General features: G+C 38.1%; 5 protein-coding genes and 1 pseudogene across 5 annotated transcripts; 3 read left to right on the plus strand and 3 right to left on the minus strand.

The window, feature by feature from the left end:
- Positions 1-7031: 7031 nt before the first annotated feature.
- LOC144629596 (adenosine receptor A1-like) lies at positions 7032-7724 on the minus strand. The gene has a single exon (XM_078487836.1). The coding sequence runs from the start codon at positions 7722-7724 to the stop codon at positions 7032-7034; it is 693 nt and encodes a 230-aa protein (XP_078343962.1).
- Positions 7725-15626: 7902 nt separating this feature from the next.
- On the minus strand, positions 15627-16473 carry LOC144629597 (uncharacterized; annotated as a pseudogene).
- Positions 16474-24928: 8455 nt separating this feature from the next.
- On the plus strand, positions 24929-45000 carry LOC144630283 (uncharacterized). Its single transcript, XM_078488615.1, has 5 exons — positions 24929-24941; positions 25046-25122; positions 29521-29634; positions 31276-31538; positions 44950-45000. Exons 3-4 carry the CDS (start codon positions 29523-29525, stop codon positions 31509-31511), a joined length of 348 nt encoding a protein of 115 aa, XP_078344741.1. The 5' UTR covers positions 24929-24941; positions 25046-25122; positions 29521-29522; the 3' UTR covers positions 31512-31538; positions 44950-45000.
- On the plus strand, positions 43378-45000 carry LOC144630285 (uncharacterized). The gene is made up of 3 exons (XM_078488617.1): positions 43378-43440; positions 44060-44155; positions 44686-45000. Exons 2-3 carry the CDS (start codon positions 44071-44073, stop codon positions 44919-44921), a joined length of 321 nt encoding a protein of 106 aa, XP_078344743.1. The 5' UTR covers positions 43378-43440; positions 44060-44070; the 3' UTR covers positions 44922-45000.
- Positions 45001-49428: 4428 nt separating this feature from the next.
- On the minus strand, positions 49429-52003 carry LOC144630284 (uncharacterized). Its single transcript, XM_078488616.1, has 3 exons — positions 51888-52003; positions 51155-51256; positions 49429-49770 (listed from the first exon to the last, which is right to left on the minus strand). Exons 2-3 carry the CDS (start codon positions 51243-51245, stop codon positions 49523-49525), a joined length of 339 nt encoding a protein of 112 aa, XP_078344742.1. The 5' UTR covers positions 51246-51256; positions 51888-52003; the 3' UTR covers positions 49429-49522.
- Positions 52004-62720: 10717 nt separating this feature from the next.
- Positions 62721-68745, plus strand: LOC144629598 (uncharacterized). The gene is made up of 9 exons (XM_078487837.1): positions 62721-62919; positions 63104-63273; positions 63647-63758; positions 64413-64586; positions 66286-66341; positions 66504-66553; positions 67383-67489; positions 67885-67941; positions 68519-68745. The coding sequence occupies exons 1-9, from the start codon at positions 62721-62723 to the stop codon at positions 68596-68598; spliced, it is 1005 nt and encodes a 334-aa protein (XP_078343963.1). The 3' UTR covers positions 68599-68745.
- The last annotated feature ends 3344 nt before the right edge of the window (positions 68746-72089 follow it).

Genomic DNA, 72089 nt, shown 5'->3' on the forward strand with positions numbered 1-72089 from the left:
TGATGTCTCTAAAGATATTTTGGCGGTAGCATAAAAGGATGTCGAGAACCGCTCTTCTGAAAGCAAGAATGAACTGGAAATATCGCAGATGAGATTTCTTACAGGCTTTTACTTTGTAAAAGATTGAAAAATAGTGTACAGAAAAGAGAGGGCTGTTGTTTCCTAGTTGCTATATGTGTTCGGTCAGTATCCAGAATTTGGGGAGAAATTAAGGTCTCGGAAATAAACGTTCCACTTAAATAATGTCGCGAAAATTAACGATCACAAAAATAAACGTGACTTTTAACACGAATTTTAAGAATTAGCGTAATTTTTAATCAAATAGGCGCGTAAGGTATCTGTGGCCTTTACTCGCCGCCACAATCGGGCGCTGGGACTGTGAACGCTTAATTCCTCACACAATGTAAAAAAATTCAAGCGGCACGGTGTTTAATTGCCTTTTATTTCCACAAGTGTGTGACTACGTATAAATTTTGGAGCAGCCATCTGCTAAAAAGTGTCATTAAAAAATTATCTAGCATGCATCATCAAAGCTAAGTGGGCCTTTTACGCGGCCGTTTGTTATTTTATATTTTGAATAATTCCTTCCAGCTATTAGCCAGGAATGTAAACCAGTCGCAAGCTTTGATTTTGAGGGAAACACCTTAAAGTGAACTTGCCGATTCACTTTTTTTAACAGTGACAAGCACACATATCGTGAGACTCACCCTGTAATGTAGGAGATCATCTAATTTAATCTTCACTGATATAATCCTTTCTTAAACATAAACGCAACAAGAAAACATGCATTAAACATTCTAATGCAGTAACCTCTTTTATTGTTATCTATCTCCGCTGAATGCTCGTTCGGAACAACAATATCCTGTGCACAATTCGATCTGTAGGAAACAGAAAAATAATAAAACAGGAAAGTTGTAATTTCTTAGTTTTTCGGCCTCTCTTCTTTTTCAAACTCCAGAAAGAACGCTTGAGAAACAGCAAGCATCGTTTAGAAAGCAGTGCTCATATTCACATCTTGCTAGTGAAAGGGTAAGGTAAAAAAGATCTTTTGTGAGCTGGGTTCATTACTTACCAAAATGCTCACGAGCATTTTTTTTCTTTTGCAAGCATGTTAAGAGAGTCTACATGCAAATTTACTGTACCTTTGAGGGATTCTAACAAAACTTGACATTTTTTTCAGCCTATATTATGTCTTCAACTTTAAAACTAGACCAAACGTTTTAAATTAGTCACAACCGTTGTAGCAGGACGGATCCGTCACTAAACTGTAACTGGTACTTGCTTCAGGTCAATCTAGAACTTTTAGGGACTGTGTCGCGGCTGAGTTTAGTATATTTTATTAAGTTTTTCCAAATACTCGCTTCCAATCGGTTAGTGAAGAGTTTACTTTTACGGAACTGATGACAAAACCATGGCTTCATTACAAACAATGTCTCCCGGGCGTTGAATTATTAAAAATAAGAAACAAAAGCAAACAACTTTATAAACCGTCTAGCCTAACAGTTTTTCACAAACCCATATTACAATTTTTTTAATCTTATTCAGCTTTTGTCTACACGCACATTCGTTTTTTCACTACTGTGCTTTTGGAATATTCCTTTACTGTTCAAGTGCTGGCCAAATTCACTGTAAATGAGTTTTTTTCTCAGCTAACGAATTTATAGGAGGCTGATTTTGTAATACAATTTAGTGTTGTAGTTTTAATATATAAGCAGATCTAGCAAACAATAACAGAAGGCGAATGAACGAATAAACATCATTTCTCTGATCTTGCAGGTATATTCTTTTGTTTAAAGGGGTCACGGAAAACAACTTGTTCGGCGGGTCATCTGTGGTTGTAGATCTGCTTTCCCCAATTTTTTAGAAAGGTGTAAAAAAAGGTCTGGAGAAATACTAACAAAGAGATTATCAATTTTCTGAGCTTACAAATTTATAACACTCAATTTAATGTCGGCTTTGAGCTTCGTTGTTCAATTCATAGCATATCTAGAAAAAAAAAATAACTAAATTTAAACGAGTAATTGACTTAATCCTAAGCTGTTATTAGTGTCAAAGTTTTACTGTTAAAATAGACAAACATCGCAAACAAACATCACATTTATCCGATCATGCAAGTCCTGTTTTGTCTATGGTTACCAAAAACAGCTTCTTCAGCAGGTCTTCTATGGTGGTGCAGGTTTGTTGCACCACATGGACACAGAAGTTAAACCGTAAAATCGCTAACGCAACTCTATACACGAGTCTTTAGGTTAACTAGTAATTATCACGTTTTTTCATCAAATATGTTCGTAAGTTATCCCTGGACTTTTCTCGCAGCCACAATCGAACGCTCTGACATTCAAAGCTTTATTCCTCACATAAAGTAAAACAGTTAAAGCAGTGTTTTGTTTGTGTGACTGGGTATAATTTTTGGCACAGCCATCTGATAAAGTTGAGAATTTGGCAGGGATTAAATTGAACGCACGAAAAAGGGACTTTTATTCCCTAGTTAACAACTGGTTCAATCTTTTAGCTGTGCACTATTGAGTCATGGTGCACGCGGGAAACTTGGAGAGCACACAAGAAGCTAGAGTTGCCCTCGGCTATCGCCTCGAGCAACTGTTACGCTTTTTTCGTGCTCTCCAAACTTTCCACGTGCACCATAACTCAATAGTGCACAGCCAATTGTTTATAACATTGTCAGTGGAAATGTACATCAGAACCCGAGCGAGAAAATGAGTTTTATAGCGAAGTTATTTGCTCACGCTACCAGCGTGCATTTTTGGATTACGGTGCACGCTTACGTATGCTGAATTTGACTGCGCGGCTTTGCTAGCTATATTATAACATGCATTATAGGCGAAAGACTGATCAAAGCTACGCGGGCCTTTTTACGAGGGCATAAATTCCTACACTGTTATTTTATATTTGATCAATTCCTCCTAGCGATCAGCCAGGAAAGTATACCAATCGTAATCTTTGAATTCAATTGAAATGCGTAATAATGAACTGGCCGATTTCCTTTTTTAAGCGATGACGTGAACTGATGACGTCATCGCTTTAATGCAGGCACCCGATCGACCGGATCCGTTTAGCGCAATTGAACAGAAATCAAGTTTAACTTAATAACAAGAAATCGCCGCGTACAACACAAAAGCAAAATACTCCCGTGCAGTTAGAATGGAACACTACAATGTATAAACGAAAGAGAATAATTTTTATATGATGGGATTTAGTAGATTTAGTAGACAGAAATTTTTTAATTCTTAGAAGATACAGGGCCGCTGTGAGCAAGAGACCGTTTGACCTTTCTCGCAGCTTAAAAGCTAGCTCCCGCGTATCATATGTCGTTTATCGCAAGTCACGCTATAATATAACGTAATCTTTGTTGAGTCAACATAGGGAAATCTAAAAAAAATCTAAAATAAAATATTACTGTTGTACAATTGAGCAACTGTGATCTACGAAAAAAATGTATTTTTAACTTTGCATCCTTGAGCTGTGAATTCATAACTACTGTATTTATTTGAATTCCATCAGATCCTAACTATGCTATTTATACAATCACTAACATTGCTTCTTAGGTTTAAAAAAATGTAAGCTGCAGTTGGATAACAGTCTTAATCACGAACAAGGCGTCAGCTACTTTTATTTACGTTAAGTTTTTGACAAATTTCCTCAGAAAATTATGTAAGACCCCTTGTGAAACGTCATCGCTTCTGCATGTATTACATGCCGTTTATTCTATTAGAGACAAGCACGCATATCGTGAGGCCATTGAAACCCACCCAGTAATGAAGGTGATCATCTAATTTATTCTTCACTGAAATAAATCTATCTTAAAAATAAACGCAACAAAAAACATTCTATCCCTTGCACAATTTGATCTTTAGGAAACAGAAAAATAATAATAACACAAACACAAAAAAGGAAAGTTGTAGTTTCTTAGTTTTTCGGCCTTAGACTATTTACGGCCTCTATATTTTTCAAACTCAAGAAGGAACGCTTGAGAAACAGCAAGCATCGTTTAGAAATCAGTGCTCATATTCACATCCTACCAGTGAAAGGTTAAGGTAAAATATGATCTTTTGTGAACTGGGTCCATCACTTACCAAAATGCTCACAAGCAATGACTTCTTCAGCAAGTAATGTTTAGATGCAAATTTACTGTACCTTTGAGGGATTCTAACAAAACGTGACTTTTTTTCAGGCTATATTAAGTTTTGAACGTTAAACTGGACCAAACGTTATTAATCTTTCACAAACGTTGTAGAAAGCCGGAGCCGACACTAAACTGTAACTGGTACTTGCTTTAGGTCGATCTAGAACTTTTAAGTTAAAAAGGGACTGTGTCGCGGCTGAGTTTAGTCTATTATATTATTAAGATCGAGCTTAACCGTAAAATGGCGGGATGTAATTGTGAGTGAATTCCAGCTCTGTAAGACTTTTATCTAGGAAGAAAATCGCCCTGGGAAAATCGTAAAACTATCGACGCCAAACTTACAGGTAAGTAAAATAAAAAGCTGGTTTTTAACCTTGACGTATTAGGCTCAAAACGAATTTAGAAGTTGCACATGCGTTGTTGTGATTATAGCAAAAGTTGCCGATCAAAGAAATCTATGCCGTCGCAGCTTTCAAATTCCCTTTTCGGTTTGTTTGGTTCTTGAGTGTATCAGTGAGCGCAGTCTTGTTTGACGACACGACGCACAGTGGGGAGCTGGGTCTAGACCAGCCATGACGTCAAAAGCAGAATAGCTATAGACCCAGCTCCCTACTGTGCGCGGTTTTGGACCCAACCAGAATCGAAATTTCACGATTTTAGAACTCGAAAACGGGGTGAAAGAAAAAAAGAGAATTCGAATTTCCTTTTTCCATTTTCACATCAGCATCCACGTAGATTCGATCATGCAAATAAAAAAAACTTTGTCATATACACTTTAAAGCTGCAAAAATTGGAATAAGCTCTGACGGTATGTGTCACCTTAGTCTGACGCACGCAGACTTTACCCTTAATAATCAAGCAGATGGCAATCTGACTCTAAACACAGGAAATGTGAAAATAAAAATAAAATAAAATGCAATTTGGCATATTTAGTTTTGCCTTTGCAAATGGCCATCTGCTTTCTTTGTTCTCGAGCCAAGCGAAGATGAAAAATAAAAAGGAAACAGAAACGAGATATTCAGGTTCACACAAAGGGATACGCGAAAAAGCCACTTATTGTGCGACTACTCTAAACTGGTCCGTGCAGAAAATAATGGTAAAAAAAACATCCGGCCGATATATCTTATTAAGCACGAAGTAAGATAAAAAGAACATCTGTCTGAAAGTAAGGCCTATTCCAAACGTCGTGCTACTGCCGTGCCGAACTCGGCAATGGTTTCAAACGTCGAATTTAATGCAGTCGCACAAAATTCAACAACTATATCAAAAACAACGTAAAGCTGCAAATAACTTGAAATGCATTAAAATAATTCACTAATTTAGCTCGGCACAATAAGAGCACGCTGTTTAAAACCAAGCCGCGCTATACTGCCGTGCCGGCTAAGTAGTCGTGCCGAACTAAATTCAGCCTGGCAAACTGAATAGCTACTGAATGGATTCAAACGTCGTGCTACCGTATTTAATTCTTTAATTTAGTTTGGCATAGCAATAGCGCGACGTTTGGAACAGCTATGAAACTAAAGATTGCGGTTGCGTTTGTCCCCTTTTGTTTATCTTATCGCATGTCTTGTGCTTACGCCTACGCTAATGTTCGCGACGTACCCCAACTAGCCTAACAACTTTACTCAGGCAACTAACTTGCCGAATTGGTTATTTCCAAAAGGGAATGATAAACCACCAACGTTAATTTGCTCAATATAAGCAACATTAATTTATGATGAGTTTAAATTTCTCCCGTGAAAAATTCTGTCATTGCCATGTGTTGTGCAGCTGTTTTAATCCCTGCCAAAAACATTTAAATATCATAGAAAATTATTTTTAGGACGGTAGATTTTACGTTTTTTCTATATCAAAAATTCAGTAAGAACTATCTTATTTTTTGTATTAGCTTTAGGGATACTTTTAATTTCACAGCAGTAATAAATTTTGGATATAGGGTGTAATTTTTTAGTTTTTATAGCTTTTAGCCAGTGGCCAAGCTGGTACATCATTTAGCATGACAATTCGACGAGAAAACCCCTGTCAAAAACAAGATCCGTGTTATTTAGTTCATGTCCATAATAAGAAACATATTGATTAGAAAGAGCCGGCCAGAGGTTATATTTTAACTTTATTCCTTAAATACAAGACTTTAATTTTAATCTACTGAAGGCTAAACTAAACCTTTGTGAACAGGAAAAATGTGGAACTGTTCCTACTTCCCTTGTACGTATTTTTTTCTGAAAAGTCGGTTCTCTTCTCTACAATTCGATTTTACCTACCACGGAAAAAAATAAGGTTTTTCTTGAACACAAACATGTTGTATTTGTGTGCATAAAAATGCTATGGTGTAGCAAGCTCAACCATTTTACATCCTGCTGAAGGGCAATCACTCAAATGTACAAAGACTGCACAGTCGATCTACAATTGAAATTGTTCTTAGACACAACTTAAAACTTTACGTTGTTCTTGTGAACTACTCTAGGCTTTAACATTCAGTCGCGAAGTCTACTGTCTAAAAATGGCACTTAAGACATTCAAAATCCCCCTTTGTTCGATTGGCAACTGAAATTACATTGTTCTTAGTAACTTAAGTAAACAGTCACCTTCTGGCAAAGCTAAATTCTCGCTAAGCTCTCTTCAGAAGTTTACGAAACGCACTTTTAAGTTCCTTATGTCTCCAGCCGTAGATAAGCGGGTTAAGGCAGGCATTTATACCCAATGCATAGTCGTAAACAGCGTACTTGATCCACGGTTTGCGTATGATTTTCGGTGCCCCAAAGAAACGGAAGCTCGTTACCACCAACAACGGGACGAAACTGAGGAGACATACTCCAACAACGATGGCGAGAGTGTAGGCACCTTTTAGCTCGTCCTTCATGGTGGAGTTTCCTTGGATGTTGCCTTGCTCTCAAATCTGTTTTCTGTGCTTACGAGACACGACGAAGACGTATCCGTATGAACAAAGTATGATCAATATGGGAATGATAAGCAGCGACATCATCAAGAAGATGAAATAACCTTTGGTTGAAGATGGCATGGGTGGTACTGGTTGTTTCCGGAATTTAAAACATGGATGCAAAGCTTGACCAAGCCTTGCGTAGGCTTGTTCACTGCTGTCTGCTGTGAGCGCCAGAGGAAACAACAACGTAACAGCAACAGCCCACAGCCAGGCGATGAGGCAGGCGATCACTCCTCGGCGATAAGTCGCTATTGTGAGGTACCTCAGTGCGAACTTAACGGCGATGATGCGTTCGACGCTGATTAACGCGAGATGAAGAATGATGACGGCGACGAGTACAAGGCTGAAACGAGCACTTGATTTGCACAGAAGCTGGTAGCTTGAAGGATCGATGTTGTCTCCGAGCTTTAAAGCGATAATGCTTATGTGGAGGATGAAAGGAATCACCGTCAAGCTGTCAGCTACAGACAAACTCACGAGAATACAGTTGGATGCAGTTCGCAGACTTGGAAATTTGTGAAAAGCTTTAAACACCAGAGAGTTGCCAAAAATGGTAGCGATAATCACAACCGCTTTGAAGCTGATCGATATGATTTTTACCTCATCTGTCGCCACTTTTGGTTCTGCTGTTGAATCCTCCATTGTTTTCCGGGAAAGAAATTTTCTGAGTCCTACGTAATTTCTGTATCCTGAATAGTATACCGCTTTCGAGAAATCGCTGAAAAGTCACTGGAAAAACACTGCTGGGCCCTGAACGCGTTGGTTTTGTTTATAAAACAACGGGAAAATTGATTAACATTTTCAAGTTGGGTTATTCCTGTAGCTCCTTCTTAACCAGTTTTCACCTGTGATCTGACGATTCAGGGAATTTAGATCATCACGACTTCCATATCATTTACTTAATGATTGACATTTTCATATACACTTTCAAGATGTTAAATAACTTATAAAAGAACAGCCCCTATACTTGAGTAGTTAAAGCATTAATTATGCCTATAACTACAACAAAATTCTCGAATCTGATTGGTTCTTAGCAGGTCCTTTTTTTCACCAAATAAAGTGCGCGCAGCTGGTTAGCAATAAACAAAGTGTCCAATAACAAAGCGAGGTTCGTGTGCAGCGCATGTGTGCGCTCTTTATTTGATCCCTCATTGTGACGGAATAGTCCTTGATATTCCCTAAAACTTTCAGTTTCCAAAAAATTGCTGGTTTTTGTGATAGTGATGATAAATCGTCAACAGGCTTGTCTTTGTCTAAACTCTTTCGTCGAAGTGTGTTACGTTATACTAATGGAATCGGACTACCGCTTACGCCATCGTCCAATTTTGTTAATAACCCGTATGATTACAGACAGAATTGCACTGCGCTCATTGCTATTACTATCATTAATATTACGCAGCGGGAAAACCTCAGATCGATACGCTTGATATTCATATTAAAATTCTGTTTTATTTTTAAAGATCCTCAGTTATGTTATAATCGCTTATATATATAATTTTTGTACAACCGACGGTATTGATGTGATATCTTTAAATGTTAAAGTGTGTTTTTTGAACACTTTGAATTATATTAAAAAAGCATCTTTAGAAGGGAGCCAAATAAAGAAATGCAAGCACCCAACAACCTGAAATGTTAACAGTCTCGCACAAATTTTATGTCCTACCGTGGAACCCCGCGTTACGGACACCCGCTTAATACGGACACCCCGGTATTACGGACAGTTTCGATGGTCCCGACGGAAACCTCATACTTTTTCTCTAAAATTAACCCGCTTAATACGGACACCCGTTAATACGGACAACGGATACTTTTCTGTGTCCCGAGTGACAAACTGTCATACATTGTCAATCCCGCTTTACGGACACTGTTTATCTCTGCACTTTCAATTTTCATAGTTGCGATAATTTGCTAACTTTACCCTGGTCAAGTAATGACAGGATTCGACGAATTACGTGGTTGCCAAGGTTTTGTCGAATCTTCAGTCCGCCTGGTTGTGTCGCAAGCTAAAAGGCTCCGTGCAAAGTAAAGTTAGCGACTTCAAGTCAAATCAGTTTGTATAGTAGTAGAACGGTTACGGTCAGAGTTTCAGTTACAAAGGAAACGTTATAGAAAACGTTCTGTTGCTGTTAAAATGCGTTTTATATATAGTTAAGCTGCGACATTTTCAATTAATTCCACTGTTGAGTTTATTGTCTGACTAGATCGTAAGGTTTTCGTAAAAACTATTAATTTTAGTCAGAGAGTTCACAGTTTACATTTGTTACAGTTACTTACACTACAATTACACAACGTTTTGTTGCTGTCAAAACGTTTGCCTTCGTCAGTCTTTACGTCGATGAAACACGTATCCGTGACTTTTTTCTGAGACCCCGCTTAATACGGACACCCCGTTAATACGGAAAATTTGGCCTGTCCCCTTGGTGCCCGTATTAACGGAGTTCCACTGTATTATTTTTGATAAAGCGACGTTTATTTTTATTAAAGAGTTATAATTTACGGCAAAAATCAAGCAGATGCTAATCTTACCCTTAAGACAGGAAATATAAATTTAAATACAAAATTTAAAATACAGGTAGACGTATATTGCCCGCAAAGATAACCATCTGTTTCCTTTGTTCTTGAGCCACGCGATGATGCATGCTGTAAAGGAAAGAGAAACGTATTTAATTTGTAGGTTTTAGCCCATTCAAGCCACAAAGCACAGGGAGCCCTCACATCAGATAAGAGGATAAATAAAAATTAAACTTTACCTGCTTTCTCTTTGTTTCTTTATACGCGGTCTGCAAGTTAGTGGTCTGTAGCCGAATGAATTATAGGCGTGCAGCCGGAACGAGGAAACTGGAACCGAGAAACCTTCGGAAACCCTCGTAACTCTTAGTCTACGACAAGGGGTGAAACTTGAAATGACAGCCTTCAAATCTGACATGAATTCACAGCCAACTATTTGTCTGAATTTTACCATACTTACTTGGCAGACAGGAGAAAGGTTGAACTTGTTATCCGTGGGCTTATTTTGCCCAAATGTCTAGAAGGTATACGATTTTTTGGCGTCGTTAGCAGAGGGGCATTCTGTCTGCGCATGTGTAGCAAATGATCATTCCATGAAGTTATCCGCTGAAACGCGCCTGCTCAAAAATAAACATGGCGGTCCGTGCAGCAATCGCGAAGAACTTCTTTCATGTCTCGTCTTCTCTTTTCAATCGCCAAAAATGTAAAAAGATCACAGAAGAGCCGTACGATATGTGTAGAAAAAGTCGCAGTAATGTAATTTTAGAAATACAAAAACCCGCGGATGAATTCAAGCCTTGTTTTTGGTGTGGAAGTCTGCAGACCAGGAGATCTCTGTGAAGCTGCTACGAGGGTTGCAGATCTAGAAGGTTCTTAAAAAACATAGACGGACAGGAAAGACATTTCAGCTTCTTTCAGTTTTTTTCTGCGTACAACCTCGTCCATAGGTGCAGTTTACATGTGTAAAGCTGCCAGGAATTTACTCGCAAATACGAATGATGTATTTATGTAAGCATATTATGGAGTAAAGAAATTAAATATACCTTTGTCTTTAGTTTAATGAATGTTTGTAAGCATGAACGGGAATACCCCAGGACGACTTCCTAAAAAAGTGGCAGTGTTTTTGTCAAGAAGCTGAACTGAATAGTGCTAGAGGTTGTAGTGCTACCTGGAGAAAACTACTTTCACAGAGAACAAGTAACCTTTGCCTTTCCAGTGTAGGGAAGTAGGACCTAGTTTATAGCCTGTATAGGGTTGCTAAACCATGGCTTAAAATAACCTTTTAAGTGTCGGGTATTTAGACAAAGTAAGGGTGGCTAAAAGGTAGCAATGACACTCCTTAAATTTAAATATTATAGACCAAACTGTTAGTACTTCTGTTTGGTTCTTCTAAGTAAAGATGCTAGGGTCCATGGAGAATGTTCAGATGATTCCCACTAATATACTAGGTGAATTCATGACAGTTTTTTGTAAACATTTTATGCAAAAATTCAAACAGAAGTTACATTTCAAATCCCTCTGCTTACAACTGGAAGAATCATTGCTCACACAAGACAATAATCCGAAACTTAAAGAAGGGATCAACACTGCTAACAGACACTCCTCGATCTGTCACCCCATCAGGCCACATTTTTTCCTTTACCTTCATAAAAGGTAAAATAAAATGCAGTGGTATAATTAAGTGTTTTTACTTTCTGTATTTTAAAATGTTTTAATAGGTTGTTCTTAGTTCTCCGTTTTTTCAAAGTTCAAGAATTAAGAGTTGCAAAAAAAAATTGAAGAGAATGACAGCTCTACAAGAGTTTGGGTGGCAAGCAAGAGCATTAACCATAACCACTGCCTTACACTTTGTGGTTCCACCTATTCTGGGCTCTCTTTCTCAGCATAGGGAAAAGACGAAAAAATGGTCATAAATAGTCCAATAATTTGGACTGTTAAGGTGACAATCCACTACAATGTTATTGACAGTGGTGGATTGTCACTTTAACTCAGAAAATACAACTGGTAATACTGCAACAGTAGTGTCAGAAACAGTTCCATTTATTAATCAAAATGTGCTACTGGGTTTGCTAACACACAAGGATAACCCTTTGAATGTATACATGTTTTATTTTGCATGTGCTTAGGAGAGGCTTAGGTGATTATATGAGAACATTTGTTGCCATTCAACCTGGAGATTACATGGCCTTGCCTGTTTTACTGTAGACAATTATCTACCAGTCAGTTAATAAGTTCATAAGTTGCAAATTATCCTGATCTGGTCAACACTCTTGAGGAACATTCTCTTATTACACATGATCATTCCATTTACTCATTTCCATCTACTTCAGTTTCTGGAAAAAGTTGCATTTATGATAGCTTGCCCTTGAACTTGGCATCCCAGCCATCCATTCTGTCAATGGTCCCAACAATTTTTCCTGCTGTGCATTCCCTAAAACAGTATAGAGAACACATTGTTAGTTCCTTTCACCCCTTCTTAAAAACTGTATTTCCAAGAAGCTGCACAGAGCAAATATGGCTGCAATCCCAGACAGAAATCCATGGGACACTTAAATAGTGCTCAGTGACCATTCCCTTTGCATTAAGAACTCATTGTTTAATTTTCCGAGCCCCCCTTTCCCCCCAAAACAATGTTGAGATATTGTCCCACGGTATGATGGATAGAAACCAACATTAAATCAGGGGTGGGGAGGGGGAGGTCAATACAATGTCAATTTTTCGTCAAATTGGTTAAGTGTCCCAGGACCTTTGTCTAGGATTGTAGGTCTTAGAAATGAAAACAATGATGTATTGGCAAAACAGCAAAAAAGCATTTACATGTAAATATACAATTGGCAAAAAAGCTATTATAAAAGGATTTTGTGTTTTAGAAATATGTACATTTTGGTAGGCTTCTTCCAGGGAGGTATGCTTCTATTTGCTCAATTAATTTATTGCAATTTAATGACCACGACGTGCTGAAAAAATTAATTTTCAAAGAAAAACACTGTTTTTGGAGAGGAAAAGTGACAGAAATTAGACAGTAGTCATGTAAACTTGGACTAGGCTATTAACAGTTAAAAATATTTACTTTTTTCCTGCAAACGTACCAATGTTGTATAATTTTCATTCTGGAATTAATACATTTATTTTGTATTCACTTTGTATCAAAAGAAAAATTATATTTTAAAAAATATCACCTGCACAGAACAGAGAAGGATTTCACACATACATTTCACACGTATAAACAAGGAACAGTGATAGTATTTTGTTGTCAACTCTTTTGTAACAGTACAATATTTTAAAATAAATATTCACACACTGCAATAAGGCAATGAATTATTGGTTTCAGCTCAAGCTCCAACAAAATTCTTAATTTTTTGTGAAGGGCTCTATTAAGCTTCGAAGGCCATCTTTGACTGAAACTTTTCCAAAACATTTCCTTCTGCTATAAACCAGACTGCATTCTCCAAACATTTTCCTAGCATAACTATCGTTGTCGTTGAAAAATAAAAATCGAGTGAGCTCCTATGTATTGCTAGTCGTTTGCAAGTCAGAGGCTTTCCAATGAAATAAAGCTTACGCCATTCGGTTCGAAATCTACATATTCGTACACAGAATGGCCATCTTCGACCGCGAAGGCCTGCAGTTTTGCTTCACAAAGTAAGGTGCAGACATTTTTCTTGGATAAATAAACTAGACAGAATGAAAGAGGAACAAGCAAAGAAAGTCTTGACAGTATTGCGGAACTTGGGGGCCCGTCAAATAAAAGAGATTTTCACCAGTTTTTACTCAAGAGAGCACTTGAAGACAAAAAAATGCAACGACAAAATTCCCGCTAAAACGAAGGAAAAAATAAATAAAAGTCAAAGTGTGACATAACGAGACTGCGACCACGGCAAAGGCAAATCAATACATACCTTGTACAGAAGATGTGTAGAGCTGCAAGCCCAAAGACCTCTGTGATGCACGGCTTGGAAAAACTACTAAAATTTGCCGAATAAAACTTCACCAAAAGCTCTCATAAGAAGATAAAAATCTTGCACACTGGAACATTTTTTAAAGCCTGGAGTCCTATACGGCTCTAAAGAGAAAGGAAAGACAATGTTGTCTGGAGTGATTTGAAACTTGGGGGCCGTTGGAAAGAAAATGCAAATTCACTTTGAAGTGGAGACAAAATCAGATCAAATTCCAAATTTCCTACCTTAAATAGGGCCGTGTATCTGACGATCGTTTTAACAGTACAACCAATAGAGTAGTAAAGCCGTTACGTCACGTTACCATGGCGCTGAAATTTTCTGTTCTAAACAAACGCGCATTCCATTCAAAATGGCGTCGCTCTCGATCGCATCCCCGCTTTCTTTCTTCTCCAAGGAGAAGGAGGCCATCAGAAAAGGAGAAAATCTCCATAAATCGTATCATGTTTAATCATTTGCTTATCAGCAAGGCGTTTTACACGGAGAAGTGCATGCAAGCATGAAAAAGAAGGTCTATAAAGTCACGGTGAGTTAAACTTATCTACGTTCATGCTACATTGCATCGAGCACCGTTGTAAATTGATCATTGAAGCTTATAGTTTTTCTTCAGTCGATTAATGTGGTTGAAACAATAGTACAGTTATTTAAGACAAATTTAAGCCAACAAATTCGAATATACCGTATTAAGAATCTCAAAAGATGACGAGAAAGTGTTTTCTCTGTACAGTAGCTGTTGACCTGTTGTTTTTTTGGTGTGATTTCTGCGTAAAACTTTTTAACAAATTCGGTGTTCTGAATGTTGTTTCGACGTTTTGTTTTCTTAGATTTACCTCAATGAACAAAGGATGTAGCTGTTGTAAGAGAGAGATCACTCCTGGGCAGCAAACATTCCACTTTTATTACAATTTTATTTTAATTATTTTTTTTCCAAAAATGTTTTTGATCTTAATCATTTTGTAAAGGTTTGTACTTATTTCTAGGATGTATTGTAAAGAACCAAAAGTCCTTTCATGCCAACTTTAAATTTCCACAAAACATTGCTATCTTGAGCCAGTTCAATGGTTTGCAGAATGAATTTGAATGATTTTGATATGATGAAAGGGCACCACCCAATGATTATGCCAGTACCATCAACTGAAAAACTGAAATATAATTTTCCTGTGGGGCAGACCCCAGTGATATACTTTTTAACAGTCACAGTAACTGTAAGCAAAAGTTAAAAATAGAGCAAGTCCTGTAAATTTTCAAAAAAAAATATCTAGAAATTATTTACCTTTGTTTACCTTTGTGGATAATGTTAAGTTAAGACAAGACTTCTTATGTGCAATGTGGATATATGGAATAAAGGATGTGACTTGGAATTCTTTCAGTCTGTAATGGTTATACAATGTACATTTTAATTTTGGGAAAAGCCTTGAAGCATGATCATTCAGTTTCTGAATTAAAGTTCACCTAAATTGTAATAATTATAGAAAATAAATTGTTTATTCATTGTCTTCATTGTCACTGAAGGGTAATTTATGTGCAAAGGGGTGTCCGGCATTACAATATGTGTCAGAGTGCTTGGGAAACTGGGATACAAAAGAATGTGTATGACATAATCCAATGGACCCTACCCACTCCCCACCTCCCATCTCTCCCTCTCTTTCTCTCATTCGAAATATTTTTGGGTTTAAATGGATGTAAATTTTTACCTGAATTGTAAGAAAAACAAGCTGTATATTCATTGAAGAGGATTTTATGTGCAAATGGGTGTCTGGCATTGCATTATGTGTCAGAGTGTGCAAAAGCATGTTGATGACATAAGCCACTGGACCCCCCCCCCCCTATCTCTGTCTGGAAATTTATTTTTGGATATAAAAATAAATGTTTACCTAGATTGTAATAAAACACAAGCTGTTTATTCATTAAAGGGGAATATTCTCAAGTTATTTATTGCTAAAATGATATTAAAATTTAGTCAAACTAATCATGTGTTATGTGTTCAAAAAAATGTCATTCAAAAACCATATCTTCGCAACCCTCTTTGATTAAAGGAAACTGTAGATTTACAAGTGCAGTGCACAGTTGCAAAAGAATGTCAGCGCAAATAAGATGAGATAACATAAGTTATCTCAGCATTTGGGGCGACACCAATAATAACCTTGAAAGAGTTCATTCCTCTGTAGGCTGAGTAGGTTGCATTTTGGTGGCTCATCAAACCAGGTGCAGCAACTTCTATGTCACTCACTGTGCAGTCTATAACAATCCGGCATGAAACAAACTAACTGAATGATGATGGTGCAGATAACTTGTTTTTGTCTCGGGAAGGGATGGTTGACAATAAGTCATCAAACCAAATACTATGTAAAACATGAATAAAGGTTGTGACAATGTTTGAAATTGTAGACACACTACAATGAAATAATTGGGCTAGATAAAGATTTGTGTAGTTCTGTCTAAGTTTCATTAAGTAATAAAAATTTGATCTTCAAAATTAATTGCCTCCACTTTCCATCCAGAAAAATAATTAATATCATCTTTAAACCTTAGTACATGCTTCACAACAATGTTAAACACTTCTTTAGTTGGAAGGCCTGTTTCCATTCTCAAGACATCATCACTGAGCTCTGCTACTCTGAACCGTTTAGTTTTATATTCGGTTTTCTCCTCGAGTTCTTTAAGCTTCCTGTTGGCTAGCTAAAGTTCAGCTTCTAGAATAATCTCGTGTTGTTTTCTGATTGATTTCACCCTCTTCAATGAGTAGTTGTTCATTCATTTTCACGTTTTCTATGTGCTCTTTCGCTTTTTCTTTGGTGGCGAGGATCCTTGTCGAGGGAACAATTTGCCCTGGTTTCTTGCGTAAATCTTCGGGACATAATGTTTTTCTTGCCATCAAGAAAATGGTAGCTGCAAAACCTCGAGTGTTTACTTGGTTTCCTATCTTCCCCTCTGTTTAACGAAAAATTGATAAATATTAGAAGACAACGAGGTATAAGGATTCACTGACAGATGAAATAAAAGTCGAAGCAATCGTTTATAAGAGAACTGAGAAATATACAGCACGTGTTTGTACACGCAGCCGCCATATTAAAGCACTCTTCGCACGATTCGAGTTGTAGTTTGAGTTTGAGTTGTCGCATTTTGCATCTGACCTTTAGAGATATTAAAGGCATTTGAAACATAATTTCTAACCTTAAATAATAGCCGGATCCATCGCTTGTACTTGTTTTTCTGTTTTACGGCGTTTGGAAATGCAAAGAACTTGCATGTCTGGCCTTCCGACGAGTGGTTGGAGTTTGGAGCGAAGCAATACACCATTTCGGCCGTTTGAATCCCTCTTAATGGACACAAACCTCTTTTTAAAACAATACGATGTCCTTTCGTGTATTTTTCTCTCTTTTTCGTCTTTTGTGGGATAATTACAGGGTCTTGACCTTTCGAAAGAAGATTTCGTGACCATCGCGACCTTGTTTCTGGCGTTTGTTTAGAACAGAAAATTTCAGCGTCATGGCAACGTGACGTCACACTTTAGTACTCTATGATTTAAGCCCATAAAACCTCAACATCTTGAGATTATCCTTCGGTGTCTTTCGTCTCCTATGGACATCTTGGACTTTCGTAAATCAAAAGTGAAACTTCACTGTTTTAGGGATTTTTCTTGTTTTGTACGCAGTTTGATCGTCAAAATAGCCTCATCCGAAGTCACGGTAAACACCACGAGTATCCATAGTGTTAGACGACTATGTAAACGTGTTATTCTCTTTCATATCTCTTCATGAAATCTTTCCAAGTGCGTAGATCACCCAGCTGAAAATCCACCGAACAGACCGAAGCGCGCTCACACTTTGAAAATGGCGCCGACGATCTAGAAGTCTGATTTATCTCGCGCATGCGCAGACAAAATGCCCATGTGCTGGCGTCGTTTTAAAATCTTTGATTTGGTTGAAGGTTACTGCCAGATAAGGGTCACGGAAGTAAAAATCTCGATTCATTGATTGACAGTTTTAAGGCGGAAGTAAATGGCATTGTCTGTTCTGATTGGTTCTTTTCAATTCCGGAAGTTTTTTTGGTTTTTGTTTCGGAAATAGAATGATCGACTGAGTAGTGTACCCCCAGCAGAATTACTACTATTTTTGAGCAGCCATCCACTAAAAGTGAGCAGCTAGAATAAATTAATTTTGGATGACGTCATAATGGAGGCGTGGCTTATGTCTAAAATGCGCGGGAATCTTTGGTGAGGTGAAATAAATTAAAATAAAATGCGCGGGAATCTTTGGTGAGGTGGAAAGAATTAAAATAAAATGCGCGCGGGAATTTATGCAGCATAATTTATGCCTTGACGTCACGACTCGATAAGTCTACTTGATTGATTGATTGACAGAGTAGGGAACATAGTCTACTTGATTGACAGAATGAGCACTCGTTCTACTCTGGATCGAAGTGAGAGAATTGTATAAGAAGCTCCGTTTTTTAAATTACTTAAGATATATTTCCTTTAGCTTACTAGAGATTTTGAAGCTCAAATAGATCGAATAGTTATTCACGATCAAGCAGACAGAGGCTTAACTATATACATTGTTCTCATACAAAGGCGGCGAACGCGCTTGAGTGACCACGGATATAAACATTAGGATTTCAGCGGAATCGAATCGCTTATTATGACTTGTACAGAACGAGTCGCGTGAAGAAATATTAAAACTAATTGGTTGCACACACGGATTGCAAGTAAAAAAAAAACTTTTATTTCAATAGTTCAATTTAACGAATTACAATGCTTTTCAGTGATTTTAAAAGTAAACACTGCGTTTTGAGCGCCGCGAAACTTAGACACTAAACACACAAATCAGTTGTAAATCAAGCAAAACTTTATTTTAATCGCTCAATACAGTCGATGATGAAATTTAAGAATCGTCTTCGTCCTCGTCATTACTAGGGGGATAGTATGTAATTTTCGACGTCTCTTCGTTCTTGTGTATGATTGCTCCACAATCATAACATCGACGCAAACTGTGTTTTCCGTGCTTTCGGTCTAGCGGAATCTCGTGCTCGCATATAGGACAAATTTTACAGTTATCTTCTCAAAAACACTTAGGACATTTCATGACCGCAGTATCATATACATTCGGACCTTCGCAGTGTTGACATGGATTATGAGCTTTTGCGTGAATTAAAGCTAAACTATCAGAATCGCTATTCTCAGTTTCTTCATCGCTGTCGCTATCGCTTTCTTGAGATTCCTCAGCTCCAATACCCTCCTCAGAAGCTGTTTCCTCCTCTTCGTTACTGTCAGTCGAGTTAACGTCGTCAACCTCTTCCTCTTTATCGCGATAGGCTTGTTCTTTTTGTAATATATCGCTTAGAATTTTCTTAATCTTTATCAAACGGCTTTGGAGAGATTGTTTAAGACATCTTTTATACGGGGTTCTTCGCTGTCACTCTCGTCATCAGAGGATATATTGTCTTCTTTTCCACTTTCCTCCTCTTCATCATCCCAGTCTACCTTTCTCTTCATATCGATAAGCACTTGTTAAAAGCAAGATACAAATGATCAATTTTTAGGATGCGGCTTTGCTATTATAACATAAGAAGCCCCAAACTACTTATAATAGGGGTCAGCAATTCTTGAATAAATCCTCCACCCTCTTGTACAAGAATTTGCTTCTTTGTCTTGAAGGGAGCATTGGGTTCAGCGGTGTTGACTAAAGCATCCTTATATGGCATCAATTTACGCCTATCTTCTTCAGGGATCGGTATGTTTTCCGTGAGAACGTTATAAATAAGTTGCACTAATGCGGTCATCTGTTGTGGCGAGGCCGTCTTTAGAAGAAAGTGACGCTGATAAGAAGGACAGTCGGCTAAGAGTCGAAGAAAACCTCGATTGTTCTTTACTACACGAGACATAATCAAAGAATGAACTAATGTTAGTAAGATATATCCTTTTATTGGTGGCGGCGGTGGTGGTGGAATTAAACAATAGAATTGTGGTGGTGGTGGTGGTGGTGGTGGAGTTAAACAATAGAATTGTGGTGGTGGTGGTGGTGGAGTTAAACAACAGAATTGTGGTGGTGGCGGAGTTAAACAATAGAATTGTGGTGGTGGTGGTGGTGGTGGTGGAGTAAAACAATAGAATTGTGGTGGTGGTGGAGTTAAACAATAGAATTGTGGTGGTGGTGGTGGAGTTAAACAATAGAATTGTGGTGGTGGTGGTGGTGGTGGTGGAGTAAAACAATAGAATTGTGGTGGTGGTGGAGTTAAACAATAGAATTGTGGTGGTGATGGAGTTAAACAATAGAATTGTGGTGGTGGTGGTGGAGTTAAACAATAGAATTGTGGTGGTGGTGGAGTTAAACGATAGAATTGTGGTGGTGGTGGTGGTGGTGGAGTTAAACAATAGAATTGTGGTGGTGGTGGTGGTGGAGTTAAACAATAGAATAGCGGTTTATATGTAATATATAATTGTGAAACATTACACATTTTGTCAGTTCGTGTAAACCTTTCGTTCAGTTGGCATGAGTTGGCCCTGTCCTATTTGTCAAATGAATTTTTCTAGGAAAGATAGCATGCAAAGACACATGAGCAGTAAACATAGCACTTCCGGTTTCCCTCCGTTTCAAGCTTTGTCGGTTTCTCCAGTAAAGTGTCAGCGGTTTCACTTGGGGCATCCGTTTACCTGTATGGTGGCGGGAATGACTGGTTCGGGAAAGACGGTGTGGGTCAAATCTTTGTTGCAACAGGCTCACAAGACAATGCACCCAACTCCAGAGAGAATTGTTTGGTGTTATTCTCAATGGCAACCTGCCTATCGCGAGTTATTGTTGACGATACCCGGAATTGAATTCATCAAGGGTATACCCTCAACTCTTGAACAAGATTCCTTCTTTGATGTTAATATACGAAACTTGATTGTCATTGATGACCAAATGATTGAAGCTGGGAGTGATAATTGGATCGTGAACCTGTTCACAAAGGGTTCGCATCATCGAAACTTGAGTGTCGTTACATTGTGCAAAACCTATTCCATCAAGGCAAAGGTAACAGAAGCATCAGCTTAAACAGCCATTACTTGGTCCTTTTCAAGAATCCCCGCGACAAGCTACAGATTTTAACCCTAGCAAAACAAATGTATCCTGGAGAAACTGCTTGGTTTATAAAACAGTACGAAGTAGCGGTGCGGGGACCGTTTGGTTATCTGTTTATTGACCTTAAGCCAACCACTCAAGACAGTTGCAGATTGCGAACAAATGTATTACCCGGTGAAGAACGATTTGATAACGGGGAAGTAGAAGGCAGCATTTCTAAAGAACTCCTGCAATATCTCAAGCAGCAAAACCTGATGGCTGCCCCAGTAATTCCGGAGATGCAACGCTTGCGGAATAATATGGATGGCCTTCAATCCCGTAACGACCTTCGAGAAGACGAAAACGCTAGGCAGTATATGCAGCTACAAAACAGGTTTCTGACATACAAACACCAGCTTAATTCTATACCTGAGGCAACAAAGTGGGCCGAACCCCAAGAGAAGAAACAAATATCTACCACAGAGAATTTACCAACAGTACCAACGCCGAGTCCAAAACTGGCGACAGTACCAGCCACTCCAGTTCAAGCACCAGACCCACAAGTAATTACTTCCATGGCAACCTCCACTCCCTTACCCCCCTCCCCTCCTCCATCGATCTTGACCCCTCCTACCACAGTGGAAATGTCCCCACCTAAAAAGCGTAAACGCCCGCAAATTCGCTTAGTAAATTATTTGGATGATAAACCGAAGAGGCCTTCTAGACAATCACGGCGTTTACACAGAACCTCACCTTAGAAATATTCCGAAGGACATGAAGACGATTATTAAATTTCATCATTGAAATGCGTTGTGTACAACGACCGAAATAAATAAAGTTTTGCTTGATTTACAATTTGTGTGTTTAGTGTCTAAGTTTCGCGGATCTCAAAACGCAGTGTTTGCTTTTAAAATCACTGAAAATCATTGTAATTCGTTTAATTGAACTATTGAAATAAAAGTTTTTTTTACTTACAATCCGTGTGTGCAACCAATTAGTTTTAATATTTCTTCACGCGACTCGTTCTGTACATAATAAGCGATTCGATTCCGCTGAAATCCCAATGTTTATATCCGTGGTCACTCAAGCGCGTTTGCCGCCTTTGTATGAGAACAATGTATAGTTAAGCCTCTGTCTGCTTGATCGTGAATAACTATTCGATCTATTTGAGCTTCAAAATCTCTAGTAAGCTAAAGGAAATATATCTTAAGTAATTTAAAAAACGGAGCTTCTTATAAAATTCTCTCACTTCGATCCAGAGTAGAACGAGTGCTCATTCTGTCAATCAAGTAGACTATGTTCCCTACTCTGTCAATCTATCAATCAAGTAGACTTATCGTGTCGTGACGTCAAGGCATAAATTATGCTGCATAAATTCCCGCGCGCATTTTATTTTAATTCATTCCACCTCACCAAAGATTCTCGGGCATTTTAGACATAAGCCACACCTCCATTATGACGTCATCCAAAAATAATTTATTCTAGCTGCTCACTTTTAGTGGATGCCTGCTAAAAAATAGTAGTAATTCTGCTGGGGGTACACTACTCGACTGAATATTTAATTTCGTTCTTAGATAAGATTTGTAAAATATGCAATGTTTTTAAAAACAAAGTGCACGTGTAGAACGGTGGTTGCTAATGAAACCTTTTGCTAGGCGACGTTCTCGTTGCCGATGAAATACATAGGTCGCGGACTAGATTTATATATTTTTTATATCTATATACCTACCATTCTGTTATTTTGAATTTGCTTGTCGAGGAAAACACAGCTTTTTCCCAAACTTATCGTCATTAAGCCGAAACAGGAATTGCAAATCAGAAGGTCTCAGAACAAAAGGCGTAATTAGCTGAACACTGCCAGCACCTTCCATGCAAAACAACAACGAGAATGGATAAATTCAGGCTATAATTCTTACAGAACGTGTGCTTTTACATAAATTTTTATTTGGATTTGAACACTGTTTTTTGTATCCGGCTACAGGGAGGTGGTGAACCGACAGACCAAATTAATGCCTTCAAACACTAGCATGATGGACTAGTTTTTTTCAATTTTTTAATCTTTACGTTTCTTTTAATTCAAGGCCACCCCCGAAGTTGTTTGACAGCTTTGCGCAAACTATATACAAGGATTTTTTAAAAAAAGATTTTGAATTTTTGGGTTATATTTAGACTAATTTTGACGACTGGGGAAGATAATAGGCCATAAATTGCTGTCTCTTCCGCAAGTTACATTTTTACTTCCGGTTTTAAGATGGTATTCCACTTCCGTGACCCTTAACTGGCAGAAAGGTTCTGCCATGAAAGCCGAGATTTTCACCCCTTGTCACTATATACCACTCGTATAGTGATCGGATGTCGTCCCGAGAATGAATATTTCTGACCGTCCCAGACCCCACACCTTTCTCGATTCCAGATATCCAACCTGCAAGACCGAGTATTAAAAATTCAAAATGGCCGCTATAAAGCAAAAAACGCGACAATAGAAAGCAAGATTTTTTTTATTTATTCTCATTGCTGATATGAGGGCCCCCTGTGACAAAGGGGAAAACCTCTTACAGTGCGATTACTGTAACTGAAAAAAACAAAAACCAATCGCGAGGGAGAACAGGAACAATATACTTCTTCACATTTGTGATTTGAGCCAATGAAATATATTATCTTTCTAAGAATCTTCAAGTGCGGAGTTGGGTCACTGTTGTGTTTTTTAGACGAGGAAATTCACTCACGGTGCCTCTCTCCACCCAGGGACCCGTTGTTTAAAGGGTGGATAACGCTATCCACCGGATAAATCGCTATCCTGTGGATAACCGTCATACAAATCCTACTTCGCTATCCTTCGGAATAGTGATTTATCTGGTGGATAACGCTATATCCACCGAATAAAACGCTATCCAGTGGGTAATTGTCATACAAAACCTACTTCGCTGTTCGTATTCACCGGATTGTGATTTATCTGGTGGATAACGCTATCCACCGGGTAAATCGCTATCCAGGGGATAACTGTCATACAAAACCTTCTTCGCTATCCACCCGATAGTGATTTATCCGGTGAATAGCGTTTTTGAACAACTGGGAACAGTAGTGTGAATTGGTACCAGTAAGATGTTAGAGCAAAATGCTAGGCAGGCGGTCAATGCGATGGATTAGCATCCCATCCAAGGGAGAGTAGCAATACTCGTAGTCCCTTCATGCTACGGAGTCCGGAATAACAACTGGCAGTATGGGCAACTTATATTCAGAATTCACGATGTGCCACACCAGTTTAATTATAACAGCCTACGAACGCAGACAAGTGATTTTAAGGGAAAGTTTAGTTGCCACGGTTTTTAATAAATAATAATAATAATAATAATAATAATAATAATAATAATAATAATAATAATAATTATAATAATAATAATGATGACGATGACGATGATGATGATGATGATGATGATGATGATGATGATGATAATAATAAATAATGATAATAAATGGGAATTTACAGTGGCATCTTCCACATAGTGGCCCTTCTTGATCCCATTGATTCCAAATCGAATTGGAATTTAGAAGTGCTAGTTTTTGTGGAATTGTTATTTATCGTATAATCAACAGTTTACTGAAAAACTTCAGTAGAAATATTAAAATTAAAGTTGTCCGACGTTTCGATGTAACTAACATCATCATCAAGGTAAAATGTTGTATCGTGGTGTGAATATAAATTAGTTTGTGGAAAATAATAGACATTTGCTGCATGGTTATGTAAATAGTTTCGCGCGGATGGAGTAAGTTTGCACGTTTAAAGTTGGCTTTAGGTCTTGAATAATTAGCATTTCGTTGCACATGTTGAACACGCACGGTATATCAAAGCCCGAGCTAATTAACAACTTCTCAGTTTGAAGAAATGCCGCAGCAAATTCGATTGTCTCATCAACGAAACGCTAATTATTCAAGACCTAAAGCCAACTTTACTAAGTGCAAACTGACTCCATCTGCGCGAAACTATTTACATAACCATGCAGCAAATGTCTATTATTTTCCACAAACTAATTTATATTCACACCACGATACAACATTTTACCTTCATAATGATGTTAGTTACATCGAAACGTCGGCGACTTTAGTTTTAATTGTTATTAATGATATTGGATGGCACCAAACTGAAGCAAGGAATTAGACTAAAACACGTTTTCAGACTGTGCTGGTTTGAAATTTTTCTCAAAGCAGTACGTTGTCAAGACTGCGAAAAAGGTTTCGTATATCCCTGGGCTAAAATAAAAGTCACCATTTAAATGCAACCAATCACAAAACTCGAAATTTCATCAAAACCCACCGCCTCATATTAGTTCGGACTGTTGTTTGTCAGGAAAAGTCAGGTAGGATCAATTTGAGACGTAGTAGTTTTTTCGAATTTGATTCTTTGAAGTTACAAAAAAAAAAAACTGCAACAAAAACCAGATCTTTTTTTCATTTTGTGCAGGTTTTGATTACTTGAGATCTGATACAACACCACCTATACCAAAGATTGAAACAATTATTCAACGACGAGTTTCGAAGGTAGGTAAGATCTTAGTATCACTGTCAAGATCATAAAAGAGCGCCATTTATGCATTAATTTAATTTAATTTAAGCTTTCATTTCTTGTCGATCTTGGCATGTAACAGGACCTTTCGATCCTAGAAGTATGTTGCTCTGATAATTACAAAGCACATGTCTTTCAGCAAAAAGTGCTAACGCTGAACGCGTCGGTGATGTTGGCCACAGTCAGACAACTTGAAAAACGCGCGTTTGTGGATAAAATTCTCGCTTTACCAATTTCGTCTATGCATTTAACTCTTTGGGATTTGAAAGAAAAAAGACTAAAAAAATCGACAAAATTGCCGAAAGCACGCTTAGCGCCTAATACCAAAGCGCTCCTGAACAAAACTAAGTACAATTACATTGAAAACGGCGCTTTGCACTACTGAAGCGCGTCAAGTTCAATTAATTCGAAGCGCGCTTGAAGCGATGTTTATGAGAAATGCAGGCTTAAGTTAGTACTTGCTAAATCCTCTAAGAGCACTTTATGTATACTGTGTTGTTGTTTACGTGTTAGATAGCTATATCGGATATTTATTTCGGTTGGGAAGCCATGTGAACCCAATTGTTTTGGACCATCCGTCTTATTTTCACCTTGCTTTAAAACCTTTGCTAATAGGAAAACTGTAAAATCTGAACACATGCAAACGGAATGGCACTTTGCGAAAGGGGAAAACATAGAATAGTTTAGGTGACACAGGCAAAATTTAATTAATGTATCGGATTCGCAAAACGTAGACAAAATACAGAAAAAAAAGAATAACAATTTTTTTTTTATAATTTTATTACGAATATTGATGGCGGCAAATTTTATTGTTTTTCGTATCGTAAAGGAAATTAAAAGTAAAATGTAAATGTAATAAAATGTATGGATGCACTAGTATCTTTAAAAAAGTTAATATTCTAATTAATATGGAAGGATCATTGCCGTTGTCAAAGATGAAAATTTCATGCGCTGTAGGCCATTTCTGCTGTCTGCGTTTAGGGAGAAATGTCAGACTTTTCTCACGAATATGACAACTATACATCACACAAACAAAATTTAATCAAGTTATATCGGATTCGCAATTGTTATTGATTGTTGTTTATATTCGCACCTCACAAGAACTAATATTTATTTAGCTTAACACAAATAATTAAAATGTATGGTATGTCGCCGTTTTACGTGTTTGCCAAAATCATTACCGTTGTCAAAGATGTATTCCCTTTCCACTGTTCAGAATTAACTGTCCCGAATTTGCATATGCGGATGAATTTCACACTTTTCCCGCCAATTGAACTTTTACGAACCGTTCTGTACCCAATGTCTTTCTCCTCTTTTGGAAATTAATTCATCTGGCGAATGTGCGCGGTTGTGGATGATGTTTTACCACAATCGCCTATGTATGAATATAACTCAGTGCTGGTCGGACTACGAGAAAAAAGAAATCGAATGAAAAAGGCCTCGGCTTTCCCCCAGGTGGAAAACCGATTGCACGTGTTTTCAACGCGTTTGCGCGACAAAAGTGTAACCTTGCACTCTGCCCTGGGCCATACAAGTATGAAAATAGATAACTCTTTATTGTGGTTTTCAGTGATATGCGAACTCTAAAATTCAATCCTCAACCAACGGTTTACGCTTTTTGCCGTCAATCATCTTAGCGGGCCTCTCGGGAAATAGAAGTTCACTTCAACCGGGTCAAAGGTCACGTCTGTCAGTTGTGATTGGTAGATTTCAATCTATTTTGTTTGTTTCTGGTTTCAATGGTTCATTGGCTGTCGCCATCATGATAATTATGATTGACGACAGCGAAAAACGAAATCGTTAGTTGGATTTTGAATTGCAGAGTTCGAATAATTCGAAAAACCTTACTTACAAAATCAGTTTTATTTTTTTTTTTGCTAATTAATATTTTAAATTTTTTCTACATTCTGGACTTTTGTCTTCGCAGTTTGTCTTCATGCTTTGTTCGTGATCGATGCAGAACCAAACACCTAAAGACTTCACTTTGCCATCCGCCCATTTGAGATGTTTATCATTGCAAAGAATTTGTAGTGACCCCTTACTCCTCGTGTTAATTCAAAGAAAACACTTGACCAGCCATTATTTACAACACGGGTTGGAATGTCACAATAAAACAGATTAATCCATTTAATAAAAGATGAGCCGAGGCCAAAATGATGAAGCGTCTTCTGAACAAATGCCCATTCAATGGCACCGAAAGCTTTCTTAAAATCAATGAAGAGAAGTAACCCAGGGATATTCTTGCACTCGGTGTATGAGATGACACTATTGATCAAGCAAATATTTTCTGCAACTGAACGCCATTAAAAAAGAGACCGTTTAGTCGCGGTCTATCAAATTTTGCAACACAATTTTGAGACGTGAAGCAATTGCCTTGGACGCGATTTTATTATCGCAATTTTATAAAGTTATAGGTCTCCTATTTTTTTAGTTCGTGTAGTAACTTGTCTTTCCTGGAGTTCAGTGAAAGGAAACCCCTTCTTTTCGTCAAAGCAAGCTTACCTTTTTGATAGCTTTTGTTGAGGCAACCACACTTTCTAGGGCTTTACGGGCGTAATAAAGCCACGCGGGGATGTTGGGAGAACACGAGAAAAGTTGTAAATCACGAGCCGTCAGGCGAGTGATTTACAAGCTTTTCAAGTGTTCTCCCAACATCCCAAGTGGCTTTATTACGCCAGTAAAGCCCTAGAAGGTGTGGTTTATTGCTTTTATAAAATAACTATAGAAAACGTTCTTCAAAGAAATAGAAATCTGTTTTATTTTTCGTAATCAAATGTTTTATTCTCAACAAACTCATCGAATGACGCGGTAAACCAATCACAGCGGCCGAAAGAATAAATCACAGGTTCAGCTCCACACACAAAACCCACAAATCGACGCGACAAAAATGTTTAAAAGTTCTTTTAAAGCTATGAAGGTCAAAAGAAATGAAAGGAAAAAGACAAACTGTCACGGTATGAAATGTATTCAACGATTTTAAAGTTCTTTGACCTGGAAATCTAGCAAATTGTGGCCGGAGTCATTTACCGCAAAAGTAAAAGCAGGTAAAAGACTGCACGAAAACTTTGCAAGTTTACAAACTTCACAGACTGACGATGGTATTGAGAATAAAGGTTATAGTTCCACAAACACTGCTTTAGAAATTTGTTCTGAATTTATTTATTTCGTATTCTTTCGTTTTCGCCGAATAACAGACTTAAAGCACGTAAAACTAAAGATATAATTTAAGCGCGTACAAGAACTCAGTGTTAGGTTCTGCCATCAAAATAATTCTAGTTCATCGCGACAAATTTGATCAGTTTTAATTCATTTCAAATAACATTTCCGAATTGATGTTGAATGGAACCATATCCATATTTTCCAGTCCAGTGAAAGCGGATCTGTTTATTCCGTTACTTCTCACTCAGTCAGTGTTTGTCTCTGTGTTTTCGCTTTTTTCTCTAGTTCCTTTGCTCAACTGTGGTGGGCGGGAAAATTCAATTTTGTGATCCACCCTCAGTAGATTTTCATAATGATCATTTACGATAATCATATATCATCCCTTTTAACCATAATATAGACCAAAAGAATACATTAAACTAACGTTAATTCTTCGTCCTTATGCGTAATCGAGCGTAGTGCAGCCATGTCGGGACAGAAGCGGGACTTTACCGGTACAATAGTACACAGGTTTTTGACCAATCAGAGCGCGCGTAGTTTCTGAGTTATTTTATCAATAGTTAGAGACCTCCTTCCAAAATGTTTTATAGAATTCTACGGGAAGGCCGTCCATTCCAGGCGATCTACCAGATACCATTGATTTCATTGCTTCAGAGCATTCTTTGTCAGTCAGTGGTCCTTCGAATTTTTGTTGCTCAATTTTGTCAAGCGTTGGATGTTCCCGGCTAAAAAATAGACTTGCTGAGCCTGTCAAAGTAGCTGTGAAATGTTTTAAAGTATAAAAAGTGCTAGAGATAGAAGGATTAAGCACTAGACAATAGTCAGTGTCTAGTGTAGTGCGTCTCTGGATAAATAGTTAAATGTATCTTTGGCCGGTTTAAAGCAATATAAAAGCAAACAGTGGCGATATCAAAGTTGTGAGCTAAGGCCTTCCAAGCTGCAATCGTTGCGTTTACTCGTCCCCCGCACCGTCCCTCTTTGCACCGATTGAATCCTACCAGTATCACCCTCCCCGGGGAGAACTTGTCTTTTCTTCAGTCTTTCCGAGTGTTTAAATTTCCCGCTCGTATGCTAATCGGATAATCGGAAACTTCGACAAATTCCTCGTGTGTTCTATTGTTATCAATGTTGAGGTACTTTTCTTGATACGACTGAAAAATAGCAATGAATGTTGTGCTTTTTCTCATCTTTGTCTTTCTTTTTATCCTTTACAGCAATGAAGGCTTTCAAATACACCTGTGCTATTTTGCTGTTGACAGGGCAGACTGTTGCATTATTGACTGCCGATGACAGGCACATCGAGAAAGCTGACGAGAGCGAACAAAACGGTAAAGGTTTCTAATTTTGTTTCGAAGCAGAAGTTTCACAAGTCGCCGTACATGGACGGCGGAGCATTTTTCAGACTGGGGGGGGGGGGGCGCTGACTAGTGACTTGAAGTGGGGGGGGGGGCTTAAGAGATTCTGCTCTTATTATTTCTTTATTTTTTCCGTAAAAGTGGGGGGGCTAAAGCCCCCCCCCAGCTCCCCCGGCTCTGCCGTCCCTGTCGTAATGAGCGATTGCAATCCGTTCTTGGGCGTCCGTATGATAAAAATCCGTTGGAAGCCATAGGCGTACGAGGCGGGGAGGCAACGGGTGCTGCAGCCCCCCCCCCCCCCATTGCCGAAATTTTTCGGGCAAAATGATAAGAATTCGGGAAACAAGCCTAGAATAAAAAAGAAAATAAGCCGACAAATCTCAACATTGCAAACAAAACGAATTACATCAACAGGAAAAAAGTATTGGAAATATACCGAACTTTGTGGTTCAAAAGTGTAAATTTTTCATTTATCTGCTTTCGTTTCCTCTCACGCGCAAATTGCTATAATCATGTTCGATTTTTCTCCAAATTCTGCGTGACCCCTCAGTTTGATACAGTTGCAATCAGCAGGCTTTTCCATAGCTTGAGCGTTTGTGCTCGGTGGATCCACTGTAAGACCTTGCAACAAACCTGCGATACGGTTACAAATTTAACAAAATGTTTCAACCCAATCATCCTTGAATGTTTCACACGCTTTTGTATAACTTTCAAGTGGGGGAAAAACAATGTACGTTGCCTTCCAAATATACTTTAATTTTTGCTTAACTGGAGTGAATAAATTAAATATTTCCAAAGAAAAAGGATTCACTGCATTGACACCTTCGGCAACGCCACGCGATTAATTAAAGAACTATCGTTTTCTTTAAGCAAGCAGGCAAGTTTTGTGAACAACTATTTCAATGCACGTTTTTTTGGTCCATTTTATATGCCTCTTTATTCGGCTTTCAACCCATGCCATTTTTTTTTCGGGCAATAAGGTCTCTGCCCCCCCAGGTCCGAAGGTGCCCGTACGCCTATGGTTGGAACATTAGTGTAAATTGTTAAAGGATGTTGACAGCAAGCATGCATGTAAAACGGTGTCAGGCAGAAATCGCATGGCTCAGACGAATCTCGCAATCCGATTGGCTATCGATGAGATTAAGCTAACATGAACACTGTGGAAAGTTCGCTTAAGACAGGAATGAGTGCTACAAATTTCTCATGGAATTAAGAACAGCTTTCAGTTTTGTTAATAAAACTGTCAATAGTATGACTACAAGAAGGTGCGACAATAACTACTTGCAGCAAACTCGCTAAAAACAAAAGGGACTCCTTAGAATGACTTCTTAGTAAATTTTCCTATAATATCGCTTTAATAATATAATTTAGTGAAGCCTTTAGTTATTTCTTTAATTAATTATTGACCTTGGTGACAACTTGTCCAAGTGTCACATGCTGCAAATGAGAAAATACTGGTAGCGAACTTATTCTATTCGCATTTGAAAACTAAGATAAGACATTGTGTTTAACGTTAATTATCCAGTAATTATGCATCCTTATAAGTGATATTTCTTTTAGTAGTTGAAATTCAACCCTAAAATATTATATTTTTGCTGCGTATGTTTCTTTTAGATGGGCAAACTTTTCGCAAACTGTATAAAAAAGTCAAGTACCTAGGTGCATGGAAAGATTGTGATAACCATATTACGATCGATGGAAGTGGAAACGGCTGTTCTTGCCCGTTCGTGGCTTGCACCGGATCAAAGGAATGTATTACACTGAACGGATTTTTCTGCCAATTCCTGCATGACAATGTTGATGTCAATGACATGTCCAGGGCGGATTGTGCATGTAAATTTACAAAATAAGATTTATGCAAATTGCATGACAGCTGAGTGATTGATTATAATATTATTTCGATGTACCACGAAAGATGTTAAATAAACATCAAAAAAATTCCATGAGTGTAGTGGACTAACTGCGCCAAAATGACATTTCAGATCCAAGATATGAAATAATGATTGCATTATTAAGGTTTGTTTGAAAGAGTTGCCAGTTAACTTGACTTGTTAGCTACGCAAGCCGTTTTATTTTTATGAAAGCGCCGAAATTGCGTAAAGCTTAGAGTATGTTAACAACAATACTGAAACTAAAGCATGGTATGAAAAAAATATCAGACATATAAGAAACCAGCTGACATTTGTCAATTTAAAGCTTGTTTGCCCCTTCAGAAATCACGTGCGTAATTTGCATTATAAAGCGAAAAAAACAGCGGCTATCATGAATAAGGCATATTATTAAATACTCAACCTCGGATAATGCATTTCTAGCTTTCTCATTGGTTCACTGGATTTCGGATACCAGCCGTTATACCCACGATTGACCTTATATTATATGGGAAACGAGTGCGGCAAGTGCCGCTCAGCTAAAAAATTTCCTGCGGAAAGCGAAAGTTCCATCAGAAAAATGGTTGAAAAAAGCAAAATTGACGAGCTTTATATACAAGAAATAATCGGCAGTGCTTTCACTAAAACCACACAAATACCACAAAAATGCCATAGTTGACTCGACCACGCAAAACAAAAGGATTGACCGGAAAAGTTTAATAAAAAATACTTGTAAATGTACAACAAGAGCGGCTGGACGAAGACGAAACGGAGCAAATAATTTACCAGAAAACCAGAAAACTGACACAATTTCATTTAGTGTTCGACGTAAAATAAGGATTAGCACGTCAGTTAAGTTTGTCACCTTTCTGTTACGAATGGATTCGGTTTGGTGAAGTAAACGTTTACCAGACTGAACGCAGGATTCTCGGTAACACAACAATTTTACTCAATTTCAGCTTTAACATGTCGCACCCTTCGACAATCAACTCAAAACACTTCTCGTCTAAAGTTCTTCTCGGAAAGTCTCTGTCACGTGACCTAGACGAAGGTCTAAAAATAAATATCCTCGTGGGAAAATACGTCACATGGACAATTTCACGAACAATGTCACGCTCAGTTTCGGGAGTAACACAATTTTTTGTAACATAACCCCCTCTTGAAAAGAAATTTGCAAAAATTTCTCCATAATAACGAAAAATTGACTAAACACGATTGGGGGGGGAGTCCAGTGTCTTAGATTTGTCCTTCTTACTCAACCGCTTGGCTCAGGTAGTCTGCTCCAACATTGTCTGATCCCTTGATAGCTTCAACCTTCAGGTTCTAGCTCTGAAGAAAGATCGCCCAGCGCATAAGGCGACTGTTCACGAACTTAGCACTGTTCATGTACTTGAGAGGCTCGTGATCCGTCTGCAGTACAAAACGCACTCCATACAAGTCTAGGGGAAATCTCTTGATCCCCCACACAATGGCTAAACACTCCTTCTCGATAGTAGAATAATTTCGCTCCGCGTTGGACAGTTTCTTGCTAGCGTAACAAACTGGAAACAGCTTTCCTTCATGCTCTTGCATTAGAACAGCGCCAATGCCATTATCTGATGCGTCAGTCCTCAAGTAGTACGTCTTGCTAAGATCAGGGAGATGCAGAATTGGCGTGCTTGTAAGGTGTGCCTTGACTGACTGATAGGCTCTCTCCTGGGCTTCACCCCACTCCACTCTGTTCGGCTGGCCCTTGCGTGTTAGGTCCGAGAGGGGAGCTACTACTGCGGCAAAATTTGGGATGAAATCTCGGTAGTATCCGGCCAATCCCATGAACGAACGGATCTGCTTCTTGGTGGTAGGTCTTGGGGCGTCTCTAATCTTAGCCACATTATCCTCATGAAGTCCCACTAGACCACACTGCAACTGATGACCAAGAAACTCAACACTGTCTACGCCAAAAATGCACTTGCTTGGTCTGACTGTCACCCGAATTGTAGTAGTCGCTTGAATAGCTTGCGAAGGGCTTCGAGATGCTCCTCCCACGTATGGGTGTGGACTAGGATATCGTCCCAGTAGAATTCGACGTTTGGCAGATCCTTCAGTAATCTTTTCATGGCGCGTTTAAGGGTTGCTGCGGAGTTAACCATCCCAAATGGCATTTTCAAGAACTCATTCAACCCATCAGGCGTTACAAAGGCTGTCTTCGGGATATCTTCCTCCGGTATGGTTATCTGCCAGTATCCTTTGCTAAGGTCAATCTTCGAAAAGTACTTGTCACCATTCAATTTCTGAAATAGCTCCTCTGCCGTTGGCATTGGTTCAGGATCAAATACAGTTAGCTTGTTCAACTTTCTGTAATCAAAGCATACCCTGTTCGTTCCATCTTTTTTCTTCACAACAACAACGGGTGACGAATACGGCGAATTGGATTCTCTGACCACGCCCATCTTAATCATATTGTTAATATCCTCCTTAAGAGATTCTCTGAGGCTGTAAGGAACTGGATACGGCTTAGATCTGACTGGCTCCACTGACGTAAGCTTGATGTGATGCTGAACCAGGTTCGTGGTACCAGGGGCTTCGGTGAACAGACTTGAAAACTGATGTGCCAAGTTCAAAAACTCATCTCGTTGGTCATCTCTAAGATTGGAACCCGTAGTCACGTCATAGATGGACTCCTTCGGTACATATCCTCCAATCTCCAGGAAGTCGGCTTCAACTTCTGTCTCTTCAGTCTCAGCCTCAATTGCCACCGCGGACACTTCTGCAGGCTCATCTCGCTCAAAATACTTCTTGAGAAGGTTGGCATGGTAAACTCTCTCTTTGCCTTTGACTTTGACCTTGTAATCGTTAAGGCCTACAACAGCGCTGACTTCAAAAGGACCTTTCCACTGCATTAGCAACTTGTTGTGGTCAGTTGGCAGTAATACAAGTACCTTGTCCCCTGGCTGGAACTTGCGGACCTTCGTTTTGCGGTCATAGTAGTGCTTCCCTTTCTGCTGGGATTTCTGCAACTCACTGTGGGCAAGGTTGAGAGTATCTTCTAGCTTCTCGCGCAGCTCGAAGACATACTGGTAACTGTTCTTTACTTCTGGTTCTTCTACTTCTTTCGTCCACAGTTCCTTCAGAATGTACATGGGTCCTCTGACAGCTCTCCCATACAATAGCTCAAACGGTGCAAATCCTGTAGACTCCTGGGGAACTTCACGGTAAGCGAACAGCAGCGGATTGATGTAGCGATGCCACTGCTTCGGCTGCTCACTGCATCATCTTTTCAGCATTAACTTCAGTGATCCATTAAATTTTTCGGTCATTCCATTACACATAGGGTGGTACGGAGTTGTTGTCAACTGCTTGATACCCAAGAGACGCATAACCTCCTTCATACATTCAGAGACGAACTGTGTTCCCAGATCGCTAAGGATCTCTTCCGGTACTCCAAGGCGGCTGAAGATGTCTACTAGGGCTTCTGCAACGGTTTCTGTATCAATGTTCTTCAGCGGCACAGCTTCTGGGTATCGAGTTGCATAATCCACGAGCGTCAGTATGTATCTGTGTCCCTCCTCGCTTGGCGGGCTTATCGGACCGACCAGGTCGATTGCTACTCTTTTAAACGGCTTGTCAATTATGGGCATCTTCTCCAACGGAACTTTAGGGACTGACCCCTTTGGTACGGTCTTCTGACATACATCACAGGATTTACAATGTCGTGTGACGTCTCCTTGGATACCAGGCCAGTAGAACGCAGCCTGAATTTTGTCAGCTGTCTTCTTTATGCCCATGTGTCAACCCATTATTGACCCGTGAGCTACATCCATGATTTGGCGTCTCAACGGGGCTGGAACCAGAACTTGTCTCACTGGCTTTCCACTATTTACGTACGGGTGCTTGTAAACTCGGTACAGGACTCCGCTCTTTTGCTCAAATGAAATCTCAGCTTGACCCTTTACTCGAGTGTCATCGCGATTCCAGTACTTTTTCAAACTCTCATCCTCACGCTGCAACTGCATAAGCTTCTCTCTGTCTACTATGGGACTCTCTGATGAACTTGGTACCTTCAATGGCGTATGTTTTCCGGCTTTCTTAGCTTGACCTCTAGTGGTCGCGGCACACGCTTTCTGCCAGCTGGGGTCTGAATCATCTGCGGCTCTTGCACCAGGCACATTACCAACGATAAGGTCATAGATCGCATTGGGGAGGCACTGTGCTTTAACTTCTCCTGACAGGTAAGGGGTCTTCACAGTGATCTTCGCAATAGGTACTTTTCCACTGTATTGTCTATAAGCAGCATACAATTGAAGTTACCAGTGTACTGCTCCTCTGAAACTAACTCCTTTACTACGATACCACTGCAACCAGTGTCTCTCAGAACATCCACTGTCTTTTCACCCACTCTATCCTTTACAACAGGCATCTTGCTTCTAGCTCCAGTCAACGGCTCCACGCACGCATTGCTCAGCAACGGAATCCTTTTTCCACAGGTTAAAAGGAGCTGATCCTCTTCAATACAAGACTTGACTTCCTCTGGCGTAGCGTTTAGCTGGGGTGACTGAACTAGACAGCCAGCACTCACTTGGTGACGTGGTGCTGCAGGTACACGAGACTTACTCGATCCTCCAGCCTTCCACAAATTCACTTTGAGAGACACTTGGCAATTTCTCGCTTCATGTCCTTGCCTTCCACACAAGAAACACGGCCTTAATACGGCCTGACAGTTAGCAGCTTTATGCCCTCGACCATTGCACTTGTAACACTGTACCTGGCTAGACTGAATGGGCGGTTTCTTTGCGTCATCATCCTTTTGGGGTGGGGCGGGTGGTCTACTTCGTCCACTACTAAACACGTGCTTTCCATGAGCTAGTAAGTACTGATCAGCAATCTGGGATATCTGTTCCAGTGTCTCTGGAGCCCTTTCACGTAAGTGAATGGCTAGTTCCTTTGGACATGAATTGATGAATTGCTCCTTGACTATCAAATCTCTTAGGCCATCAAAGCTCTTAGTGGTCTTAGAGAGTTCGACCCACCGCATTAGATGTGTACTCAAGCGCACAATAAACTGATCAGGACTTTCATCAATCTCAGGCTTAGATACTCTAAATTTACGACGGTAGCCGTCCTCAGTTAAATCATACCTCTTCATCAGTGCCAGTTTCATTTTATCGTAATCCGTAGCGGCTTCCTCTGACAAGCGTGAATAAACATCCAGGGCGCGACCTGTCAACAGAGCACTAAGCTTTGTAGCCCAACCATTTTTCTCCCACTTAGCGTTCGTAGCGAACCGTTCAAAACGCTGAAGATAAGCATCGAGGTCATCCTTGCCATCCACAAACGACGATACTTAGGTGTCTTGGCTCGGTCCTCTCTGTTATTGTTTGGTTGCGCGGGAAAATGTCCATCACCCGCCAAACGTGCGAGATCCAACTCGTTCTGTCTTTTAGCGGCTTCGATCGCTTCTTTCTGTCTCAAAAGTTCCGCTTCCCTTTCCATTTTTCGGAGCTCACGTTCCTGGCGTCTCGCTTCTTTCTCATCTTCTTCCTGCCGACGTTTCTCGTCTCTCTCTTCTGCTTGTTGTCGACGTTTCTCTTCTTTCTCTTCTTGTTGTGTTCGAAGTCTCTCCTCATTCTCTTCTTTTTCTCTCTGAAGTCTTTCCTCTTTTTCCTCTTTCTCCCTCTGAAGTCTTTCCTCTTTCTCCTCTTGTTCTTTTACAAATTTCAGCAGCTTTTCTTCTTCGAGTCCAAACTTTTCTCCCATCTGAATAAACTTCTCCATTGCTCAAGACGATTAAAAGTTTACCACAAAATAATCGAAGCAAACAATCTTCACAAACGCGAATCACTTGTTATTCGATTCTCCTCGACGATGAGTTCCACAAACCACACACTTCGAATTAATTTGTTTCTTTCCTGCATTGACGGTAGTAAATAAACTCTTCGTTCTTGTGCTCCACTCACACGGCAAATAGTCAAAACAAACAATCCACACAATTCCACACAATTTACTTTCGATTTTTCTCGACGATAAACTCGACAAATCGACACAAACCACACACCTTGAATGAATCTGTTCCTTTCCTGCGGTTTAGTTTAGTAAATAAACACTTCTTGTATTCTACACACAACAAATAATCGAAACAAACAATTCTCACAGATGCCACTTGCTTGTCCTTCGATTCTCCTCGACGATAAGCTTCACAAATCGCCACAAACAACACAACTTGAATAAATCTGCACCTTTCCTGGTTACGGTAGTAAAGTAAACGCTTCTTGTGCTTCACTCCCGGACGGGCCCCCAATGTTACGAATGGATTCGGTTTGGTGAAGTAAACGTTTACCAGACTGAACGCAGGATTCTCGGTAACACAACCATTTTACTCAATTTCAGCTTTAACATGTCGCACCCTTCGACAATCAACTCAAAACACTTCTCGTCTAAAGTTCTTCTCGGAAAGTCTCTGTCACGTGACCTAGACGAAAGTCTAAAATAAATATCCTCGTGGGAAAATACGTCACATGGACAATGTCACGAACAATGTCACGCTCAGTTTCGGGAGTAACACAATTTTTTGTAACACTTTCAATCTTAATCTTGTTCTTTTAAACTTCAATAAACTTCATCGACGCTGAGTGCAAGCTCGATGACAGCCATGGAGCTGTAAACAAGTACAGTAGGTGAACCCTTGTTTCGTTAGACTTGCACAAGGCATATAAACTTCCAGAGAAAAGTTCCAGAGAAGCTATTGCTTCGGATCTTTCCGTAAACCTTAATTGTACTCACAATTTTCAAGCATGAATAGACGATTTAAGAGGAGATTGTCCGAGGAAAATCTTCGAAAGAAAACTTTTACTCGCTTTCCTCGCGTGTTTCATTCAACTCAAGTAGTGAACACCGCGCCACAAATTTTCCCGCCTCCTTATACCATCACTTCGTTTACATCAAAATGAAATGTCCAGTCGATTTGAAAAGAATTTAATAAAACAATTATTTCATTCGCCCTTGTTGGATACGAGTGGTTATAGCCAACTCGACGCTTCGCGTCCTCGTTGGCTATTTACCACTACGTATCCAACGCGGACTCCTGGAATAATTGTTAATTATTACTAGTGCTAGATTCGCGCTCAATGTTTACTGATGAAGTCACTATTAATAAAATGTCCCAGGTTTTTTCCTCTTTTCGTCTAATGAAACACGTATTTTATTGAAAGTTCTTTAAAAGTATTTTAAAAAATCACAGAGAAATACTGACAAAGGGAGTTTCTTTAGTTTACGACTTTATTTAGAAAAATATTAAACGCCTGATTTGAACTACGTTCAATCCGTGACGATCTAAAATGCAAGAAATATAGGAAGCTTATTTTGAAATAAGTCAGTGTTATAGCTTTAATGTATGAACAGATCCCCCCATTTTTGCGTTAGTGCAAGTATTGTTTTGTTAAGGGTTCACGGAAAACAACTATTTCGACAAGTACTCTGTGGTGGTGAATTGTTCCTCCTCATTTTCTTTTTATCTAACATGTTAATTTCTTTCTGTTCTGTTTAACTCTAAAATTTATGTAAAAAATCTGGAGAAATACCAACAAAGAGGTTTTTCTGAGCTTACGAATTTAATCAAAAAACTCAATGCATGGCTTTGTGGAATGAACTTCGTTTAATTCGTAGCATATCTGGAAGAAGAGAAACTAAATTTAAACGAGTATTTCTCTTAATCATCTGTTATTAGTGTCATAGTGTCAAAGTTTTGCTTTTAAAATAGAACAAACTATACAAGTGTCCTTCAAACATAAAACACATTTGTCCGATCATGCAAGTGCTGTTTTGTTTAAGGTTAACCGAAAACAGCTTCGACAGCAGGTCTTCTATGGTGACAAGTTTGCAGCACCACTGAGCATAGGTGTTAAACCGTAAAACTAGGCACGAACGCTCCTGTAAATTAAGGTCCTTGAAATTAACGCGAATTGGAGGGCAAATTTCTTTCGAATAAAAGAAATTGACGCGAGAGAAGGGGAGAATTTTCAAAATAAAGAAAATTATCGCGATTAGTGATGTCTCTAAAGATATTTTGGCTGTAGCATAAAAGGATGTCGAGAACCGCTCTTCTGAAAGCAATAGTGAACTGAAAATATTGCAGATGAGATTTCTTTAAGGCTTTTGCATTGTAAAAGATTGAAAAATAGTGTGCAGAAAAGAGAAGGCTGTTGTTTCCTAGTTGCTATATGTGTTCGGTCAGTATCCAGAATTTGCATTGGGGAGAAATTAAGGTCTCGGAAATTAACGCTCCACTTAAATAATGTCGCGGAAATTAACGATCAAACGCGACTTAGATTAACACGAATTTAAAGAATTCGCTTAATTTTCATGGAGCGTTAATTTCCTTTAATAAGGTAGCAATTGTCATTTTTTTTGCGCGTAAGGTATCTGTGGCCTTTACTCGCCGCCACAATCGGGCGATGGGACTGTGAACGCTTGATTCCTCACACAATGTAAACCAGTTCAAGCGGTGTTTAATTGCCTTTTATTACCACAAGTGTGTGACTGCCTATAATTTTTGGAGCAGCCATCCGCTAAAGTAGAAAATTCGGGAAGGAATTTAATTTAACGCACTAAAAGTGTCTTTTAAAAATTATCTAGCATGCATTATCGGTGTAGGACTGATCAACGCTACGTGGGCCTTTTTACGCGGCCGTTTGTTATTTTATATTTTGAACAAGTCCTTTCAGCTATCAGCAAAGAAAGTAAACCAGTCGCAAGCTTTGATTTTAAGGGAAACACCTTAAAGTGAACTGGCCGATTCACTTTTTTAGCAGTGACAAGCACACATATCGCGAGACTCACTCAGTAATGTAGGAGATCATCTAATTTAATCTTCACTGATATATTCCTTTCTTAAACATAAACGCAACAAGAGAACATTAAACATTCAAATGCAGTAATATCTTTTACTGTTATCTAGCTCCGCTGAATGCTCGTTCGGAACAACAAGATCCCGTGCACAATTTGATCTGTAGGGAACAGAAAGATAATAAAACAGGAAAGTTGAAATTTCTAAGTTTTTCGGCCTTAGACTGTTTACGGCCTCTCCATTTTTCAAACTCAAGAAAGAACGCTGGAGAAACAGCAAAAATCGTTTAGAAATCAGTGCTTATAGCAAGCATCGTTTAGAAATCAGTGCTCATATTTACATCCTGCAGCCAGTGAAAGGGTAAAGTAAAAAAAGATCTTCTGCGAACTGGGTTCATCACTTACCAAAATGCACATGAGCAATGAATTCTCCGTCAAATCATGTTTGGAGAGTCTACATAAACATACACCATATCAACGAGAGTTTCAAACAAATTTTTTATTTTCAGGCTATATTATGTCTTGAACGTAAAAATTGACCAAACGTTATTAATTATTCACAACCGTTGTAGCAGGACGGATCCGTCACTAAACTGTAACTGGTACTTGCTTTAGGTCAATCTAGAACTTAAAAAGGGACTGTGTCGCGGCTGAGTTTGGTATTTTTTATTAAGTTTTACCAAATACTCGCGGCTACCAATACGGTTAGTGAAGAGTTTACTTTTACGGAATTGATGATAAAACCATAGCTTCATTACAAACAATGTCTCCCGGGCGTTGAATAATTAAAAGTAAGAAACAAAAGCGAATAACTTTATGAACTGTTCCTCTGACTAACAATGTTTCAAAATCCCATATTACAGTCTTTTTAATCTTATCAGCTTTTGTCTACACTCACATTCGTTTATATTTCACTACTGTGCTTTTGAAATGTTCCTTTACTGTTCAAGTGGTTATTTTTATATTTTCACCCAGATTGGTGGCCAAATTAACTGTAAATAAGTCTTTTTTCTCAGCTTGCGAATTTATAAGAGCATCATTTTGGAATACAATTCAGTGTTGTAGTACGTTTCAATATGTAAGCAAATCTAGCTAACAATAACAGAAGGAAACAGTTCTTCAAACAAATAAACATCACTTCTCTGATCATGCAGGTATACTGTTTTATTTTAAGGGGTCACCAGAGCCATAACTGGCAAGAGGCAAGACAAGGCACTTGCCTCGTCTAGGTTTTCACCCAAAATTAAAAACAAAATATGTTTTGTCCATAATGATAACGTTCGCTTGATAAATCATATGCTATTTACAAGGCTAAAAAGGGTTAAAAATAACAACCCTGATGATGGCAAACAGCCGAAAACGTATGGTTTTAATATTTTAATTTTATATTTTTTAACCATTTTTAGCCTTGTAAATAGCATATAAAATATGTTTTGTTGGGAAAATAATCCCCAGTTGAACAAGATTGTTTTTTCCCAAGAAATTCGTCATTAAAAATGTATCTGAAAGAGTTTTAGAGCTTCTAGATTTGAAACATTTCTGGAGGGCAAGCCCCCAGAGCCTCCCAGCAAGATCTTGCCTCGTCTATGGCAAAGGTCCGGTTACGGCCCTGGGGGTCACGGAAAACATCTTGTTCGGCGGGTCATCTGTGGTTGTTGATCTGATTTCCCCATTTTTTTGCTTTAAGACATGCCTTTCTCGGTTCTAAATAAAATTTTCTGTTTTTCAGTTCATTCAAAGTTCTTTAAAAGTATGCAAAACAACCTAGAAAAAACCCACAAAGAGATTTTTCTGAGCTTTTCTGACCTTTTCTGATCTCGGCTTTGAACTACATTTATTCCTTTATAATCTAACTGAAACGCAAGAATTGGATAAATAGAAATTGTTAAAGCTAGGAAGCTTTTTTTGGATTAACTGTATGAACAGGTGTTTTTAACTATAACATAAGGCAATCAAACATCGACCATTTTTCCGATGATGCAAGTATTGTTATGTTTAAGGCTTGCGGAAAGCAACGTCTTGATGAATTGATGAATCGTTCCTCCTCATTTATATTTCAATCTAAGACTTTAAATTTTCTCTGTCAATGAATAAAGTGACCTGCTTTTTTTTCTGTAGTCGTTAAAATTCAGAAAAACATGAAAAATCTGGAGAGACACTAAAAAAGAGTTTATTAATTTTCTGAGCTTACAAATTTTTTAAGCTCAATTTAATGAGGGGTTTGAACTTTGCTCAATGCGTAGAATATCTAGAAAAAAGGCTAAATTTAAACCAATTACTCCATTTAATCCTAAGCTGTTATTAGTGTCTTAGTTTTACTGTTAAAATAGGCCAAGCTACACAAGAATTCTTGAAACAAACAAACAAACATCATTTGTCCGATCATGCAAGTGTTTTTTTGTTTATGGTTCACCGAAAACAGCTTCTTCGACAGGTCTTCTATGGTGGTGCTGGTTTGTTGCACCACTGGACATACGCGTTCAACCGTAAAATTGTTCACGCTACTCACGATTACCGATTTCCATTTTTTTTTTTAAATCAAATATGCGAGTAAGGTTTCACTGGCCTTTTTGAAGCCACAATCAGACGCTTGGAATGCGAGCACCTGCTTCCTTACACGAAATAAACCAGTTAAAGTGGCGTCTAATGAGAGTAAGAAAAGGAACTTACTTCATGGGTGAAAGTTCAAATGTTTCCAGTGTTTATGCGTTAACGACTTCTTGCCATACAAAAGTAATTGATATACTATTCATTTGCGTAAAAAACAAAAGCTGTTTTGTGAAACATTCTTTGTCGGGTAAAATGGTAAATCAACGGATTTAACAAAGCGTAAATTGTTTTGTTATATTCACCAAAATACACCACTAGTTGAACTATAAATTTATTGATAGAACGTTTTGCACCAATGGGCCGAACAGCATGTGATTCCATTATTTCAACACGTGGATATGGACCTCCAAATGAGTTATCTCAGCTTGATATCGTCCACGAATTCCTCAAAATCTTATATCAACTCGTGAGCTGTGTGTAGAGGTATTCACTTTTTTCTTTAAGCTATTGCAGTCAAGAGGTCCGTGGCTTTTCACTTCTTCAGGTAAGATTTTCCACTTGTAAGATGTGTTTGTGTCATTCTAAGTTATATTGGACGAAACAAAAAAAAAATAAATAAATAAAACGATAAGGCTTTTATGTATTTTTATGGTATGGTACATATATTTCTTTGAAGAAACGCTTCACTTTTCAGTGGTACTTTCCTTGTGTTGTAAACAAGTTACACAAATTTAAAGTATAACTTTGACCATTTTCCGTTTTGAACAAAAGCGATTCACGGGAAAACTAACTGTTTTCAATTTGCCACACCAGATTCGGCCTTAAAAAAGCTCTGCTGTTATATTATTGTTTTTCATCTGTTCTTTTTCACAAGGTTGCTTAGATTTCAGAGTTATAGGCAAATTATTAAGTCCTTGTGATGTTACAATGCTGGTACAATAAAAGTAGTTTTTCTTCTCTTCGTAAAATGCCAAAAAAGCCTTTACGGAAAGCAAAACTTTACGTTTTTCTCTGTTGATCTCCAGTATTGTGACGTTATTATCGATCTACGCTGCATTCGAATTCCAACGTTACACTTTACTGATAAATATGTCGGTCATGAACATTATAGAGTATCTTTAAATATAAAACTTGTCTATTTTTTTGGTTTTTTCTCCTCTCAGTTTCAGGCAAGATGGCTTTCAAGTACGCTTCTATTCTTCTGCTTGTGTCCGTTGTATTGTTCGTGGCTCAAGCTAAGAAAGACAGCAAGCAAAATGGTAAAAGTGATAGCTTTAGACTTAATTTTTAATAGAAACTGTGAGCCTATATCTTTGCATTTTAACTTTCTGTGTGGCTCTAGACTTCACTGAACCTGTAAAATGGAATATGCTTACTACACAGAAAACACAGAAAACATTGTTTTCTCACAAAGGAAAATAACAAAAACCAAAATGGGACTAAGAAATTAGTATTTTGAACTATGAACAGGTTTGGGTGGTTCAATTAAATTTTATGAAATTTATTCTTTCGTGTCTGCTCTTTTATTATCGATCATCATTTAATTTATTTTCACCCTTCTTTATTGGTTGCATGACAGATTATTACGTCACCAGCAAATAATGATTTGCATCTGCCATCGGCCAGGACAAATGAAAATTCTTCACATTTGAAAACTGGCAAGGTTTTTGTTTGACCTTGTCCAATAATCATGCATCCTTTTTACAGCAGACCTAACCCATTGTAAATATTCCTTTAACAATTCGACATAAACTACCTAAATATTTCTTGCTGTTTATATTTCTTTTAGATGGACAAACTTTTACCAAACGGTATGACAGGGTCAAGTACCGAGGTGAATGGAAGGATTGTGACAACCATATTACCATCGATGGAAGTGGAAACGGCTGTTCTTGCCCATTTGTTGCTTGCACCGGATCACAGGAATGCACTGCACCAGACGGATTCTTCTGCCGATTCATGCATGACAATGTTGATGTAAATGACATGTCCAGGGATGATTGTGCTTGTAAATTTCTAAAATAAGATTTATGCAAATTGCATGACAGCTGAGTGAATGATAATGACATTATATGTCGATGTATCATGAAGGATATTAAACAAATGAAGTGAAGTTTCATGAGTGAATTTACTTAGCACATCCCATTATGCGATCTCGAGTAAAAATGAAATCAGAGATTGTAAAGATTGTAGGTTGTATAAAAAACAATCTTAGCCGAAATCCTGTGACGCTTAAGAAGTCCAGTGACAAAGCACTTTGAAGTGAAAATTCATTTTTAGATTTCCCTACCTTCCCCCCCACCCCTTCCCCTTCCCGTTCTCTCTTCCACGAACCCCATTCCCCTCCCTATACAACAAACAAACAAACAAAAAAACAATTTTGAACTATTGTGGTTGGTCAAGTAGATAAAGTTCAACTTAATGTTGGAGTCCAGATGGTAGTGGGGGTGGGGGAGGGGAGAGGGGCGAAGACAATCTGTCGGGTAAAGTCGAAGTTTCCTAAGGACATAGATTAATCAAATAACACAATCTGGCTACAGTATAACTTCAAATGAGGCATTTCGTCAAAGGGTTTTGCTTATTTTTTTTAAAAAAAAAGTTGGAGTTTTATTCTAAAAGGGATCGGCATAGCGTCTGAAAGCACAGTATTAAAACGTTTTAAAAATAACGACTTGAAACACACACCAAGTTCTGAATTCATGACATGAACATTAATAAAGGGGTAAATATTGTAATCACATAAAATACAAAACAACCCATACGATCAGGATTTATTTGAAGAAATTTTATTTTCCCGTAAGAGCTAAAACTAAAACCCAAAACATTTTTTTAAAAAAAATTGCATTTAACATCTGGTTTGAGGGCGGGGTCGGCTTATTTAACAGTATTTTACGGTATACCCAAATTAATACGCTTTACAAAAATCTTTTTAGAAAAGTTAATAATCTGTTCCCCTGTTTTGGCAAAATTTCTAACTCCGGGAATTTTTAACCGTGCGAAGCCGGTTCATAATTTGGCTGACATTTTGTCGTTTCAGCTTTTTTTTTTAGTTTTTTTTGTCGGTAAATCGATCCAGTCTCACGCGGCCCAGCCGGCTCTTTTGTCACGGTCACGCAAAATTTAACGTTTAATAGCGATCAGCCGATCACTCGCGTTTAACATGAACACTCTGCTCTCTGAAATGTATAATTTTGTTTCATTCCAGTGTTTTACCAGAAGAGAGGGCTGAATATAATCACATAGCGAAACCAAAGACCGCTTGGACATGTCCAAGCTATTTAAAACTACTACTACGTCGCTTTTAGCTATAAATAATCATTCATCTATTTAAAAAAATATTTACGAATACTCTGCGCTCTGTTTGTGTGAAATATTTATTTTTGTGTTATTCAAGCGTTTGGCGCGGAGCGAGTACAAGTCATACAATTTACCGGGAACGTGTTGAATATTGCAAACAACGACTTGTTTTCTGGATATTCCAATTTTTGTTTTGAGCGAGTACAAGTCATACAATTTACCTGGAACGTGTTGAATATTGCAAACAACGACTTGTTTTCTGGATATTCCAATTTTTGTTTTGAGCGAGTACAAGTCATACAATTTACCTGGAACGTGTTGAATATTGCAAAACAACGACTTGTTTTCTGGATATTCCAATTTTTGTTTTGAGTTTATTTTGGGAATGGAAACATAAGTTGCAAGCTCAGCAAAAATGTGTCAAGGCACGGGATACACGTCATCGCGCCAGGGGAATTACCAAAAGCTCGTCGGACGACGCTAAACGATGAAACACAATGGCATGGCCTTAGTTTACTCTTTATTTTGGCGTGATTTGGCTTTGTCTTTAATGCAATTAATGAACTGGTATGGGTTTGTTTTATTGAACATCCGGAACAAAGTAAATATGTGCATGCGTAAGCAGGCATTTATCCGGCTAGGCATGTGGTTTTTAAAAAAGATGACGCGGTGAAGGAAATTCATGTCACGCACACTCCGTGACTAACGCAAACACGACTTGTGTCTGTCTCAAGTGACTGCTTTTCTAAAGCCAAAGCACTGAAAGAGGTCCGCACGGTTATAAACTGCTTGCAGTTCTTGTTTTGTTTTCAAATTGCATGGGCCACTTAAAGACAGACATAAAGGCAGGTGTTGCATTATTTCAACAAGAATAGTACACCTGGCTCGTGGAATGGTCTTAAATCGTCGGCGCTGTCTGCAGACAAATCATTCTGTGTTTAACTGGCTGCTGACTTAGGGGAACGAAGATTTATCTTATCACTGAGGCAATTGTCTATAAGTTTAAATTTATCAAACTTTCTTTGAATGTTCGGATAGCGTTCTTCATGAGCACAAACATTGTTGAATTTCTTGATAAAAATATTTTTTGTTCACGTCCATCGGAATCTGTGTACCTATTTGTGTAGTCTTTGTTTTTTTATATGTTGTCGTTTTTCAGATGGCTTTTAAGTACACCTGTATTCTTTTGTTTTTGCCTGTGGTATTGTTATTGGCTCGAGCTAAAAAAAATCAAGAAAGGCAAATTAAAGCAAGCGAAAGGGTAAATTTTTCAGTCTATTTTTAGACTGAAAATATATAGACCGTAGTCGCTGAGTTGAGCATTTGACCTGCGTTTTGAAGTATTTGTCCGCGAGGAGATAGTGTAGAGCAACTCCAAAACCTCTCCCTCACTCTGTCATACCTACGACCAGTTTTTAAACAGCATTCCGTAAGCTTTTTGAAAAGTCAGCTGTGCATATATGTCAACTCCCTTACCTAAAACCTTATTTTGTATCCCATGCCAAATCTTCTTTTGAAGTCAAAGCCCGAAAAATCTCGTTTCTTGCACGAAAACTCCATTATGCTTAAACCTCGAAGGTTCCCCTTTAAACATTTGGGTGGTAGTGAGCCTAACTTGGCTCCTAGGCTTGGTAGAGTAAAACTGAAGCTATCGCATCGAGCTTGTGTGAAGAATAAAGTATTTCTTTTATTTTATTCTCCAAAGCCTCGGTACAAAGTTAGAATATTAATACTTGATATCGAAATTGGTCTATGTGGACCACTTTTTACTGGGTTCGAGTTAACTTCTTTTATTATTTATATGTCAACACATAGAAGAAATGTCATCGTTAATTTTCCTGTTTGTTTTATACATGTACAAAAAACTGGAGTTTTACTTACTGAAAGAGGAAAAGATCTGCATTAATTAACAGCTATTTAGCGAAGCGGAGGTGGCTAGTGGTGAAGAGGTAAATGTCCACCACTACCCACAGACACTAAGGTGAATAGTAGTTTTAGTATGTATTCAAACAGTGAGATAATATAGCCCGAAAGGATGACTTTTGACTCGGTTTGTTACGTTAACGAGCACAGTTTTCGCGTGCGTGTTGCTCGGAAAGAAAGAAGAAAGAAGAAAAGGTCAGCTTCGAGCCAAAGTGGCGCATACTGCCGGAGCTTATCCCGGTTTCCTTAGCATTAAGCAGCTAGGAGTATTTCTACTCCCCCCTGGATGGGATGCTAGTCCATCGCAGGGAACCCCCCAGCATTATTTCGCCGGTACCCATTTATACACCTGGGTGGAGAGAGGCACTATGAGAGTAAAGTGTCTTGCCCAAGAACACAACACAGTGACGCCGGCCAGGGCTCGAACCCGGAACGCTCGCTCCGGAGTCCGGCGCGCTAACCATTAGGCCACCGCGCCTCCCACGTGTTGCTCGGAGGTGAATAGTTAACAATTATTCTACGTGCGCGCGTTGGATATGTAGCGCCGAGTTGGCTATAACGATCTCATATCCAACAAGCGCGAGTGGAATAATTGGTTTATTAAAAACGCCCAAACAATTGCATTATTTTAGCTCCCAAGCTGTTTTCATTGACGCGTATCGGCTACCAATTTTGTGGTCAATGGTATATGAACTCATATACCATTGGCTGCCATCCAATCAAAACGCAGGAACTTCAATATACCATTGCTAGTTTTTAATAACAAAGGATATTCGGAGTTAGAGTAGCCAATCAGTGCGCGCCAAAAACACTATCCACTGCTTGAGTATATACTAATTTCGTATTTCGCTGGTTTACCCAAAGCACTTTTGAAAGCTATATTCGATTGCTATTCCTTTGCACAATTTCACATGAACAATAAAATCAATTTATGGAATATTTTAAGCACTTGTCATGAATTAATTAAATGGTTACTCTGTTTTGAAAGGGTTGGTGGGAAGGGTAGGGAGACAGAAAATCCAACTTGACCTTTTACTACAAATGTCTTTGTTACCTGGTGGTATTTTATATGTGTCAAAGACTTTTCAATTGGCTATGGGATTGTTTGGGATGCTGTATTTTGGATTACAAAATATGAAGTCTATAATCTGAGAAGAAATCGCTTACGTCTCACTTTTATACAATCCCAGATTAGTTTTTGTTTTGCTCGAGAAAGCCTTACTTTGCTTTGGGTTAACTAGCGATTACGAAATTAATGTAGACCTTTTCCTCTTTCAGTAAGTAAGACTCCAGTTAATTCACTCATGAAACGTTTTTCAATTGATGATTTTTAATATCCTTCGTGATACATCGCAACAAGAGAAAATATCATATTTTTACTCGGCTGACATGCAATTTGCATGGTCTCATGGCGAAGGCCTATCGAGCCATTTACATGCACAATCTTCCCTGGACATGTCATTGACATCAACATTGCTATGCAGGAATCGGCAGAAAAATCCGTCTGGTGCAACGCATTCCTGTGATCCGGTGCAAGCAACGAACGGACAAGAACAGCCGTTTCCACTGCTATCAATATGGATGTGGTTATCGCAATCCTTCCAGTCACCTCGGTACTTGACCCTGTCATACCGCTTGGTAAAAGTTTGCCCATCTAAAAGAAATTCACAAAGCAAAAATTTTTAGAAAACACTTTGTAAGAAACCCGGGGGGGGGGGGGGTGGTACTCCCATAAATTTCGGATAGGGGTGTGCCACCAAGGTTCTTAAACCCTGACCCTATTTAAGGATAAAGAAAGCGAAAATTGATACCCTTTTTAAGGCCCAAAACCGAAAAATGACACCCTATTCAAGGGGAGGAGAAGCGTTCCGTGACGACCCAAATAACGGCTAACCGCGCACGGCAAGACACAAATCTTTATAAAATCGCTTTACTAATACCTGAACAGAAAATTCAGTTTTAAGATACCTTTTTTTCGTTTTGCTGGGCGTTTATTTTAGCTAATAGAATTTAGGTACCCTATCTAAGGATCACACCGGGAACACATTGCCAAAAGGAGCGAAAATCATACCCTATTTAAGGACCGAGAACCTCAAAAACCATACCCTATCGGGCGGCACATACCTATATAGGCCACATATGGGAGTACCCCCTCCCCCCCCCCCCCGGGGTAAGAAAGTGGACACTCTAAGCTGAGTGAAGTTTATTTTGTTAAGTTTGCCAAATACTCGCTATGAAACTTAATGTTTGCAAAGATATTACTTCTATGGATTTAAATGACGAAAGCATAGGTTCATTGCAACCAAATGTGTCTCCAATTCGTAAAATGTAAATTCTTTAAGGTTTCAAGCAAACGAGATTAATTTTGAAAACTGTTCAGCCCAACGGTATTTTAAAAACCCACATCGTAATCCGTTTCAATCATTGTCACTGTTGGCCATCTTGACCTTCTTTTGTCTTTGCTGTGTTATTGAAATGTTCCTTCACTGTTTTAAGAGGTTATTTTTATATTTCACCGAATTTGATGGTAATTTCCCATGCCTAAATTTGGCTAAAAATCCGTGACACAGTACCTTAAACAGAAACACAAAACAAGCACGAGCTGTTGACGTAATGATGGCACAAGAAAGAGAATTAACTTTTTGATAATCAAAATATACGAGTGATTTACTTTTTTCTCCCTCGCGATGTTTTCTAAAAGAAATAGAAAACATGTATTTCGTGTTTCTATCGAGTTGTAGTAACACTTGTAAAAGTTTGTGAGAACTTGAAAAAGCTGCAGAAAACAATCGCCTATCGGCGAGTGCTTCATCCAACCACCCAAAGCAAGTAAAAAAAAAAAAAAATTCCTCTGCGAGTTTGATTTTGTTGTTCGTAATTTTCTTTTTGAGGAGACAAGGTTTTACATGTAGTGAATATTTCCCATTTTATGGGTTTACTGAAGTGTTAAACCACCCTGAAAATTAAACCGTAATGATAAGGGCTCACAGTTTCTAATAATAATTTTTTAGACAAAATTTAAAAATTGTCAATTTTACCTTCTTGTTTGTCGTCGTCTTTCTTCGAATCCTTAGCTTGAGCCAAAACCACGGACACAAGTAGAAGAATACAAGTGTATTTGAAAGCCATCTTGCCTGAAACTAAGACGAAGAAAAACAATTGAACATAACAAGTTTAAACCTTAAAAATAAACGTTTATGTTGAAGACCGACAATTCATTAGAACAATGTAATGTTTTCGGACTACAGGTAAAATGGTGCTACACTTTTAACGGCGATCGTCAAGGAAACACGCAAAGTTTCGCTTTCCGGACGCCTTTTTTACGTAACATAAGGAAAAGAAAATATATATCATACGATACCATTGTAATGATAAATTCTTATTTGTTTCCTATTTGTGGCACCAATTTTTGCAGCAGTTTTATTTTGCGGACGGCCATTTTTCGTATCTTTGCGGACACTAAGTTTTGCGATTGGTAAATAATGTTTTTTTTTTAGTGAATATACTTTTGCAATTTCCAGAAAGTCTTTTTCAATTGAAATTACATTTTCGTTTTTTGTATTTCCATTATAAAATACAATTTTTTAAATGCCGTAACTTTCTTGTGGATGATGAAAAAAGGGGGGAAAATTAGAACCCGAAGAAAATAAATGCCTACACCGTAGCTTAAAAAATTACACTCTTCAGATTCTTGGTAATATCGGTATAATACTACAAAAATGTGTTACCTAAGAGTGTCTTACAAACGGAAAAAAAAATAACACAGTTTACCTGAAATAGTGAAAAGCTTCTGAACTCTTGACTGCAATAGCTTGAAGAGAAAGTGAATACCTCTACGCAGAGCTCACGAGTTGATATAAGATTTGGAGGAATTCGTGGACAATATCAAGCTGTGATAACACATTGGGAGGTCCATATCCACGTGTTGAAATAATGGAATCACATGCTGTTCGGCCCATTGATGCAAAACGTTCTATCAATAAATTTATTGTTGAACGAGTGGTGTATTTTGGTCACTTTAACAGAACAATTTACGCTTTGTTGAACCCGTTACTTAACCATTTTACTCGACAAAGAATGTTTATCAAAACAGCTTTTGTTTGCGAAGATATATAATATATCAATTACTTTTGTATGACAAGAACTCGTTAACGCACTAACACTCGAAACATTTGAACCGTCACCCATAAAGTACGTTCCTTTTCTTATTCTCATTAAACGCCGCTTTAACTGGTTTAGTTCGTGTGAGGAATGAAACGTTCACATTCCGAACGTCTGATTGTGGCTGCAAGAAAGACCAGAGAAACCTTACTCGCATATCTGGTCAAAAATGACAATCACTATTTCATAGAGTTGCATAGAGTTGCGTGAACAATTTTACGGTTTAACACCTATGTCCAGTGGTGCAACAATCCGGCACCACCATAGAAGACCTGCTGAAGAAGCTGTTTTCGGTGAACCATAAACAAAAAAGCACTCGCATGATCGGACAAAGGATGTTTGTTTGAAGAATTCTTGCGTCAAACAATGATTCAGGGAACAGACTTTGTTTGCGACGACATACATGTATATTATATCAATACTTTGTATGACAGAAATCAATTAAAGTATTGACACTGGAAACATTTGAAACGCTACCCATGAAGTGAAAAAGAATTTTAACTGCCGTTCATTATCAACGGACCACGTGTAAACTGGCCCATGTCGCTTTGATCAGTCGTACGCCAATAAAGGCGGGATGCCAGAAAATTTAAGTTTGTCTTTTAGTGCGTTCATTTGAATTCCTTCAGGAATTCTCAACTTAATACCGAAATGGCTTCGCTAAAAATTAGAGCTAGTCACACACTTTTGGTAACAAAAGGCAATTTAAAACCGCTTGAACTGGTTAACTTCGTGTGGGGAATTAGATTTCAATGTCCGGGCGTCCGATTGTGGCTGCAAGAAAAAACCAAGGATAACTTATACACATATTTGATTAAAAAAAATGACAATCACTAGTTAAGTTTAAGACTCGTGCATAGAGTGAAAAAATTCACGGCTTATGCCCAGTGGTGCAGCAAACTTGCACCACCATCGAAGACCTGCCGAAGGAGCTGTTTTTTGTGAACCATAAACAAAAAAGCACTTGCATGATCGGACAAATAAAAAATAAGAAAGAAAAAAGAAAAAATGTTGTTTGTTCGTTTGTTTGATTTGTTTTAACAGTAAAGGTATGACACTAATAACAGCTTATGATAAAGTGAAATACTCATTTAAATCTGATTAAGTTATAATTTCTTGATATGCTACGATTTGAAGATGTTCAACGCCGAAATTGAGTGCAAAAATTCCTTTGTTAGAATTTTATTTCTCCTAGATTTGGTTTATACCTTTTACCAAAAATAGGAAAAGCAGCTTAGTATATTTACTTCAAGAGAAAATATAATATCTTAGTTCATATAATAAATGAGGGGGAACAATTCACAAACACAAAGGATTTGTCGAAGAAGATGCTCTCCGTGAACACTAAGCCAAACAGAACTTGCATTATCGGAAAAATGACCGACGTTTATTTGCTTTTTGTTATAGTTAGCTAGAACTTTTCATACAGTAAAACTATAACACATAATTATTGCAAAGTTATTGCAAAATAATGAGCTTTCCGATTTTAACACGAAAATTTCGATTCATCCAATTCTTATATTGTGGAAGGTCTTGTAGACTGCCCAAATTTGACTTGCCGAAGAAGAGCGTCAGTTGATTTTCCTCGTGAGCATTTTGGTAAGTTGAGAACCCAGTTTACAAAAGATCATTTTAAACCTTTCACTGGCATGATGTAGATAAGAACACTGCTTCTAAATGATGCTAGCTGTTTCTCGAGCGTTCTTTCTGAGTTTAAAAGAAGCGAGACAGGAAAAAATCTAAGGAAAACTAAGAAACTACAACTGTATCCGCCTACAAATCAAATTTTGCAGTGGGATATTTTTGTTCCCAGCGTTTTATTTTTACTCCATTCAGTTGAGTGTGATAATAATAAAGAACAGTTTCTGTATGTTCTTGCGTTGATGTCTGAGAAAGGTTGATATCAGTAAAGGGTGAATAAAGTGATCTCCTACATTACTGGGCAGGTTTTCAATTTTACTTCAGGGCTATTCCCTTAAAATCAAAGTTCGCTTGGGTTACAGTTTTTTTTTATCATTGGGATAAATTGTTCAAAATATGAAACAAAAAGCGTTCGTATTAATGCACGCGTAAACCTGCTCACGCCCGGTGACGCTTTGATCAGTCCTAAGCCAAAATTGCCTTCTAGAAATGTTAAGTCCCCTAAAATTTCTTCCAGAATTTTCAAATGTGCTGGACGGATGCGCCAAAAAATTATAGCGCAGTGATACACTTAAGATAACAAAAGACATTTAAGCAGTGATTAAACTGGTTTACTTATGACAACGCAAATTTCAATGTTTGAGTGTTCGATTGTGGCTGCGAGAAAAGTCCAGATAAAAACCTTACGCACATAGGGCATTAAAAAAAAAACACAATCCGGGCGCACTATAATCGTGTATACAGTTGCGTGAACGATTTTATGGTTTAACGCCTATGTCCAGTGGTGCAACAAACCTGCACCACCATAGAAGACCTGCTGAAGAAGCTGTTTTTGGTGAACCTTAAACAAAACAACACTTCCATAATCGGACAAGTGATGTTTATTTGTTTGAAAAATTCTTCCCTTAACAGCTTATGGTAAAGTGAGATACTCTTTTCACTTTGACTATTTCTGGATTGCTGCAATCGAGCGAAATAAATTCGTAAAGTGAAAAAAATCTCCTTGTTAGTATTTTGTACGGGCAACTACATCCTTCAAGTGTTTATGAATTGAAGAAAAATAAAACGTGGTTAGCGTATTAGAAAACAGAGAATATATTATAACAGCACGCGGCGCAGCGCGCAAGCCCTATCTAATTCCTATTGAGAGGCGGAAGAATAAGAACACCTTTTGCTTGTAACGGCCACGCTTCGTTGTTAGTCAAGAAGATACGGACACGCTTCGTAGTTATTCGAGACGATACAAGTTTTAATTCAAAGGGATCTCAAAGATTTTATGGGAAACAAATTGTAAGTCAAGAAGTGCCTTTCTAATGCAAATAGTAATTTGTCGTGTATTATTTCAGTTGACTACGAATGTATCAACGGATACTCCTAAACATGTCGATGGAGGACGCTTCCAAGAACATCTAGTTAAAATAAATTCTCAAAAACAACATATCCCTTGCTGGCTAGTTAATCGGGCGTGGCCGATTTATATTTTACCTTTTGGGCGTCCTAGACGATAGTCTCCTGTCGGCGAAAAAAGACGGGGATAGGCTGGGGTTGCTACAAAACCGCTACGGGTGACGCATACCGCAATGGTTTTCATTTTAGTTTTGACAGGAAATCGTTGCAGGCACACTGGGTCGACTTTTGGGTTAATGTGTAATCAGGTTGTGCTTTTTTGCTTCGGCGGAAGGACAGAGAAAAAAGCTCAAGGGCAAAAGACTAATATTCACGATTGTGAAACTGCACTTAATTTGACAAGTTAAAGTTATTTTTGTAAATGAAAAAGGTAACGTCATTGATGTCACGCAGTGTTTTTTATTTTAGCAAACTAGACGGTTTGCTGGTTTCTGACCGTGAATGGGGGTGTGATCTTGCGGTATATTTTTTGAGCCGGACTCTGCCGTAAAACTTTTTTTTATTTAGCAAGAACTGTGTCGATTTTCATTTCTGAACAATTGGTCGTCAAGTCGTTTGTCACAAAGAGTAGAATGTTTGTACAGCATTTTTTGGAATTATTTTAGATTTGGTTAGTAAGACGCTTCTGAAGACCTGAGCAAAACATTGGGAATGTACAGTATTGGTAGGAACTTCAATGGAATTTTTCGCAAGTTGGATAAAGCTATCAACTGAAAAAAATGGACTTCAAAATGAAAACTTTGAATAATGAGATGTTAATTGGATTTTGTTGTTATTAAATTTTATCGCGGATTGGATGAATAATATCACCGCTTTGCAAGTCTTCAAATAATTAGAAAGGTTCCTTTCTTCCTTCTGATCTTATTGTTATTTTCATGTATTGATTATTTGAAAGTGGTTTTCGTTGATAAGAAAAAAACGGGTTTTCACTGAACTGCTTGAAGTATTTTTAGACGTGGTAATATTGGCTTAATCAAATTACATTGTGCACGAAATATTTTTTATTCTTTTGTCTTGAAACTTTGAGGAAATTGAAATTTTTGTTTGACAGTAGCGTATGAAAGGCAGTTTATAGAACTGAATAAAAAATCAGAAACATTGATAAAGGTTATTTCAAAAGTTTATTTTGCCTGATTTTGAAGGGTTTCAGGAGTTTTAAAGAGTGCTGGTAAACGGCTGTATCTTGTTTGTCTCCATTAATAAACAGATTATTTAAAGGATCTTATTTAGTTTCGAACGCTCTAATTTTTGAAAGATTAAAACAGGTTAAAACCGGGCGGTTTCATGAGTTTTTTGGGTAGAAAGGTACGGTGGTGCTCAATAAGAAATGTTTAGAAAGGAATGATTGTAGTAGCACGTAAGTCGGAGGTTTGCGTGAGTCACGGGGTATAGTATGCGTTAGCTGGATTTCCGGCGTCATAACGGCATGTTTTGTTTACTGAAGATACCTGAATTTTATTTTAATTAAATTTTATCACGGCCTACATGCATAATGTCACGGCTTTAAAAGTCTTCGATTTCAAAAGGTTGCTTGGTCCCATTTTCGATAAAAAATTCATCTGAAACATTTTGCCTGTCGTGTGACGCACGTTAATCTGGTTTTGAATAGTTCGAAATTGTGTTTTTAAGATTTTATTCTTGACTTTTATGTAACTCTTTCGAAGATTCAAGCGTTTTGAGTTTAGTTTTGGAATCGGGAAAATTTATTTCCCGTAGAGGGATGACTGTGGAACTTGAATAGGGCCGGTAGCCGGCTGAAACAACCGGCTACTTGCCAAACTTTGGCCGTCTACTTTCGTCTCACTTTACCCTAAACTTTGACAAAAAAATAAATAATAATGGAAAGATGCCGCAAAAATACTGCAAGACATCCGTGTCTAATGTCTGAGTTGAATTTTAAACGTATTTGGCTGTTTTTTATGCTAGAGACGATAATGTCGTCAGACGACTTTAACGTCTAAGACGTTAAAGGCGTCTGGTATAAAAACGGGACGCATTTAGTAGACAGCTTTTCAGAAAAAAATAAAAAAAGACTGGGTTCGACACTCGGAGGACACTGGACACGAAGACGTAAAGCCATCGGACGTTAAAGGCGTCTGTCTTAGTTACTGTTTTTATACTAGTTAACGACGTCCCGTTTTTATACTAGACGGCTTTAACGCCTGAGACGTTAAAGCTGTCCGATAAGAGCGTCGTTCAGACGCTCTTACGAAAAGACGTTAAAGCCATAAGACGTTAAAGGCGTCTGTCTTATTTACCGTTTTTATACTAGACGTTAATGTCGTCTCGAGACAGTTTTAACGTCTAAGACAGCTTTAACGTCTCTAGCATAAAAACGGCCATTGCAAGAGTTTTTAATATGTTTACCTTAAAATAAAGCAGTGAAACGCAATGCGGTGAAATCTACCTCTTTTGATGAGAAATTCCGGAAGGGACATCTTTGTTCTAAAAAAATTTTGCACAACTTAAGGTTCCGAAAAAAAGACAACATGTTTTGTAAAAATCACAGGCAAACATGATCGGGAAAACAAAACAGGCCAATGGGTTTTATTCACGAAAATACAACTTTTTAAAGAAAGAGTTTGTTTTCACCATTCATGAACATGGGAAACAAGACAGTGGAATCAAATTACATTTCACACGAAATTTGCATACATTTGAACTTGCAACAAAGAAGTGTCTCTGCCGAGACATAATAGTGAAACATTGCATTAATAACTATTGTATTCTGATCTGATTATTATTTTTTATGCATTAACTGTTTGAAAGTGGTTCTCATTGATAAAAACAGATTAGTACGCGTACAAACGAAAAACCAAGAAAAAAGGATACTGAGAAGGTCAGGAAATGTATGCAAACATTGAATTGAATGAAAAATGCCGAAAATAGCATTTTCAAGCATCTAAATTTCATTTTTTTTGGCGGGGGGGGGGGGGGAATGCCCTCAGACCCTCCTAGGCGACTCCCGCCTTTGGCGCTCGAAAAGTACCCTGCCGCCTACTTTCCAAAACCATGTTATTGAAAGCCCTGATTTGTGAAAGCTTTAACGCTTCTATATTTTTCTTTTTTTTTTTGTTTTGACGTGAAATGAATTTCCTTTTTATGCCATTCAACTGGTTTGAGCTTAACTTAAGGTGGGGTTCTACCTGAATTTGAATGAAATTTTAAGAGATTTAAAGAAGGGATTGAAGAAAAAATGGAAACCACCAAACAGTTGACCCCCTCGCAAGAGCACTCCAGGTTGTCAGGGGACTGTTTGGTGTCCGTCCACCAATTTTTAACTTCAAATTCTAACTTTAAAATCACATTAAATCTCCAATATTTCTTGTTTGTCTAAATTTTACTAATCCTTTGAGAAAATCTATCGCCTCCCAGACATCCCCCAAAATCGCCCAAAAGTTAACAAAATACTGCAAAAAAAAGATATATGGGATAAGTAAAGCTTTCTTTGGATTTCTTAAAACGCGGCTGAAATGGTTTTCAGTATTTTCCAGCTCTTATACTTTGGGACAGTACTACTATTCTTCATCAGTTGCTATTACAGTAATGGTATGAAACAAATACCTAATCATTGGTCAACAAGTTGTGATCATTTTCTTGACAATAGTAGTTACCTGATAAAGAGTTGTAGTACTAGCTGTTCCATCAAAGTGTAAGGGCTGGAAAATACCGAAATGCGTCATCCCCCTAAAGCGTTGGAAAAATGGTCTTCAGGTAAAACCCCGCCTTTATTAAGTATTGCGAAAAGGCTGCACTTTTGCTAAGTGTTAAAAATTTATATTTTGTAGTCGCCTAGTTCAATCGTTTATTTGTATTGTGCGAAATATATTTATAAATTGAGACCATTATGTCATTAAGTAATAATGCAATCTTGAAAACACACACTAATACAGACTAATACAGACTACACATTAATACAGCTCATGCAGACTGTGACTTGCGCAAACCTCCGACTGAGTGTTACTTAAGTGACTGTTTTTCCAGTGATTTTTACTGAACTGTACCCTGCCTTTCAAGTCAAAGCAGATAGTTAATTATTAACCGCCCGATTTTAAGCTTCTCAAGCTTCTTGTCTTTTAATCAAGTAACGCTTCAGACGCAGGCGCTAACACCCACCAGCAGAACTGTTTTACATGGGTGAAAATATAAACATAACTAATACATACCTTGACCGGGTAATCACTGAAGGCGTGGTCCTTTTTTAGCACAGAATCCCAGGGGTTTGTGGTTCGATCAGCATTGTTCAACTAAAAAATTAAGTCACGAATGTGGAAATTGTTGCTTTTACAGCACTGATCCTTAGAGCACTGGACGTGACACATGCCAAATTCTTCACATTTTCCGATGAAGTGCTGACGAGTCCCAAAGAGGACGAAACAGCTGTCCACTGCTAGGCTGGTGTGTTACCTCAGTCTGGAGATGAGCAAAGTGCACATACCTGAGCGTAGTGAGTCCAGTTCACTAATAAACATAATTATATTATGTGTCTCAGGGTTACACTATATTTGGTATATATGTGTATGTACAAGTGCTTACCTTATTGTCTCGCTCCTGGACGGCGTATTTTTGAGGTGTTTTTTGGTTAGTTAAACTAACCTATCCTCAACGGTAGTCTAAGACTTCTGGTGCGCTCGTCTCCAAAGATCCACCTTGTGTACCACAAGTGTTGGATCACTGAGGTGGGAGAAATAAGAACTTTTCTCCCATTACCACCATGCCTTACGCAGTGCTGACGAGTCCCAAAGAGGACGAAACAGCTGTCCACTGCTAGGCTGGTGTGTTACCTCAGTCTGGAGATGAGCAAAGTGCACATACCTGAGCGTAGTGAGTCCAGTTCACTAATAAACATAATTATATTATGTGTCTCAGGGTTTCACTATATACGTGTATATATGTGTATGTACAAGTGCTTACTTTAATGTTAAACAGATTTCTCATTTCTTTTATTGATAAAATTATAAGATTTTAATTTATAGAGAGTGGCACTAAATAGTGAACAACACTGGTAAATTTGTGGCCCTCTATGAAAAGCTAAAAACGAATTAAAAACTACAAAGTTGGAAACTTTTTACAACATTTTTTTCGATATATTAGATAATAAATAAAAAAAGTTATTTCTTCCTTGTCTTGTAAAATTTGGAATTTAGAAATTATTTTAAATAATTTAACATCAACTTGTTGTAGGAGTGAAGGTTTCCTTTAAAGAATCGTCTTGCTAAGTAGTATCGCAAGTAGTATCGCAACGTAAACTAAACATAAACGCAGTTCGGCCGAATTCATAAAACAAACTGTGTTGAAAATACTCCACGAACTTGATCTGAATTTCTGCTCAAACAATCTAAAAGCTTGGCACATTGTTTAATAATTATCCAGCAAGATCTTCGTTACCTTTTTTGTTTTAATTGGTGGAGCTAAAAATCTAAGCTAACCCGCCTACTGTAGTTTTTCCATTCATTTTTAATAGCGTTTTTTTTATTTTTAACAAAAGGTCACCATGTGCCAAAGTTAAAACACTTGAGAAAATTGCTTACTCATTAAGCCAGAATTTAATTTATTCAAAATTTATAAGAACTCTCAGAGTCAAGTTGGGAAACTGCATTCTAAACGAAAAGTGATTTAGCAAGTTCTGATCTCATTAGAGCAAAAAACTTAAATTGGAAAATGTAATAACTCATAATAGAAAGAAGGTTAACCTTGGGTCAAACTAGACTTGAAGAGGCAAATGAAGCCACTGTTAAATTTGCAAATAGTATAGAAGCTTATGTAATATTATTTTATAAACTTTAAAGTAGCAATTTGTCAAATAATGCAAACGCATGACTAAGAGATTTTAAACTATATATATAGAGAGGATTATTCCATTAAAAAAAGCGAAATCACCTTTACTTTATTTACTAACACGCTAAACTCATTTCTGCTCAAAACAAATTTAAACCTTGGCATATTGTTTATTATCCAGCAAGATCTTCTTTAGCTTATTTTTTTTGTTTTGATTGTTGGAGGTAAAAATCTTAGCTAATCCGCCCACTCTAGTTTTTCCATTCATTTTTAATAGCGTTTTTGGATTTTTAACAATAGGTCACCATGTGCCAAATCAGAACTATTGAAAAAATTGCTTACTCATCAAGCCAGAATCTCATTTGTTCAAAATTTGTAAGAACTCTCAGAGTCAAGTTTGGAAAACCATCATTGCCTTGTTTGTTAGGCTGATGTGTATCACTGGGTGGAGTTTTGTTCATGGCAACTGCATTTAAGTCAAGTAGGTTCATTTAACTTTTCTTAGCCGTTGTGAATCTCCTTTGTTTGTTTGTTTGTGTTCTCTTTACTTTTTTCAGCTGAAAAAAAAAAATTTTGGTGATAGTAGGAGGTAAAAGGAGGTGCTTAGTTTGGCCATAGGCACTCCGCTAAACTTAGTTGAGCTGCATTCTAAACGAAAAGTGATTTAATAAGCTCTGATCTTATTGACGCAAAAAACGTAAAGGAGCTATATATGTCACTGGGATTTCGAAAATTTTTTGATCTAAATTGTTCTACAATTAGTGATAGACAACTAAACCCATAAAAACATTATCTTTGAACATCTAAAGGAAGATATAACCTTAATTTGTGGATAGAAGTCAAGCTACGACTATAAATATCATTTATCAAGACGCGTTATCTGAAGCCAAAGATGCTCGTTAACAGTTTCAGCAATTTTTAATTAAAAAAACTATTATTTTTAGGTTTCCTGCGTCACAAAAATTTTGGCTGTTCAAAAATCTGGCAAAATCCGTGACACAATCCCTTTAAATTAGAAAATGCAATAACTTGAAATAAAAAGAAGTTAACCTTGGGTCAAACTAGACTTGAAGAGGCAAATGAAGCAACTGAAAAATTTGCGAATAGCATAGTGACACAAGCTTTTGTTTTAATATTTCATTACTTTTAAAGTAGCAATTCAGCAGCCAGCTGTCTAAAAACAGTTTTTACGGGGGGCTATACCGAACATTTTTAATCAGTTTTTCAGCATGTATTTCCTTTATTGGATTTATACATCAGTTATTGCTTTTAGTTTGAAGTTTGGTTTGGTGTATTTTCTTTAAGGAAATGAACATAACCATGGCAACAATAAAACTTGAATTTTGTACATTCCAGTTTTAATTTCAAAAGGTATTAACAATACCTTGGGATATGTGCATTGCCAAAAAATCTCTGATCAAATTGCTGTAAAATGACTTCAAAATGTGTCTTGAAATCGTATTTTTACAAAGTGAAAGTTTCGATTTCGTTGGTTTTCTTACTTGCAAGTGTGCTCCGATAATCCTTTGTTTTATCATGGGAATTTTGAGGCGCTGTTTAATTATTAAGCATGTATTAATAATTTTATTTTTGGAAATTTTGTTTTCTACAGTCAAAATGCATCGTTTACTATGGTTGCTAGCGTCATTCGTTATTACAAGTGCCAATCAGCGGTGCAAACCTGTGGCATATTCATTTAGGGGAAGTTACCTGAAGGGTCACGTGATATCAAGTGGAAATACTGCTATTATTGGCGAATGCTTGGTTAAATGTTCCAGAGAACCACGATGTAGAAGCATCAATTTCCGGTTTGAAGGTTTGATCTGTGAGCTAAACGACGCTGATAGATCTACACACCCATGGGATTTTGGATCTAGAAAAGGACATGCGTATAATGACTACCCCTACAGGACTCAGGTTAGATAAGATAAGATACTACTTAATACTGAATAGTCGGTTGTTATCTCCATAGCTTAGGTTTCCATAATACAAATCTAAAGCCGAATTGGCAGGCGGAGCAGCAGCAGTAACAACAATAACAGTAGCAGGAGCATCAGGGGTAACAGCAACGGTAGCCGCAGCAGGGGTCGCGGCAGCAGTAACAGCATCAGGGGTAGCAGCATCAGCAGCAGCAGCAGCAAGAGTAGCGGTAGCAGCAGCAAGAGTAGCGGTAGCAGCAGGGGTCGCTGCCACCCTGCTGTTACTCTGCTGTTGCTGCTACCCCTGATGCTGCTACTGCTGCCGCTACTGCTGCTGTTACTCTGCTGTTGTTGCTACCCTTTGTGCAGCAACAGCATCAGGGGTAGCAGCGGCTGCAGGAGTTGCGGCAGCAGTAACAGCATCAGGGGTAGCAACAACAGCAGAGTAGCAGCAGGGTTAGCGGCAGCTTGAACAGCAAAGAGAGACAACAAAAACAATAAAAAAAATCGTTAAATTCATTTTTGAAAAGAAAACAAAAAACGGCATAGGGGAACAGGGTGAAAAGGTCGGACTCAATTTGGTCAAACGCTGAAATGTCTTTTTCTTGTTGTTTTATTTAATAGTACCGCTCTTGCGCTGAAATAAAGGGCGCACATAAAGAGTCAAAAAGTGGCAATTACATGATCACAGTGAAGGACAAAATGTTACAGGTCTTTTGTGACATGGATAACCATGGTAGGATTTGTTTCATAGTTGACACCTAATCAATTAATCGAAAGCTGTAAGCTCCGATGTTTTCTTTATTTTTGGGAGGCATCCTGGCCTAATGTATAGTGAGTTTGCTTACGAAATCGGAGCGCTCCTCGTTTAAGCTCTGGCCGGGACTAATGCATGCATGTGCTATGTTCTCGGGCACGACACTAGTCTTAGTATATTGGCATGCCTGCAAAATGCTACAATGCAAGACACAATAAACTAGCATCCCATCCTGAGGAAGGCAGTAGAAATTTGAGCTTTATGGTACTGCGGAGAAGCGCTTAACTCTTGATAAGCCTTCAGATAAGATCCTTCGACTTTTAGAATTTTTTTTTGGATTTAAAAACAGGCCTTACCTTTAGGGTGCTTTTATTTATTAGTGCGTTACGTTATTTAAGGAAGCTAAGTGGGGGGGGGGGGGGGAGGGGGGAGGGTAACAGCAAATTATGGAAAAAAATAAAATAAATAAAAAACAGGTGAATTACTGGGGGGGGGGGGGGGGAATATGGTAATATTTGGAAGCCACTCCAAGTGATTTCGCCCCCACACCTTCTTTTATAGAAAATTATGTCAGCTACTTTGTATTTTTAAAGCAACTAATAATTCTAAACTAAAACGTTTTTTCTTAACCAGGAGGAGGCTGGACTCTGGTTGCAAGCATCAGCTCTTCCAATAGAAATCATCTCATAGAAGGGGAACACAACTGCTTTAATTCAGGCATATGTGTGCCATACGAAGATATGGACAGCCTACCGAGTCGAAAGATAAAAGACGAGGATATTCGCTGGATGGCATCAGCCTACCATGGTAAAATAAATATCGTTTTGCTAAATTGTTATCATTTAAAAAAATATATGAATATGCCTCCACAGCACACAGAACTCCGCCATACGATCACAACGTTAAGTTAAAGTATTTTGGTCTGGCCAAATAACCGATATTAGCTTTTATATTTTTTAACTTTAAATAGGTACGAATCAGAGGCACAAACGCAATCGTGCCAGCCACACGAAAATATCTGAGATGATAAATATAGTAACCTAGGTTTACTTAAGGTCATTGCCCTGAAATAAAACTGAACACAATTTTTTAACCAAACTTCGCCTATTGATTTATTACTTTAAGGGAACTTAAATTTTGAAATAAAAAAGGGGGGTCACCAGATTCGTTTAGGAGCAGGAAGACCTTGTATATTCCATATAATTCCTTTAAAATTCCTCTGCGAGTACTAGCAAAGTACACGTTTTTAGCGATAATTTATTTTTTAAACACAAGAATTGATCTGTTTTCATTTTACAGAAAGAACTTGATCGCTACACCCAAAATATGAGAAAAAATTGATAGGTCACCAGACTCGTTTACGAGAAAGCGACAATTTACTTCTCTCGCGGACTAAGCCACATAGAAAAAAGCCGCCATTTTGTTTCTGCGCGCGCTTATTACGCGTAAAATTCTGCGCAGTAAGGATGCGCAATGCAATACAGGGCAATGACCTTAATAACTTGGAGGCGCGGTCGCCGAATGATTAGTGCGCTGGACTCCGGATCAAATAGGGTTCGAGCTTTGTCCGGGACACTGGGTTGTGTTCTTGGGCAAGACATTGTACTTCCATAGTGACTCTCTCCGTCCTTGTGAATGAATGGGTACCGGCGAATTTAATGTTGGGGGTAACCCTGCGATGGCCATCTGGGGGGGACGGGGGGGGGGGGGGGGTAGATACTATGTTGCCGCTGTTTGTATTTAATTTCTGGTAAATGGGCCCAGCTTTTAACTCTCTTTTAAACATCCAGAAATGTTTTATTTTCCCCTTATCACTGTTTTCTAGAGCATATAACCATCACTTGCGACATTTGAACAATAAAAATGCTAATAAACAATCAATAAACAACGGCCGATTGCTTAAGAGGGGAATGGGCACTAGTTGTTTCAAAAGCGTTTTTCTCTAAATCTACACGTATGATCCCATCTCAAAATTTCAGAAATTACAAATTGGCTTTGATTAAACATTCTTGAAAAATAAAATAAAAATCTGTAAGACAGAATTTTCGCAAAATAGGAAAATGTGATATTTTGCCCCTTTAAAAAATAGCGGAAAATATCACATTTTCTTATTTTGCGAAATTTCTGTCTTACAGATTTCACTTTATTCCGCATAAATGTTTAATCAAAGCCAATTTGTAAATTCTGAAATTTTGAGGTGGGGTCATACGTGTAGATTTCGAGAAAAACGCTATTGAAACATCTAGTGCCCAGTCCCCTCTTAAGCACTCGGTCGATCATTTTGGCTGTTTGTTGGTTGTTTATTAGCATTTTTTTAATTCAAATGTCGCTTATGACAGTTATACGCTGTAATATACAGTTATAGGAGAAAGATAGAACATTTCTAAACGTTTCTGAAGAGAGTTAAAATTTGGGCTTATTTACCCCCTCAAAACTGTAGTAGACAATCTTAACCTTTACATTACTTAATTACTGTCTTGGTTCCGCAAATCTTGCTTTGTCACAGGAGCTTTTAGAGTTGATGTGTTGCGGCCCTCCTCGAATTATTCTGTCTTTTACGCGGTAAGATTAAACTTAATATTTAGAATTCCAGCTTTAAAGTTGTCATTATTATTTGTTTTAACTATTGTAATCTCAATGGTATTGACTTGCAAAAACATGCTGCCTAAATTTAGCCAGGTAGGTTATATTTTTTTTAGCATAATTTCTTTCACTCTCCTACAGATTCCAAGAGGAGGAGAGCATTTTAATTCTGCTTGCACTGGTGGCAAAGGGTGAGAAAGATCCAGCAACTTTTTTTTTCAAAAAATTGGTTTTATAAATGAAAGTTTTTTACCTCAATATGTTTAAAGCTTAATCTATCCAAAACTAGCGGAAATAACAAACCTGTTTTAACTCGAGTTATCAAGCATCTATCTTCCCTTAAAAGACGTCCTAGATTCGACATGAGAACTCCAATACTAATAACCAATTGCCTTGGCTGGAATTGACCTTATGTTATGTTATGTCTGTCTGCCCGTCCGTCTGTCCGTGTCTGTTTTCCTGCTTGCCTGCCAGGCCGTGCACTAGTCTGCCTGTCTGTCCGCCTGTCGTTCGGTCACATAGAACTAGGAGTTCCCTTCTTAGTAAATGACACTTATGACTGTCTCTCAAACTTGTCTGTACTTCCGTCCGTGACTGTCTGCTAGCCAGCCTGCCTGCCTGCCTGCCTGCCTACTTGCCAGTACGCCTATGTACCAGTCTACCTGTCTGTTCGTCTGTCCGTTTGTCCTGCTGTCCGTCTGTCTGCCTGTCTGTCTGTCTGTCTGTCTGTCTGTCTGTCTGTCTGTCTGTCTGTCTATCTGTCTGTTGGCTGGTATAGCTGCCTGCCTGCTTGCCTATCTGTCAATCGGTAAGTCAGCCGTATGGCCTGTTTGTCAGTATGTCTTTCTGTCTGTCAATACGAGTATAAATAAAGATTCAGTTCAGTTCAGCTCAGCTTAGTCCAGTTCTGTCTGTCTGTCTGTCTGTCTGTCTCTAGCTAAGTTAGGTCGGTAGCTAGGTGGGTTTGAAATGTGTAATTAGATTGTCGCTGACATATTGTTATAAATATTCTAATCTTAGGGGCTCGTGTCCTCGCATTATTATTTCTCACTCGTACCCATACCAGTGGGAATCGAACTGCAAAGGGATTGACAAAGGATACCTTACTGGCGACAGCTGCCACAGAGGTAAGCCAAACATTACTGTGTTTATACAATGAAATTCCTGATAATCAAAAAGTAATATAAATTATTATTTTGCCGTAACGGAACGCAAAGTTACGGTGCAGGAGGGCTCGCAGTTCACACGCTTACAAAAAAAACGGACGACCGTAAGAACCGTCTACTGTAATCCCTATACATCATACCGATTCAACTCTGTTCTTAGCTCCTTTTTTATGAGAAATCCGAGGTAGCATAATAGCACCTGTCGGGGGTACACTATCCTCATTTTGACCTTTTTCGTTGGTTTTAGCTTGTTTTACTTCTCTTTTTGTGATGCTTTAAGAATTCGTAAAGTTTAAGCTTTGTACATATTTTTTAATATATTTGAAAATCCATGAGATTTTTTTATTTTGTTTCAGTGTTTGATGGACACGACAACCGTGAATGTGGAAGCATGTGGTTTTCTTCTAAGTATGGTAAGTCAATTACTGACTGAGTCACTAAATTTCCAGTCTGAGTTTGGTACACGTGCACACCACCCATCCCCCCCCTTCCCCCCCCCCCCGCATCAGTTTATTAAAAGGATACGCCAGAGGCCGACTTGACCAATCGATGAAAATCAAGGTCTGAAATCAATCGAGATTACTGAATCGATAATTATTAGTTAATTGATATTGATTGGTATCAGCTAAACGGAGACCAATCGCGATAGTCACATGTTACACCCATTGTTATTGATAACTATCGATTGTCATCAGTTACTATTGACAATATGGCAATCGAAAATTCGATGACATTTGTAAACAATCGATCGTGTTAATACTGACAAAATTGTGACTTCTTCATTGATTGATCTGTCATCGATTTCTAATATAAGCAGATTTATTGGCATCGACTGATATAGATTATCGACTGGCCATCGATTGGCGAGGTGGTGAATATTTTTGCAACGCGCTTATAACGTTAGCGCCTTGGGAGAGCCTTCTCTCGCATCAGCGAATTATACTTAATGTCGATAAATGCATAAGCTGGTTCTTTTGTTTCTATTGTTAGATACAAATCGCATCCTCTACGGATACTGCCAAAGTAATGGAATATATAGAAATCTTCAAGGCCGCCTTTTTGTCAAGTGAGCCTAACATTTGTGCTGCATCGACAGACGGATTACTTTTTACAAATGATCTCTTTGTCGCACAGAAATGCAGTTTAACTCTCGGACGTACAAAGGTGGAGGGGGAGGGGATGGATGTCAAAATCGAAATTTGGAAAAGAGGATTTACTCTATAATACTGAAACTTTCAGTAGCTGTTCATTCATCCCTTGCAGAAATTTTGATATGTCAACCATGTGTCGACGATATCGTCATGATGTCCATATGTCGTCATTTTTAACACTTTTCTTTATTTTTTCAGTTTATTGAAAGACATTTGTACGATTTTTTTCATTTTGCATTTCATAAGCATTCCATAAGCATTCCATTTTAAGCATTTTTTGGCTTGATTCTGCATCAATTTCCGTTATTTTCTGACTTTCTAAGAAAATGGAGAAATCAAAGATTGCGGATCCAAGGTGGCGGCTTTAATGACGTTATGTGACGTCAAATGACGTCACGGCGAACAAACAACATGTCATCTTGTAGAGTAAGCTAGAGGCTTTCTACTCAGTGCAAAATAATTTCGCTGTGTCTTAATAGAAACAAAACACTTGGTGGGATACTATCCAACCACCCCCCCCCCCCCCCCACCCACCCACTTGTACCACGGTGGGGATATGATACGTCCGAGGGTTTACGTCTGTAAAAGTACTGTCTTTTCCTGTTCCCTCATTTCTAGTATTAAACACTGTGTCTTTATTGGAAAAATCTGGAACAGGTCAAATTTAGTATAATCAATAGTATGAGAACATTCTGAATCGAACCCCAATCAGTCCTATTACCATCATTAACCTGTAGAAATCTATTCACTATAGTCAAGCAGTTTAAAATTTTAAGTGTCTAACGTTTTGGGCTGGTCAGTTAAAAAGGTTATTTCCTTTATGTTGTGATTCACAACAAGACGATTTAAATTTTATCAAGATCTTCGTTATTTTGCAATGTTTGAAAAAAATATTAGAAAAACTTAGCATGAATACAATAAAAAATATATAAAAAGATCTTATAAGGGCTAAAGAAAACGGGCTCACATGCAGTGGCTTAAAGGAGCAGTGTCACGATATCTTCAGTCATTTTTCTGATTACGTTTTAATCGAAAGAAACCTTTAAATAATAGTTTTCTAATGTAGAAAACCCGGAATTAACCAAGGACGGTTTCGACTGACGAAGATTAACATGGATTACAAATAGGAAACTTGAAAAAAACTTGCCATTTTTTTCAAGATGCGTTATCCGTGACTTAGCTCCTTTAAGATCACCGTGTGAGGAACTCACTCACTAGCTGTGCACTGCACTGAAGATTGATTACAACTGTTACAGTAACTTGCATCTGTGTATAAACAATTGAGTTATACTAGTTATAGTAACAGTAGTTATAATAATCAAAATACTGCATAATTATACGCTGGATATACTGATCCAAGTTACACACTCGCTGCACTAGATATTGATCACACCTGTTACGGGTCATTGTATTTCTGTATATTGACAACTGAGTAAAAACAGTACATACAGTAAAAGCAATTATAATAATAATAATAATAATAATAATAATAATAATAATAATAATAATAATAATAATAATAATATTCTTTATGCATATATGGCAGCCGATACTCACCTACAACGTAAGTAGGTAATGTTTTTTTAGGTGAGCTATTTGCATTACTATAATATGTAAACCTGCAGTGTATTTCCTTATTACTATGTTTATTCCTCAATAATAATAATTTCCTCATTCAAAATCAGAAAACCACGCTGTGATCTACATCTGCCTTGCTGCCATAACTACCGATGTCCATGTTACTGATTTACATCCTTGAACCGATTTTAAGCTGTACAAAATACTTTGGTCTACAAATTGTACATTTTATCTGTATCGTAACACGTTTTATACATAACACAGTGGCGGATCCAGGGAAGGAGCCCCACGAGCCTGCCTTCCGGCCGTTCTCTCCCCGTTATGTCTGAAAAATATATGACCGAAAGGGCCGAAAAATTCCTCTATCTCCCTTACTGGAGCCCTTTTGCTACTCTGGATACGCCACCAATTTGAAATATTACATATTAAGTGTATCTTGTTGTTGTTGTAAGAAATTGTAATAAAACTGCATTGACACTTTAAATATGTCTGTCTTGGCTAACAATTTTTTTTTGTATTTATTCGAAGAGAGTTTATTATCGATAACCAATACCAATTATATAGAAAGTATATAATTATTATGAACCTGGAAAGTATCTCAGTAAATTTCACAGAAATAATCTATCTCATTCTGTTAACGATACAACCAATAAGAAATAAGAATAGAATCCATTACTTGTCAAATGGCAGGGGAGGGGGTACTGGAATACCAGTCGTGATTTAAATTTTCGGCGATTTTTCAGCTGTCAGTTTTAATTTCAGCCCATTTTTCAGCTATCAAGAAATTAAGCAGAACTCCATTTTCATCCTTCAGCTTAAAAAATATGTCATTTCTCAAAAAGGCTGTTAAAAATTTGACCGATTCTCGATCATTGGTTTAACGCCATCCAAACTTCTCTACTTTAAGTTATCTAAGTTATTCCCTTACTATTCCATTACCAAAGATCATCTACTTAATAGATAACTTCAATTTTATGACGGCGTTTGATCCAGGCTTTTAAGTTACTTAATTTTTTCTTTATGTACTCTTTATTTTTTTTACTACACCAAAATATATCCTTTGGTTTTGATATGTGTTCCCGTAATTCTTAGAAGCAACATTTCCAAAAGTGCTGTTGCCATCCTCTGCCCCCTCCCCCCTCCCTTGAACCAAACCCTATTCTGGAGTCACAAGGGACATAGTAATGCTTGTTGTTACCGAGAATGCCAATTCGTGCCTTAGACCAGTCATGTGCTCTTACCGTAATGATTCGATTTAGCGCCCGGGACGCTTATTTACTTTTGACACCTCAAGGGAGGGCGCTTATTCGAGACAGGGTGCTTATTCGGGACAGGGCGCTTATTTAATTTTTTGAGAAACAACCAAATGTTCAAAACAGAACTTCAATAAATATTAAAATAACTAATTATAACAGAAACTACAATAGTAACAATTTGTTGAAAGTTCAGTTTCTTTTAAAAGAATTATTCATTTTAGCAGTAAATATATGCATGTACGGTGCGGTGAATGTCCTTGAGTTTATCTATTGGACGTCGATGACTTCCATCAGTAGGGGCAGTTATCGACAATAGGGACGCTTATTAGAATAGGGACGCTTATAAGAATGGGGGCGCTTATAAGAATGAGGGCGCTTATTGGAATAGGGGCGCTTATTGACAAAAACACATTCGAAGGTGGGCGCTTATTCGGAAGGGGGCGCTTATTTGAAGGAGGGCGCTAAATCGAATCATTATGGTAAAAATTTTGTAACAGCAATGAACCCTTCCTGTGTGCATTGGTTTTCTAAGGTAGGCTCGATTTCTGCCGCCTTCTCGGGTCCGCGGCCAGAAAT

This window comes from Oculina patagonica, chromosome 11 (assembly GCF_052425735.1).
Source record: "Oculina patagonica isolate OP01 chromosome 11, crgOcupat, whole genome shotgun sequence".
In the NCBI taxonomy this organism is placed as follows: domain Eukaryota; kingdom Metazoa; phylum Cnidaria; class Anthozoa; order Scleractinia; family Oculinidae; genus Oculina; species Oculina patagonica.

Bases quoted from the DNA above. Each gene is read 5' to 3' on its own strand.
- LOC144629596 (XM_078487836.1), bottom strand. From the start codon at position 7,724: ATGGAGGATTCAACAGCAGAACCAAAAGTGGCGACAGATGAGGTAAAA.
- LOC144630283 (XM_078488615.1), top strand. From the start codon at position 29,523: ATGAAGGCTTTCAAATACACCTGTGCTATTTTGCTGTTGACAGGGCAG. The intron at 29,635-31,275 runs GTAAAGGTTTCT...TGTTTCTTTTAG, and splicing joins TGACGAGAGCGAACAAAACG to ATGGGCAAACTTTTCGCAAA.
- LOC144630285 (XM_078488617.1), top strand. From the start codon at position 44,071: ATGGCTTTCAAGTACGCTTCTATTCTTCTGCTTGTGTCCGTTGTATTG. The intron at 44,156-44,685 runs GTAAAAGTGATA...TATTTCTTTTAG, and splicing joins GAAAGACAGCAAGCAAAATG to ATGGACAAACTTTTACCAAA.
- LOC144630284 (XM_078488616.1), bottom strand. From the start codon at position 51,245: ATGGCTTTCAAATACACTTGTATTCTTCTACTTGTGTCCGTGGTTTTG. The intron at 49,771-51,154 runs GTAAAATTGACA...AATTTCTTTTAG, and splicing joins AGACGACGACAAACAAGAAG to ATGGGCAAACTTTTACCAAG.
- LOC144629598 (XM_078487837.1), top strand. From the start codon at position 62,721: ATGCATCGTTTACTATGGTTGCTAGCGTCATTCGTTATTACAAGTGCC. The intron at 62,920-63,103 runs GTTTGATCTGTG...ACAAATCTAAAG, and splicing joins CATCAATTTCCGGTTTGAAG to CCGAATTGGCAGGCGGAGCA. The intron at 67,942-68,518 runs GTAAGTCAATTA...TTCTATTGTTAG, and splicing joins GTGGTTTTCTTCTAAGTATG to ATACAAATCGCATCCTCTAC.